Here is a 72,089-nt window from a genome sequence, read left to right on the forward strand (position 1 = left end):
TCTTATTGCATCATGGTCAGGTGCCGCATTTATAACGCGGAGGAACAAGGTGCGGAGTGATAGGTTCAGCTCGGTCCACACAACGGCTTTTGTGGTTCAACGGTTCAAGTCCGTACAAAAAGCCTTGGGATTTTCTTTTATCCGATGTCAGTGACATTTCACGGGACATTTTGACCCTTCTAACTGCTCACTTGTTTTATTTTCTTGCTTGCTTACTAATCCTCAAATTACCCATCTGAATTCATCTGTCTGTACCTTATGTAGACAACCTTTGACGTTATGATCACATTTGCATGGTCCTTTGTCATTTAAGGTTCCGTTAACTTGCCTCCTTATCCTCCCTCCTTACAGGAGTATACTGGAACTGAATTCTGAATAACTAGAGTTTAATCAACTCCCATGTGGACTGTTACCTAATAATATTCTCTCATTTTGTTTCTCGCTAGCTCCTGCTCATAATGGCTTACCCCAATACGTTACCCCAAGATCCACACTTATCCTTACTCATGACTATCTTAAAGTACGTATGTGCTGACGGTACGGACAATATTATCCACTGAAACACCAGTCATCTGGCCATATTTGTTTCTCCGTACATGGTCCAGTCTGATCCCCCCTCTAGTTGCACTATCCAGATACTGTTTCAGGAAACTTTCTTGGATGCTCCAAATAAAATAAATACATTCTACCCCTTCCAGTACCCCTTTGTACTGAGCAGGTCTCTTGAGTATTGGGGAAGTTACATTTGCCCACTACGCCAACACTGTTGCTTTACTACCTTTCCGTAGTTTGTCTTCAAATATATTGTCACGATGGGAAGATTGCAAAGAAGATTCACGAGAATGTTGCCGGATGTTAAGGGTCTGAGTTGTACAGAAAGGTTGGGCAGGATCGGGCATTTTACTTTCGAGAACAACAGGAAGAGGGGTGATCAGATAAAGGGTATAAAATCAGGAGAGGAATACATAGGGCACTGAGTATTTCACCCAGAGTAGGGTATTAGAGAACCAGAGGATATAGTTTCATGGTGAGAGCGGAATTATTCAGTGGGAACCTGAGGGCCAACCTTTTAACACAGAGGGTGGTATGTATTTGGAGCGAGCTGCCAGGGGACATAGTTGCAGCAGGTACTGTAACAACATTCAAAATACATTTAGGCAGATACATGGCTTAGAAAGATTTAGATGAATATCGGCCAAACATGGGTAGGAGGGACAAGGATACATTTCAAACATTCATCCAGAGTCTACGTTCATCTGCTTTACACTCGAAACACCTTTGCGTTAAAATAAACACACCACCCCATCTACCTCACCATTGTCATAGAGTCATCGAGTCCTACAGCACAGAAAGAGGCCCTTCGGCCCATCGTGTCCGTGTCGCCCGTTACCAAACACAGTCTAATTTTAACCATATAACAATAACAATATAACAACTACAGCACGGAAACAGGCCCGTTCGGCCCTACCAGTCCACGCCGACCACTCTCTCTGACCTAGTCTCATCTACCTCCTCTCAGACCATAACCCTCTAATCCCCTCTTATCCATATACCTATCCAATTTACTCTTAAATAATAAAATCGAGCCTGCCTCCACCACTTCCACCGGAAGCCCATTCCATACAGCCACCACCCCCTGAGTAAAGAAGTTACCCCTCATGTTACCCCTAAACTTTTGTCCCTCAATTCTGAAGCTATGTCCCCTTGTTGGAATCTTCCCCACTCTTAAAGGGAAAAGCCTACCCACGTCAACTCTGTCCATCCCTCTTAAAAATTTTAAAACCTCTATCAAGTCCCCCCTCAACCTTCTACGCTCCAAAGAATAAAGACCCAACCTGTTCAACCTCTCTCTGTAGCTTAAGTGCTGAAACCCAGGCAACATTCTAGTAAATCTCCTCTGTACCCTCTCCATTTTGTCGACATCCTTCCTATAATTTGGCGACCAGAACTGCACACCATACTCCAGATTCGGCCTCACCAATGCCCTGTACAATTTTAACATTACATCCCAACTTCTATATTCGATGCTCTGATTTATAAAGGCAAGCATACCAAACGCCTTCTTCACCACCCTATCCACATGAGATTCCACCTTCAGGGAACAATGCACAGTTATTCCCAGATCCCTCTGTTCCACTGCATTCCTCAATTCCCTACCATTTACCCTGTACGTCCTATTTTGATTTGTCCTACCAAAATGCTGCACCTCACACTTATCAGCATTAAACTCCATCTGCCATCTTTCAGCCCACCCTTCCAAAAGGCCCAAGTCTCTCTGCAGACTTTGAAACTCTACTTCATTATTAACTACACCACCTATCTTAGTATCATCTGCATATTTACTAATCCAATTTGCCACACCATCATCCAGATCATTACTGTAAATGACAAACAACAGTGGACCCAACACGGATCCTTGGGGTACTCCACTAGACACTGGCCTCCAACCTGACATACAATTGTCAACCATTACCCTCTGGTATCTCCCATTCAGCCATTGTTGAATCCATCTTGCAACCTCACTATTAATACCCAACGATTTAACCTTCTTAATCAACCTTCCATGTGGACCTTGTCAAATGCCTTACTGAAGTCCATATAGACAACATCCACAGCCTTGCCCTCATTAAGTTCCCTGGTAACCTCTTCAAAAAATTCAAGAAGATTAGTCAAACATGACCTTCCAGGCACAAATCCATGTTGACTGTTTCTAATCAGGCCTTGTTTATCCAAATAATTATATATATTGTCCCTAAGTATCTTTTCCATTCATTTTCCCACCACAGACGTCAAACTAACAGGTCTATAATTGTTAGGTTTACTTTTAGAACCTTTTTTAAACAAAGGCACAACATGCGCAATGCGCCAATCTTCCGGCACCATCCCCGTTTCTAATGACGTTTGAAATATTTCCGTCATAGCCCCTGCTATTTCTGCACTAACTTCCCTCAATGTCCTAGGGAATATCCTATCAGGACCTGGAGACTTATCCACTTTTATATTTTTCAAAAGTGTCCGTACCTCCTCTTCTTTAATCCTCATAATTTCCATCACTACTCTACTTGTTTCGCTTACCTCACATAATTCAATATCCTTCTCCTCGGTGAATACCGAAGAAAAGAAATTGTTTAATATCTCCCCCATTTCTTCCGGCTCAGCACATAGCTGTCCACTCTGACTCTCTAATGGACCAATTTTATCCCTCGCTATCCTTTTGCTATTGACATATCTGTAGAACCCCTTGGGGTTTACTTTTACATTACTTGCCAAAGCAGCCTCATATCTTTTTTTCGCTTTTCTAATTTCCTTCTTAAGATTCCTTTTACATTCTTTATATTCCTCAAGAACCTCATTTACTCGCTGCCGCTTATATTTATTGTATATCTCCCTCTTTTTCCGAACCGTGTCCAATTTCCCTGGAAAACCACGGCTCTTTCAAATTATTACTCTTTCCTTTCCACCGAACAGGGACATAAAGACTCTGTACTCTCAAAATTTCACCTTTGAATATCCTCCATTTCTCTATTATATCCTTTTCATAAAACAAAAAGTTCCATTTCACTCCTTTTAAATCCTTTCTCATCTCCTCAAAATTAGCCTTTCTCCAATCCAAAATCTCAACCATTGGTCCAGATTTGACCTTCTCCATAATTATATTGAAACTAATGGCATTGTGATCACTAGACCCAAAATGCTCCTCAACACATACCTCCGTCACCTGACCCGTCTCATTTCCCAACAGGAGGTCCAACACTGCCCCTTCTCTGGTAGGTACCTCTACGTATTGCTGCAAAAAACTATCCTGCACACATTTTACAAACTCCAAACCATCCAGTCCTTTAACAGAATGTGATTCCCAGTCTCTGTACGGAAAATTGAAATCACCCACAATCACTACTCTGTGCTTACTACTAATATCTGCTATCTCCTTACATATTTGCTCTTCCAATTCTCGTTCCCTATTTGGCGGTCTATAATACACCCCTATAAGTGTTGCTAAACCTTTCTCATTTCTGAGTTCCACCCAAACAACCTCCCTAATCGAGCCTTCTAGTCTGTCCTGCCAAAGCACTGCTGTGATATCCTCCCTGACAAGCAATGCAACACCCCCACCTCTTGCCCCTCCGATTCTATCACATCTGAAACAATGAAATCCTGAAATATTTAATTGCCAATGGCAACCCTCCTGCAACCATGTTTCACTGATCGCCACAACATCATACTTCCAGATGTCAATCCCATTTTCCCGCATTTGGACCGTAGCCCTAAATGTTGTAGCATTTCAAGTGCCCATCCAAATGCCTCTTAAACGTTGTGAGTGTTCCCGCCTCCACCACCACCCCAGGCAGTGAGTTCCAGACTCCAACCACCCTCTGGGTGAAAAAGTTCTTTCTCACATCCCCCCGAAACCTTCCTCCCCTTACCCTGTATCTATGTCCCCTCGTTGTTGAACCTTCCACCAGTGGAAGAAGTTCCCCGCCATCTACCTTATCTATGCCCCTCATGATCTTGTACACCTCGATCATGTCCCCTCTCAGCCTTCACTGCTCCAGGGAAAACAACCCCAGTCTGCTCAGTCTCTCCTCATAGCCGAGGCCCTTCATCCCTGGCAGCATCCTGGTGAATCTCCTCTGCACCCTCTCCAAAGCTATCACATCCTTTCTATAATGTGGTGACCAGAACTGTACACAATACTCCAACTGTGGCCTCACCAGTGTTCTGTACACTTCCATCATTACCCCCCTACTTTTATATTCGATGCCCCGGCTAATGAAGGCCAGTAACCCATATGCCTTTTTGACCACCCTGTCCACCTGTCCTGCTGCCTTCAAGGACGTGTACCTGCACTCCAAGGTCCCTCTGTACCCCTGTCTTCCCTAGGGTCCTTCCATTCATGGTTTACTCCCTCTCCAAGTTATTCCTGCCAAAGTGCATCACCTCGCACTTTTCAGGATTACATTCCATCTGCCACTGCTCCGCCCATCTGACCATCTCATCAATATCTTCCTGCAGCTTGCAGATCCCTTCCTCGCTATTCACCACCCCCCCTAACTTTGTGTCATCTGCAAACTTGCTGATCATGCCCTGTACGTTGACATCCAGATCATTAATGTAGATTACAAACAGTAATGGACCCAACACCGATCCCTGCGGCACCCCACTGGACACCGGCCTCCAGTCACAGAAGCAACCTTCTACCATCACCCTCTGCCTTCTGTCACTAAGCCAGTTTTTAAATCCATTTTGCCAAGGTGCACTGGATCCCATGGGCTCTTACCTTCTTGACTAGTCTCCTGTGTGGGACCTTGTCAAAAGCCTTACTGAAATCCATGTATACCACTTCCACTGCACTACCCCATCTACCTCCTTGGTCACCCCTTCAAAAAATTCAATCAAGTTAGCCAGACACGACCTTCCATTAACAAAGCCATGTTGACTATCCTTAATTAACCCTCGATCCTCCAAGTGAAGACTGATTCTGTCCCTCAGAATCTTTTCTAGCAGCTTCCCCACCACCGACGTCAGACTCACCGGCCCAGGTTTATCCCTACTGCCCTTTTTATATAATGGCACCACATTAGCTATCCTCCAGTCCTCCGGTACATCCCCTATTGCAAGAGAGGCTCTGAAAATTTGTGCCAGAGCCCCCGCAATCTCCTCCCTTGCCTCACTCAGCATCCTGGGATACATCTCGTCAGGGCCCGGAGACTTATCCACTTTTAAGCCTGCCAGAGCCTCCAGCACCGTCTCCCTGTCAATAGCAATATGCTCAAGAACATCACAACCCTCCTGCTCCATTTCTAAGTCCGCATCGTCCTCCTCCCTCGTAAAAACAGATGCAAAAAATTCATTGAAAACATCTCCTACATCCTCTGGCTCCACACACAGCTTTCCACTATGGTCCCTGATGGGCCCCACTCTTTCCCTCGTTATCCTCTTATCCTTGATATACTTATAGAACACTTTGGGATTTTCTTTTATTTTGCCCGCTAGTGCTATCTCATGGCCCCTTTTTGCTCTCCTAATTTCTTTTTTAAGAACCGCCCTACACCTTCTGTATTCCTCTAATGATGTCTGTGCCTTAAGTTCTTTATGCCTTCCAAAAGCCCCCCCTTTTCTCGAATCAATCCTACTATATCGTTCGACATCCAAGGTTCTTTGGACTTGTTTGTCCCACCCTTAAACTTTAGGGGAACATGCTTCCTCTGTACTTTTTCAATTATTCCTTTGAATGACTCCCACTGTTCTGATGCGGTCCTCCCCACGAGAAGCTGATCCCAGTCCACCAGGGCCAACTTCTGCCTTATCAGATTAAAATCGGCCTTGCCCCAATTTAGAAATTTTCCCTCTGGTCCCTCTTTATCCTTTTCCATTACCACCTTAAATATGACTGAATTGTGATCACTGTCACCAAAGTGCTCTGCTACTGACACTTCAGCCACCTGTCCGGCCTCATTTCCCAAGATTAAGTCCAATACCGCCCCTCCCTTGTTGGACTTTCAACATATTGGCTCAAAAAGCCCTCCTGGATGACTCTTAGGAACTCTGCACCCTCTGCACCATACTCCGCACCATATTCCGTAATTTCTCCCAGTTTGAGAATGAGTGATCATTGCCTCCACCTATCAATCACCCCTTACATTTGCTGACCTTCTACTTCGCTTCCCTTCCTCCTGCCTCTCTAGTTTACGCCGCCTCAGTAGTACTAGCAAGAATATTGGTACTCTCTAGTTCAGACGCAAACCTGCCCTATTATAATGGCCAGCTTTGGTCCAGAAGATATCCCAATGATCCAACAATTTGAATCCCTGCTCCCACCTCCAACGCCTGACAAAAACAATAATCTGTCCTGTCTTCCTATTATTACACCCAATGCCGCGTGTCTCGGGAATACTCTGGAGATCACTGCCCTTGAGATTCTGCTTTTCAAACGATTTGCTTAACTCCATATGACGTGCATAGTGACTTATTGCTTCTCCTCTTCACCCGTGAGAATGTTCTGCAGTCGCTCCTCCAGACCATCGTAAACGTTCTGCAGTCGCACCGAGACTCCCTCGCGTCAGAAAAGCAACACACTATTCTTCTGTCTGGGAGTGCAGACACCCAGTCTGCGGCCACATAACCTTCTGCCGTCCCCCTAACAAGTCTCCTATCACTATTGCTTTGTTGGTCTTTGCCCTTCTATGTTGTGTCTCATGGCCTGGCATGGTGCCACTGTCTGCTGATGCTACTCTTCGCTGACAGGTCATCCCCCAACAGTTTCCAAAGAGCATGCATGTTTTAGAGGGAAATGGCCACAGGGGATTCCTGCACTCTCTGCTTACTCCTCATCCGGGTGGCAACCCATCTACGTTGTCCCTGCACCATAAATGTAACCATCTCAATATTGTCCCTATTTATGTCGCGCTCCTTTTCACCGGCAGCGCTGAGGTTGTCCAGACGCAGCTGCAGCTGGAGGAACCTCAAACCGCAAAGTGGCTAAAGACATCAGCCTTGTCAAGGAGACTGGTACTGGTTTAGGAGAGAAGGAAAAGAGTCAAGGCAAACTACTCTTGCACGGGATCTATATCTAACTGAGACCAAAAGGGTATATTTTAATGGATATTTACATGGCAATTAGGAGATTAGTGGGCAAAATTAGGGCACATGGTATTGGGGGTAGGGTACTGACATGGATAGAAAATTGGTTAACAGACAGAAAGCAAAGAGTGGGGATAAATGGGTCCCTTTCGGAATGGCAGGCAGTGACCAGTGGGGTACCGCAAGGTTCGGTGCTGGGACCCCAGCTATTTACGATATACATTAATGACTTAGACGAAGGGATTAAAAGTACCATTAGCAAATTTGCAGATGATACTAAGTTGGGGGGTAGTGTGAATTGTGAGGAAGATGCAATAAGGCTGCAGGGTGACCTGGACAGGTTGTGTGAGTGGGCGGATACATGGCAGATGCAGTTTAATGTAGATAAGTGTGAGGTTATTCACTTTGGAAGTAAGAATAGAAAGGCAGATTATTATCTGAATGGTGTCAAGTTAGGAGGAGGGGGAGTTCAACGAGATCTGGGTGTCCTAGTGCATCAGTCAATGAAAGGAAGCATGCAGGTTCAGCAGGCAGTGAAGAAAGCCAATGGAATGTTGGCCTTCGTAACAAGAGGAGTTGAGTATAGGAGCAAAGAGGTCCTTCTACAGTTGTACCGGGCCCTGGTGAGACCGCACCTGGAGTACTGTGTGCAGTTTTGGTCTCCAAATTTGAGGAAGGATATTCTTGCTATGGAGGGCGTGCAGCGTAGGTTCACTAGATTAATTCCCGGAATGGCGGGACTGTCGTATGTTGAAAGGCTGGAGCGATTGGGCTTGTATACACTGGAATTTAGAAGGATGAGGGGGGATCTTATTGAAACATATAAGATAATTAGGGGATTGGACACATTAGAGGCAGATAACATGTTCCCAATGTTGGGGGAGTCCAGAACAAGGGGCCACAGTTTGAGAATAAGGGGTAGGCCATTTAGAACGGAGATGAGGAAGAACTTTTTCAGTCAGAGGGTGGTGAAGGTGTGGAATTCTCTGCCTCAGAAGGCAGTGGAGGCCAGTTCGTTGGATGCTTTCAAGAGAGAGCTGGATAGAGCTCTTAAGGATAGCGGAGTGAGGGGGTATGGGGAGAAGGCAGGAACGGGGTACTGATTGATAGTGATCAGCCATGATCGCATTGAATGGCGGTGCTGGCTCGAAGGGCTGAATGGCCTACTCCTGCACCTATTGTCTATTGTCTATTGTCTATAAAGCATTTTAACCGCCATAATCTATTTGCTTCGAGCAGCAACAGTGACAGAGTGATCGAGGCACCATGCTCTCTGGAACGTTCTGCTTGAGCGGAAGATACAGGCTGGTACTCTAAAAGAGGTTGGAGCGCAAAGGAAAAGCAGACAATTCGTGGATAGTGAATTGGTTTCATGGAATGAAGCTAATCGTGAACGGTGGAAAGTTGTATTTCGCACTGGCCGTGAATATAGATGTAGCTCAGTCATCGGTGCTGAGTCCATTGCTCTCTGTCGTTTAAAAAACAATTTGGTGATATCTTAGTTAGCGTAGAAGGTTACCAGAAAATTACTGCATTTATGTTGATCAGTTCGGCAAGTGGGCTACGGAATTATTATTTGAGTTTAATGCGGGAAAGTGCGAGTTGTTGCATTTTGGTAAGTCAAACTAGCGCAGGCCCTTTACAGTAAATGGCAGCCCCCTGGGGAGTGTTGAAGGATCTAGGAGTCCAAGTACATAGTTCGTTGAAAGTGGGAAATGTAGGAAAGAATTGCAGATGCTAGTTTAAACCGAAGATAGACACAAAATGGTGGAGTAACTTAGCGGGAGAGGCAGCATCTCTGGACAGAATGAATGGGTGACGTTTTGGCTTTGGACCCTGCTTCAGACTAGTCAGGGGAATGGGAAACGAGAGATACTGACAGCGATGTGGAGAGATATAGAACAAATTAATGAAACGTAATGACGATAAAGGAAACGTAATGACGATAAAGGAAACAGGCCATTGTCAGCTGTTTGCTGGGCGAGAACGTGAACCTGGTGCGACTTGAGTGGGGGAGGGGTGGAGAGAGAGGAAGTGCAAGGGTTACATGAAGTTAGGGAAATCAACATTCATACCACTGGATTGTAAGTTGCCCAAGCGAGATATGAGATGCTGTTCTTCCAATTGGCCATTAGCCTCGCTGACAAGGGAGGAGGTCGAGGGTATAAAGGTCAGTGTGAGAATGGGAAGGGGAATTAAAGTGTTTGGCATCCGGGAGATCAGGTAGGTAAAGGCGGACCGAGCGAAGGTGTTCAGCTCAATGATCGCCCAGTCTACGTTTCGTTTGGCCGATGTATGATAATCCACATGTTGAACAATGGATAAAGTAGATGAGTTTGGAGGAGGTGCAAGTGAACCTTTGCCTAACCTGAAAGGACCGTCGGGGTGTCTGGACAGAATGGAGGGAGGAGGTATAGTGAATGTAGACCTGCAGCAGAGTGAGAAATGATCTGTCGCGAAGGAGCGCGGGACTGTTCCACCCCACCCGAGAACTGAGGCCCTGCTGATCTGATTATTAGTCTGAACACTTCACCGTGCCCTGTTAGATGATGCTCAGCGGCAGAGCTGGTCGCTTGCCTCTCTGTTGAAAGAACACATTCCGATGATATTTAGACGAAAGTAATAATTCCAGACCGGCGTCCTTTTGCAATGATTGTTAATGTTGTATCGTTTTCCAATTACTTCCGTTACCTCACGAGGATCTTTATTTGCAACAGGTCCCTCGTTTATACTCATATTGGTGACATCATACACCAGCCGTCAGTTTCTGATAGAAAGCGGTTTGATGTGTTTACGGTGACACCATGGGAATAATACCTATCAGGATTCATGGATTTAAACGTACACATGTCACAGGATGGACGTTTGCTTTTACCCATTGTGTGAAGTGACGTGATATCACTCAAATGAGCCATGTCCTATTTGTGCATCGGGTGAATTAACCGTCTGAGGGAACAGCTTCAAAACTGAGCATTCACCAGTGCTCACCTGAACGACAGGTGTGTCGTTCGTCGTTCCGCGTGACGTGACCTGTCGTTTCTCCACTGGCTGGGCATTTGGACTTCTCAGGAGTAATGGAAAACGAATCATTTACAATCACGCGTATGGAGTAATTTAGGGAACAATGAATGAACATGCCGAGTCGACTGAATAGCCATCAGGCGGATGAAATACCGTGGAATCGGTAAATCCATCTGCGGGCCACTTTGATACAAAAGGAAGAGAGATATAAAAGTGTGTAAGATTGAACTGCAGATGCTGGTTTAAACCGAAGATAGACACAAATAACTGGAGTAACTCAGCGGGACAGGTAGCATCTCTGAAGAGAAGGAATGGGTGACGTTTCGGGTCGACACCCTTCTTCAGATATGAAAGTGTTACAATAGCAGAAAATAAGGAAAATTGAACAATTCGGCTGCGCGCCATTGTACATATTAATGACGGAGAATAACTGGGAATGGACAAAATTTGGGTCGTACGAAACCTCTTTTTAATTTGTACAGAAGGCAGGAACGAATCAGTGTCCACACGTTTTCTTTGCTAACCGTGCTAAAACAATGCAATATCAACCATTTATTCAAGTGTAATTGGAACGCTGCTTAGCATCGTCTGCCGTTTTCTCCGTGAACAAACAACAAAGGAAACAACATTTCAAACCCAGACCAGCATATACCCCGATTACGATTTCTCACAGCGCTATTATTTTCTAAATCGCGGTGCAGCAAATGATATCAAGAGAGCTGCGATGGCCGAGTGGTTAAGGCGTTGGTCTTGAAATCCAATGGGGATTCCCCACGCAGGTACGAACCCTGCTCGCAGCGACATCATCTTCAGCGCCTGGTGCTGAACGACCGACTACTCCTCACAGTTTTACTTCACTTTCAGGTCTCATGAGGCCTCACCCATTCCTCTCCAGATTCATCGGGACCCCTGTTTGGTTTTGGCGACCTCTGAATTGGGCAGTCGGTTACCTTCGCTGTTCAGGTGATGGGAGCTGAGATAACTGTGCTGTCGGATATATATGGCGCAAATTCCCTTCGAGAGCGGAATGAGGCTCAAAATATTCCTAGTGGGGGAACGGACTTTTGCTCATGGTTTGGTGCCCCTCATCTTATTCAAAATTCGATGATGAAATAAGACGGAAAAATGAAAATAAAACGCTGTACCGGCCGCTGAACCTCGTGAACAAAAGGTAGATTCATCTTGCACCTGTCACTGAATTGTTTTTAGCCCTGGTCGTCTGCAATTCTGACTGAACCCACCCCAATCCAGGAGCTCCCCTCTGATTCTGTCCCGAGGAGGAAGGAGTCGGCGACTTCATGGGGGACGGCCATTAGATTCTGTACCCAATGCCTGATCGAAAGCCCATCGCTACTCGGTTGAATGGATGCAAATTACACGGTTGCTAATCTCAGTGAACTAAAACGCGGAGTGAGATGCTAAACAGCAGCAAATGCGAGCGGGATGCGGGCCGCTGTCAGATACCACGGGTCATCGGAGCGGTCACACACTGCAGGGGTTGCCGGGGATTTCAGCGACGGATAAAGCCTCAAGTTTAAGATGCGGTCACTGAGATGGTGTCGGATACAGGAAGGGCCACCGCCAAATTCTGTTAAGAAGAAGTGGTGTTAATACATCATCAGCGTATTTGCTTCAGGAGGTAGTTCCCGAAGCGCTCGGTTTCTCCAATCCATCCATTCCTCCTTCCCATATCGGCACTCTTTGCACCTCCAACGCATTACTTAGTCCAACAAAGCCCAAATGATTCCATCAGTACAAATACGGAACGGAGTGACGCTCACTTTCACTGTTGCTCCGAGAGAAACAAACCCCCTGACAAAAGTACTGTGCAAAGTGACTGGAATAGGTGAAGCCGTTTACCAAGCCGAAATTCCGTCTTTACCCGACTAGTTGTGCTGAATTGGTGTCTGATGCGTTCCTCGGTTCGCGGAATGGATGTTGGCCGGAAATGTATCTATCCAGAGTATAAAATATTTTCTCGCCTACATAAATATAATTCATGAATTCATGGAATTGCGATTGAAAACCTCGCTGAAGGAGTCGTTGGGCAGCAGAATAGTTGGGTCAGTGCCTCAGAATGTTCGCACGCTCGTACTGAAAATAAAAATACAGAATTTGCGCCAAATTCTACGAATACGTTGGAATGCCGTGAATGGAGAGGTTCCCAACACACAACAATATTAATGTGTGCACAAGGTAGACACAAAATGCTGGAGTAACTCAGCGGGTCAGGCAGCATCTCTGGAAAGAAGGAACGGATGACTTTCCGGGTCGAGACCCTTCTTCAGACTAATGTGTGCACAATGGCGCTCGGTTTGGCAACGTTGAGTTGAATTTTGAAATAAGCGACCACATAAAGGGGATAAACCAGTATCACGTATTCCACGCACCAGGTCGTTCATACGGGCGCGAAACCAAGCAATTAGTTCAGTCCGATGAAAATTCAAGATTTATTCCTGTTTTATTTGGGTATATTTTTGGTTTACCGAATTATTCTGCTTAATACAGTGGTTTGAATATAAATTTGTGGTGGATATGTCCTCATTCTTTAGGAATCGGGGGTTCCCCTCTTCCATTATAGATGAGGCTCTCAGTAGGGTCACCTCGATATCCCGCAGCTCCGCTCTTGCTCCCCCCCCCACCCATTCGCAACAAGGACAGAGTCCCCTTTGTTCTCACCTTCCACAACATCAGACGTCGCATAAAACAAATTATCCTCCAACACCTCCAACGTGATCCCACTACTGGCAACATCTTCCCATCTCCACCCCTTTCTGCTTTCCGCAGAGACCGTTCCCTCTGCAATTTCCTGGTCAACACGTCCCTTCCCACCCAAACCATTCCCTCCACAGGCACTTTCCCCAGCAACTGCAGGAGATGCAACACCTGTCCCTTTACCTCACCCATCGACTCTATCCAAGGACCCCGAGAGTATTTTCAGGTGAGGCACAGGTTCACTTGCACCTCCTCCAAACTCATCTACGGAATCCGCTGTTCCCGATGTCAACTTCTGTACATCGGCGAGACCAAGCGCAAACTCAGCGATCGTTTCACTGAACACCTCCGCTCAGTCCGCCTGAACCTACCAGATCTCCCGGTTGCTCAGCACTTTAACTCCCCATCCCATTCCCAATCTGACCTTTCTGTCCTGGGCTCCTCCATTGCCAACGCAAATTGGAGGAACAGTACCTCATATTTCACTTGGGTAGCTTACACCCCAGCGGTATGAACATTGACCTCTGTAAATTCAAATACCCCTTGCTTTCCCTCTCTCCCCTTCACCTCCCCATTCCCAGTTCTCCCACCAGTCTTACTGTCTCCGACTACATTCTATCTCTGTCCTACCCACTCTCCTGACATCAGTCTGAAGAAGGGTCTCGACCCGAAACGTCACCCATTCCTTTTCTCCAGAGATGCTGCCTGAGTTACTCCAGCACTGCGTGTCTGCCTTCGATTTAAACCAGCATCATCAGTTCTTTCCGACACATTCTTATCACAAGGCATTTTCATGATCTTAAGTAAAACACTCCTAATTTGCACAAAACGCTCTTCGCCACAAAATTGGAAATTTGAACTCCATCCAATCAAGTTCACAATATATTCACCGCGCACCTTTGGCATGAGGTGGTGCAATGTGTATCAGTGTGTATTTCCTCTTATAAAACATGGCAGTTCCTGTCCAGGACCACTGGAATAACATCCCCCAAACCACAGCCACTAACAACATCAAGGACAGTGCACGTGCGAGGCATCGCGCTCAGCACCTGCGCCCAAGCCGCACACCGCCGCGACTTCGAGAAATTCAGCAGGCTCTGCAGCATCTGCGAAGGGAATGAATTGTCATAGTTGCGGATCAATAGAGTAGAAGAGAACTAGGTCAGGAAAAAAAGACAAGGCAAGCAAGGGGGACCATATGATGTCGGGAGAGTAAATGACAAAAAAAAACAAGGGAAGACGTAACGTTCACACAGAACAACATAACGCACTCGTTTACGTGATACTCACTAGCAGAGTGGCGCAGCGGGAGCGTGCTGGGCCCATAACCCAGAGGTCGATAGATCGAAACTATCCTCTGCTATTTAACTCGGCTTTTATTTTCCATTCCGCATTTGCATTCCGCATTTGCACATTTCTTTCACATCCACAAATAAAACCGGTAAAGATGGTTGAAACGATGATAAACCAATGACAGCCGCGCGGATAACAGTGGGGATATTCCCGAGGAGCAGAGGGAATGAATGGGTCTTAGAGTGCAAAGGGGAGGGTGCAGGGGATGCACCAACATGTTGCCCGAGGTAGAGCGGATCGGTCAAAAGGCGAGACTGGAAAGATTGGGTTTATTGTCCAGGGAGCCGAGTCTGCAAGAGACCTGATTGGGGTTCACCTACTGATGAGGGGCTTCGGAAGGTCATTCCATCCCCACGCCGCGTCCACGGAAGTTGAAATCTGGATCCGACCCGATGTGTGGGTGGTGGGGATTCTCACAGTGTTTATGTATCTCTCGCCCTTGAATCACCAAGGCATTGAAGATAGAGTCGGTACTGTTAAACGCGTTCAGTGCGGATGGATACTTGATGGTCGGTATGGATATTTGGGACCGAAAGGCCTGTTTCTGCGCTGTCTATGGTACATCTCTCAGTGCAGAAGTCTGTGTCGGAATGAAGGGAGAGCGAGGGGAGAGATTCCACGGGAGAAACATAGAAAGACAGCTAGCGATGAGGAGATTAGCGTTACTCGGTGTGAATTGATCGCATTGTCGTGTTGGGATGTGTCCGAGTTTGCTCTGGGAATCTGCAACAGAATGATAACAGGAATCTGCGCTGATCCGCTGATGGATTTACCAAATGGCGATGGAATCGCATTCAAAGGGAGCGAAAGATCCGAGAGGATTTAAGAAGTTGCACGTGAATTTGCCGTAACAGTCCTCTCTGCCCATCGAGCTCTGCACAAATCGTGTTCTGTATTAAGTTCGTTTCTATCATTTCCAATGTTAGAGAAGTAAAATTGCTCAAATTGCGATGGCCGGGAATCGAACCCGGGTCAACTGCTTGGAAGGCAGCTATGCTCACCACTATACCACCATCGCTGTGAGGTGCCGCAGTATATTCGGGTGCCGAATGATCTCCAGCACCATGTGGCTTTGTGTCTTGATGATCAGTCCCCGCGCTCTTTCCTGACGGGTCATTTCTCACACTGTTGCAGTTCCAGCTGTACTGATACCTCCTCCCTCGACTCTATCCAGGAACCCCGACAGTCCTTTCAGTTTAGGCGAAGGTTCACTTGCACTTCCTCCAAACTCATCCATTGTATCCGTTTTTCAACATGTGGACTCTTATACATCGGCAGGACCAAAAGTAGACTGGGCGATCGTTCCGCTGGACACCTTCGCTCAGTCCGCCTGGACCTACCTGATCTCCGGGTTGCCAAACACTTTCATTTCCCTTCCTATTCCCACATTGACCTTTCTGTCCTAGGCATCCTCCATTGTCAGAGTGAGGCTAATCGCAAATTGGATGAACAGCATCTCATATTTCCCTTGGGCATCTTACAACTCAGTTGTATGAATATTGATTTATCTAACAAAGTAACCCCTGCACTCCCTCTCTCTCCATCCCTCCCCCACGGAAGTCGCACCGGGTTCCCGTTGTCACCTTCCAAAGAGCTAACAATGGCCTGTTTCCTTTATCATTGCTACTTTTTTGCATTCATTTGTTCTATATCTCCCTACATCACTGCCTATATCTCCCGTTTTGCTTTCCCCTGATTAGAAACATAGAAACATAGAAACATAGAAAATAGGTGCAGGAGTAGGCCATTCGGCCCTTCGAGCCAGCACCGCCATTCAATATGATCATGGCTGATCATTCAGCTCAGTAGCCTGTACCTGCCTTCTCTCCATACCTCCTGATCCTTTTACCAAAAAGGGCCACATCTAACTCCCTCTTAAATATAGCCAATGAACTGGCCTCAACTACCTTCTGTGGCAGAGAATTCCACAGACTCACCACTCTCTGTGTGAAGAAATGTTTTCTCATCTCGGTCCTAAAAGACTTCCCCCTTATCCTTAAGCTGTGACCCCTGGTTCTGGACTCCCCCAACATCGGGAACAATCTTCCCACATCTAGCCTCTCCAACCCCTTAAGAATTTTATATGTTTCTATAAGATCCCCCCTCAGTCTTCTAAATTCCAGCGAGTACAAGCCCAGTCTATCTAGTCTTTCCTCATATGTAAGTCCCGCCATCCCAGGGATCAATCTGGTGAACCTTCTCTGTACTCCCTCTAAGGCAAGAACGTCTTTCCTCAGGTTAGGAGACCAAAACTGCACACAATACTCCAGGTGCGGTCTCACCAAGGCCCTGTACAACTGCAGCAGAACCTCCCTGCTCCTAAACTCAAATCCTCTTGCTATGAATGCCAACATACCATTCGCTTTCTTCACTGCCTGCTGCACCTGCATGCTTGCTTTCAATGACTGGTGCACCATGATACCCAGGTCACGTTGCATCTCCCCTTCTCCCAATCGGTCACCATTCAGGTAATACTCTGCTTTCCTGTTCTTGCCGCCAAAGTGGATAACCTCACATTTATCCACATTATATTGCATCTGCCATGCATTTGCCCACTCGCCTAATCTATCCAAGTCACTCTGCAGCCTCCTAGCATCCTCCTCGCAGCTAACACTGCCACCCAGCTTCGTGCCATCCGCAAACTTAGAGATGTTGCATTCAATTCCCTCGTCCAAATCATTAATATACACTGTAAATAACTGGGGTCCCAGCACTGAGCCTTGCGGTACCCCACTAGCCACTGCCTGCCATTCCGAAAAGGACCCGTTTATTCCTACTCTTTGCTTGCTGTCCGCCAACCAATTTTCTATCCACCTCAACACTGAACCCTCAATACCGTGTGCTTTAAGTTTGTACACCAATCTCCTATGTGGGACCTTGTCGAAGGCCTTCTGAAAGTCCAGATATAACACATCGACTGGTTCTCCCTTATCCACTCTACTAGTTACATCCTCGAAAAATTCTATAAGATTCGTCAGACATGATTTGCCTTTGGTAAATCCATGCTGACTTTGTCCGATGATTTCTCCACTTTCCAAATGTAATGCTATCACATTTTTAATAACTGACTCTAGCATTTTCCCCACTACCGATGTTAGGCTAACTGGTCTATAATTCCCCGTTTTCTCTCTCCCTCCCTTTTTAAAAAGTGGGATTACATTAGCTACCCTCCAGTCCTCAGGAACTACTCCAGAATCTAAAGAGTTTTGAAAAATTATCACTAATGCATCCACTATTTCTGAGGCTACTTCCTTAAGCACTCTGGGATGCAGCCTATCTGGCCCTGAGGATTTATCTTCCTTTAATCCATTTAATTTACCTAACACCACTTCCCGACTAACCTGGATTTCCCTCAGTTCCTCCATCTATTTAGACACCCGGTCCCCCGCTATTTCCGGCAGACGGTTTATGTCTTCCTTAGTGAAGACAGAACCAAAGTATTTGTTCAATTGGTCTGCCATCTCCTTGTTCCCTATGATCAATTCACCTGTTTCCGACTGCAAGGGACCTACATTTGTCTTAACTAATCTTTTTCTCTTGACATATTTATAAAAGCTTTCGCAGTCTGTTTTTATGTTCCTTGCCAGTTTTCCCTCATAATCTATTTTCCCCTTTCCTAATTAAGCCCTTTGTCCTCCTCTGCTGGACTCTGAATTTCTCCCAGTCCTCTGGTATGCTACTTTTTCTGGCTAATCTGTATGCTTCATCTTTTGTTTTAATACTATCCTTGATTTCCCTTGTTAGCCACGGATGCACTACCTTTCCTGGTTTGTTCTTTTGCCAAACTGGGATGAACACTTGTTGTAGTTCATCCATGCGACCTTTAAATGCCTTCCATTGCATGTCCACCGTCAACCCTTTCAGCATCAATCACCAGTCTATCTTGGACAATTCACGCCTCATACCCTCAAAGTTACCTTTCTTTAAGTTCAGAACACTTGTTTCTGTATCGACTTTGTCACTCTCCATCCTAATAAAGAACTCTACCATATTATGATCACTCTTGCCCAAGGGGCCTCGCACAACAAGACTGCTAACTAATCCTTCCTCATTACTCAATACCCAGTCTAGAATGGCCTGTTCTCTCGTTGGTTCCTCGACATGTTGGTTTAGAAAACCATCTCTCAAACATTCCAAGAAATCCTCTTCCTCAGCACCCCTGCCAGTTTGGTTCACCCAATCTATATTTAGATTGAAGTCACCCATTATAACTGCTGCGCCTTTAGTGCATGCATTTCTAATTTCCTGCTTGATGCCATCCCCAACCTCCCTACTGCTGTTAGGTGGCCTGTACACAACTCCCACTAGCGTTTTCTGCCCCTTAGTGTTTCGTAGCTCTACCCATATCGATTCCACTTCCTCCAAGCTAATATCCTTCCTTTCCACTGCTTTAATCTCCTCTCTAACCAGTAACGCTACCCCACCTCCTTTTCCTTTCTGTCTATCCTGCCTGAATATAGAATATCCCTGGATGTTGAGCTCCTAGCCTTGGTCACCCTGGAGCCATGTCTCCGTAATCCCAACTATATCATAATCATTAATAACTATCTCCACATTTAATTCATCCACCTTATTACGTATACTCCTTGCATTGAGACACAAAGCCTTCAGGCTTGTTTTTACAACTCTCTTACCCCTTGTACGATTATGTTGAAAAGTGGCCCTTTTTGATTTTTGCCCTGGATTTGTCTGCCTGCCACTTTTACTTTTCACCTTGCTACCTGTTGCTTCTACCCTCATTTTACACCCCTCTGTCTCTCTGCTCCAGCTCCCATCCCCCTGCCACATTAGTTTAAATCCTCCCCGACAGCACTAGCAAACACTCCCCCTAGGACATTGGTTCCATTCCAGCTCAGGTGCAGACCGTCCTGTTTGTACTGGTCCCACCTCTCCCAGAACTGGTTCCAATGTCCTAAAATTTTGAATCCCTCCCCCTTGCACCATTTTCAAGCCACGTATTCATATGAAATATCCTCCTATTCCTACTCTGACTAGCACATGGCACTGGTAGTAATCCAGAGATTATTACCTTTGAGGTCCTACTTTTTAGTTTATCTCCTAGCTCTCTAAATTCACCTTGTAGGACCTCATCCCGTTTTTTACCTAAATCGTTGGTGCCAACGTGCACCACAACAACTGGCTGCTCACCCTCCCCCCTCAGAGATATCCCTGACCCTTGCACCAGGGAGGCAACATACCATCCTGGAGTCTCGTTTGCGGCCGCAGAAACGCCTATCTATTCCCCTTACAATTGAATCCCCTATCACTATAGCCCTTCCACTCTTTTTCCTCCCCTCTTTTGCCGCAGAGCCACCCATGGTGCCATGAACTTGGCTGCTGCTGCCTTCCCCTGATGAGGCATCTCTCCCAACAGTATCCAAAATGGCATATCTGTTTAGGAGGGAGATGACCGCAGGGGACTCCTGCATTACCTGCCTACTGCTACGCTGGCTAGTGGCCACCCGTTTCCTTTCTGTCCACTTATCTTTTACTTGTGGTGTGGCCAACTCGCTATACGTGCTATCCACGACCTTCTCAGCCTCGTGGATGCTCCAGAATGAGTCCAACCGCAGCTCCAACCGTTCAATGCGGTTTGCCAGGAACTGCAGCTGGACACACTTCCTGCACACGTAGTCATCAGGGACACCGACAATATCCCTGATCTCCCACATGTTGCAGGATGAGCAATCCAAGGGGCCGATCTCATCTGACATGTCTTACCCCCAAATTAAATCAAATCCCTCTTAATCCTTTAAACTGTACCTTTACTAAAAAGCACTGAACCCTTAACTCACGGAACCCTTAACTTCCTGAACCCTGAACTCACCAAACCCTTAACTCACAGAACCCTTAACTTCCTGAACCCTGAACTCACCGAACCCTTAACTAAAAGTACGAATAAAAAGCAGAATTACAACGCCCAATCAGCTGCTTCCTCTAGTCCGCTTCCACCAATCAGCGGCTTCCTCCAGAACACTTCTTTTAAAGTGTGTGGGAACGTTTTTATCCCCCGCTCCAACCGCCTCCAACCGCTTCTGGGCCTCTGGGTGAACAAAGCCCCGCGCTGGGTTTTTAAACCTACCGCCCGGACGCTGCTCCAACCGCCTCCAACCGCTTCTGGGCCTCTGGGTGAACAAAGCCCCGCGCTGGGTTTTTAAACCTACCGCCCGGACACTGCTCCAACCGCCTCCAACCGCTTCTGGGCCTCTGGGTGAACAAAGCCCCGCACTGGGTTTTTAAACCTACCGCCCGGACGCTGCTCCAACCGCCTCCAACCGCTTCTGGGCCTCTGGGTGAACAAGGGCCTCGACCCGAAACATCCCCCATTCCTTCTCTCCAGAAATGCTGCCTGTCCCGCTGAGTTACTCCGGCACTGTGTGTCCACGGTTTAAATCAGCATCTGCAATTCCTTCCTACACATCCCAGTTTCAAGGAACTGTGCACTTGCACTCCTAGATCCTTATGTTCTACAACACTCCCCAGGGGCCTGTCATTTACTGTTCAGGACCTGCGCTAGTTTAACTTACCAAAATGCACCAGCTCACACTTTCCTGCATTAAACTCAAATAATAATTCCCCAGCCCAATTGCCGAACTGATAAGGTACTGCTGTAATTTTCTATTGAAGAATAACTGCAGATGCTGGTTCAAATCGAACGTATCACAAAATGCTGGAGTAACTCAGCGGGTCAGGCAGCGTCTCATGAGAGAAAGAATGGGTGACGTTTCGGGTCCAGACCCTTCTTCAGAATGATGTCAGGAGAGGGGTTGGAACAAAGATAGGATGTAGTGGGAGACGGAAAGGCAGTGGGAGAACTAGGAAGGGGAGGGTAAAGGGAGGGACAGAGAAACTATCTGATGTTGGAGAAATCAATGTTCATACTGCTGGGGTATAAGCTGCCCAAGCGAAATATGAGATGCTGTTCCTCCAATTTGTGGTGGGCCTCACTATGACAATGGAGGACGCCCATGACAAAAAGGTCAGACTGGGAGTGGGAGGGGGAGTTGAACTGCTCAGCCACCGGGAGATCGGGTTGGTTAAGGCAGACTGAGCGAAGGTGTTGAGTGAAACGATCGCCGAGCCTGCGCTTGGTCTCGCCGATGTAGAGAAGTTGACACCTGAAACAGCGGATACAATAGATGAGGTTGGAGGAGGTACAGGCGAACCTCTGCCTCAACTGGAAAGACTGTTTGGGTCCTTGGATGGAGTCGAGGGGGTAAGTAAAGAGACAGGTGTTGCATCTCCGGCGGTTACTGGGGAAAGTACCTGGGGAGGGGGTGGTTTTGGGTTGGCAACGGACGAGGGGGGCAGGTTGTTACGGAGGGAACAGTTTCTACAGAAAGAAGAAAGAGGAGGAGATGGGAAAACGTGGCCAGTAGTGGGATCCCGCTGGAGGTGATGGAAATGTTGGAGAATAAGATGTTGCATACGCTGGCTGATGGGGTGGTAGCTGAGGACAAGGGGGACTCTATCCTTGTTACGAATGGGGATAGGGGGTGCAAGAACGGAGGTGCGGGATATAGAGGAAGCTCTAGTGAGAGCCGTATCTATAATGGAAGAAGGGAACCCCCTCTGATGGCCTTGTATGAAACATCTCAACCTGGGTGCAGATGTGGCGTAGATGGAGGCATTGGGAGAAGGGGATAGGGTTTTTACTGGAAACAGGGTGGGAAGAAGTGTAGTCAAGATAGCTGTGGGAGTCAGTAGGTTTGTAGAAGATGTCAGTCACTAGTCTGTCTCCTGTGATGGAGATGGCGAGATCCAGCAACGGTAGGGAAATGTCGGAGATGGTCCAAGTATATTTAAGAGCAGGATGGAAATTAGTGGTGACATTTACGAAGTCTGTGAGTTCTGCATGGGTACAAGAGGTAGCACCAATGCAGTCGTCAATGTAGCGGAGGTAGAGTTCGGGGTGGGGCCAGTGTACGCCTGGAACCGGGATTGTTCGACGTGCCCCACAAAGAGGCAGGCGTAGCTAGGGCCCATGTGAGTGCCCATAGCTATGCCTCGAATTTGGAGAAAGTGGGAGGAGTCAAAGGAGTAGTTGTGGAGGGTAAGAGCCAGCTCTGCTAGGCGGAGGAGAGTATTGGTAGATGGAGATTGGCTGGTTCTATGGTCGAGGAAGAAACGGAGGGCTTTAAGACCATCCTTGTGCGGGATGGAGGTGTAGAGTGACTGGACATCCATGGTAAAGACGAGGGAGTGGCGGCCTGGAAACCGGAAGTTATTGAGGAGACGGAGAGCATGTGAGGTGTCTTGGACATAGGTGGGTAGGGATTTCACGGTGGGGGGGGGGATAGGATAGAGTCGAGGTAGGTGGAAATTGATTCGTTGGGACATGAACAGGCAGAAACAATGGGTCTGCCAGGACAGTTCTGTTTGTGGATTTTAGGGAGAAGGTAAAATCGGGCAGTGCGGGGCTGGGGAATGATAACGCTGGTGGAATTACAGGGCAGAGCGCCGGAATTGGTGAGATCAGTGATAGTGTAAGTGATTAAGGTCTGGTGCTCGTCAGTGGGGTCATGGTCCAAGGATAAGTAGGAGGAGGTGTCAGAGAGTTGTCGTCTGGCGTCAGTCCGGTAGAGGTCAGCGCGCCAGACTACCACGGCACCTGATCACCCCTCTTCCTGCTGCTCTCTAATGTAAAATGCCCGAGCCTGCCCAACCTTTCTGTACAACTCAGACCCTTAACGTCTGGCAACATTCTCGTTCATCTTCTCTGCACTCTTCCCATCGTGACAATATCATTGAAGACAAACTACGGAAAGATGGTAAAGCAACAGTGTTGGCGTAGTGGGCAAATGTAACTTCCCCAATACTCAAGAGACATGCTCAGTACAAAAGACATGGAAGGGGTAGAATGTATTTATTTTATTTGATACATCCAAGAAAGTTTCCTGAAACAGCATCTGGATGGTGCAACTCGAGGAGGGATCAGACTGGACCATGTACGGAGAAACAAACATGGCCAGATGACTGGTGTTTCAGTGGATAATATTGTCCATACCGTCAGCACATACGTACTTTAAGATAGTCATGAGTGAGGATAAGTCTGACTCTTGGGATAACGTATTGGGGTAAGCCATTAAGAGCAGGAGCTAGCGAGAAACAAAATGGGAGAATATTATTAGATAGGTCCACATGCGAGTCGATTAAAGTGTAGTTGTTCAGAATTCAGTTCCAGTATAGTCCTGTAAGGAGGAAGGATGAGGAGGCAACTTAACGGAACTATAAATGACCAAGGACCGTGCAAATTTGATCAATACGTCAAATAATGTTCATATAATGTAGAGACAGATGAATTCAGACGGGTAACTTGAGGATTAGAAAGTAAGCTAGAAAAAAACAAGTCAGCAGTTCGAAGGGTCAAAAGTTCCCGTGAAATGTCACTGACGTCGGATTAAAGAAAATCCCAAGGCTTTTTGTACGGACTTGAACCGTTGTGTGGACCGTGCTGAAACTGTCACTCCGCACCGTGTTGCTCCGCATTAGAAATGCGGCACCTGACCATGACGCAATAAGACAAAATACATTGCATCTGGAGAAGTTTGCGGGAGTGTTCGGAATCATGTCAGATTGATTTAAACATCGGAGAAAGCAAAGACGCTGGCGCACCTTTATCGTGGTGGTATCTACTTGCTGGGCCCAGAACAGGTGGGGCTCGCGGTGGATGAACGTGAGGGGGGAGGGGAAGACAATGAGGACCCGGCTTGGGGGGACCGCCGTGAGGGATGGTTGGAGAACAAGGGGTACCCGGTGTGGGGGAGGGGGGATCTCTAGTCAAGTCAAGTCAAGTCAAGTCAAATTTATTTGTCACATACACGATGTGCAGTGAAATGAAAGTGGCAATGCCTGCGGGTTGTGCACATAAAAGAATTACAGTTACAGCATATAAATAAAGTTAATAAGTTACTATTGGTGTCGACAAAAATTTAGTCTCTGGGGTTATAAAAGTTGACAGTCCTGATGGCCTGTGGGAAGAAGCTCCGTCTCATCCTCCCCGTTTTCGCAGCGTGACAGCGGAGGCGTTTGCCTGATCGTAGCATCTGGAACAGTCCGTTACTGAGGTGGCAGGGTCCCTCATGATCTTGCTTGCTCTGGATCTGCACCTCCTGATGTATAGGTCCTGCAGGGGGACGAGTGTAGTTCCCATGGTGCGTTCTGCCGAACGCACTACTCTCTGCAGGGCCATCCTGTCCTGGGCAGAGCTGTTCCCAAACCAGGCTGTAATGTTGCCGGACAGGATGCTCTCTACAGCCCCAGAGTAGAAGCAATGAAGGATCCTCAGAGACACTCTGAATTTCCTCAGTTGTCTAAGGTGGTAAAGGCTCTGCTTAGCCTTACCCACCAGTGCGGCAATGTGCGTTGCCCACGTCAGATCCTCTGTGATGCGGACTCCCAAGTATTTAAAACTGCTCACCCTATCCACAGTAGACCCATTTATCTCCAGTGGCATGTACGTCCTTGGATGTTTAGCCCTTCTGAAGTCCACAATCAGCTCCTTTGTTTTAGTGACATTCAAGTGGAGGCTATTGTCCTGACACCAGAGTGCCAGATCAGCCACCTCCTCCCGGTAGGCCTTCTCATCGTTGTTGGAGATCCAGCACACCACCACAGTGTCATCAGCAAACTTGATGATGGAGTTTGAGCTGAACCTGGCCCCACAGTCATGTGTGTACAGGGAGTACAGTAAGAGGCTAAGGACGCAGCCCTGGGGGGGATCCTATGTTCAGGGTGAGGGAGCTAGATGTGTGTTCCCCCATCCTGACCACTTGGGGCCTGGCAGTGAGAAAGTCCAGGACCCAGGCACACAGAGGGGCGCTAAGCCCCAGTTCCAGCAGCTTCTCAACCAGTCTGCTGGGGACTATTGTTTTGAATGCTGAACTAAAGTCAATGAACATCATCCTCACATAGCCCCCCTGGCTGTCCAGATGAGAGAGAGCGGTGTGTAGAACCTGGGAGACCGCATCATCCGTGGACCTGTTCGGACGGTATGCGAACTGTAGTGGGTCCATGTTGCGAGGAAGGAGGGCGCAGATGTGCTTCTTGACTAGCCTCTCAAAACATTTCATGACAACCGAGGTGAGGGCCACCGGTCGGCAGTCATGTAAACACGCTGGAGAATCTCTAGTCTAGATTCCTCTGCCCATGGGATAAGTCTGCGTTCGTTTGTTTCTTTGTTCATTTGTTCCGGTGAAGGCGCTGTGCACAGGACAGGCAGCCAACTGTCGCTTGTTTTCACTTTGAATTTCAAGTTATTGTGTACCTTGTGTGTTGTGAGTGTCGGCAGACCAATTTCCCTCCGGGGATGAATAAAGTTTTATCGTATCGTATCGGATGTATCGCATCCAAGATGTTAACGCCAGGAATTTGATGCCATTACTTCCCTTCATCATCGACCCTCAATCTAAATAGATGCTGCTAAATTAGATCACTGTACAATTGGTGGTTGGTGGCGGACACTGGATGCGGTGGGCCGAAGAGCCTGATTCTGTCTTAAATAACTTTGATTATTTAATCAAACAATGACTTGCAATATAGACCCGCGATGCCTTTAAGAGGGGAATTTTTTGAGCGTTCGCTGAAGACAGAAGCACCTTCACTGGTTGATTGGAACCAGGCCCATCCACGGGCGTCCTCCATTGCCATCACGCGGGAATGCGGGAGGCGGCGGACTCTGGGCCTGCGGCTGATTGGGTCATTCACTGGCGGTAAAAGAGCGCCGTGTGAAAAAGGAGGAGTCGGCTCTAGTGCATCATTCACCCGGAGACTTGGCGCGTTGAGATGGACGGGTTATGGGCACTTTGTTTGGCTTTTGCTGCAACCTATTCAGCGCAGCCGCCCCCTCTGCATCTCCCGGCCGATAAATGTTGGCTGTCTCCTCAATTCCGCAAAGACTGTGGGTTTGTGGGGATTTCTGGCCGCGAGTGCGTGCAGAGAGGCTGCCGCTTAGATGCAGATCATGCGCATATTCCGCCGTGTTTCTATTCACTTGACAACCTGCCGGGTGTGTATCTTTCTGGCCACTGTGTTCTGGGGATTCGCCGATCTCTTTAATCCTGATACTCGCGGGTATCAAGGTCAATCACCAGTTCATCGAGACTCCTCCCGTCTGGAGCGGGTTACATTGTTCACCGCTGAAACGTAGAATTCTGATCGTATTTTAGTCATTCTGTGCCGGTGTTTTCCCGCTGTTTGGTATTAGTCATGTTACCGTGGAGGAGGGAAAGGGAGGGGCTGGGGCTGAGCGCCCCTTTGTTACTACACTCCAGCCCCCAGCCCCAAATCAATAGACACCGGCAGATCAGCCGCATCTGTGCGTGGCAGGGAGCTGGTCGAATTGGTTTGCATTGGAGAGGGTGTAGAAGGGAGCTATAGTTTGTGACCTGTTGTCCCGGGTCTCGACTCTACCGTGCATTATCTAACAGCCTTTCATTGCCCATTCCACAGAGTGCACAAAGGACGGGCAGATTCTGGTCGCTATCGCCAAGGATGTGACGCTGCCCCCTGTAAACCTGAGCACGGTGTACGTGAAGAATGGGTCCGGAGCCGAGTGCCGTCCCACCGCCGCCTCTACATATGTTGTGCTCTTCCAGTTCGCGCTCACCGAGTGTGGCACTATGGCGAGTCCGAAACTTGTTGGTTGTAGAAGAAGTTTATTGCAGCCGCAATATTCGAATACAGAGTTAAACAACAAGGTAAAGGACAACCATTACAAACTTACTGTCTTCCTTGAAGACTTCGCCGAACTAACTAAATCGGGCGCCAAACGCGCACATGACATCGCTGGCCAATCAGCGATGTCGCTCCCTGGACCAATCCCCATGGTCGCGTTCCCACGTGACCTCGCTGGCCAATCCGAGGGTTCGACGACCTGGACCATTCTCTATGGTCGCTACATGACCCCCCCCAGAACCCGAGGTGCGGAACCTAACAGGGAGCCGGATTTCGCGACCATAACGGGTACGGAGAGGGACAGCCTGAACCACAGGAGCCGGAGGTTCCGGACTTGGCGGAACAGCCGGGACGGGAGGTTCTGGAGGAACTACCGGAACGGGGGGTCCAGGAGGAACTGCCGGAACGGGGGGTCCTGGAGGAACTGTCGGAACGGGGGGTCCTGGACTGAGCGGAACTAACGGAGGTCGGCCTCTCCTAGGGGTTTGACCGACCAGGACTGGTTGATCCGGATCCAAATGGGCAGGTTTGAGCCGGGACACTGAGACGAGCTCACTCTTGCCGCACATGTCTAAGGTGAAGGTAGCCGTTCCCTTACGCAAAACCCGGAACGGCCCTTGATAGACCCTCTGCAACGGGGCGCGATGGGCATCTTTACGCAAAAAAACAAACTCACAGTCCTTCAGGGAAGACGGTTCATGTACCATGGGACACCCATGACTTGAAGTCGGAACTGGAGCCAGGGAGCCCACCCGTTCCCGGAGAGATGCTAACACTGATGGGACGGTAGGCAGCTGGTCTGAAGGGTCAGGAAACAGATCTCCGGGTACTCGAAGTGTCGAGCCATATACTAGCTCTGCGGACGACGCACCGAGATCTAGCTTAGGAGCAGTCCGGATGCCCAAAAGAACCCAAGGGAGTTGGTCTACCCAGTCCGGGCCTTCCAGCCTTGCACTGAGGGACGCCTTAAGTTGGCGGTGGAACCTTTCTACGAGTCCATTTGCCTGAGGGTGATAAGCAGTCGTGGGTTGTAACTTGGACCCGTACAGTTCTGCCAGCGCGGCCCAGAAGGACGAAGTGAACTGTGGCCCTCTGTCAGTGGTAATAACTGCCGGGACCCCGAAACGAGCTACCCAATGAAGGGCCAAAGCCCTAGCACAAGACGCGGACGAAATATCAAACAATGGGAAAGCCTCTGGCCACCGGGTGAACCGATCCACCACCGTGAGGAGGTGGGTGTAGCCCCGGGAGGAAGGTAAAGGCCTGACCAAATCCACGTGGATGTGGAAAAAACGAACAGCCGGGACCTCGAAATCCTGTACGGGGGGCTGGACGTGGCGCTGGACTTTAGAGGTCTGACAGGGCATGCAGGAACATGCCCACCCCGCTACCTGTTTCCGCAGGCCATGCCAGACAAACCTCGCTGCTACCAAGGCAGAGGTGGAGCGGATAGATGAGTGCGCCAGCCCATGAATGGCATCGAAAACCCGGCGCTGAAGGGAGGGTGGTACTACCGGCCTGGGACGGGGAAGAGAAACATCGCACCAGACTTTCGTGCCCTCCGACCCACAAGCTACCTGGGCCAACTTCAATCCCGAAGTGGTGGACTGGTATGTCGAAGCGGTATCCGCTAGAAGCTGTGCCTCCGCAAGCTCCTGGGGATCCACCTCGCAGTCCACCGCCGAAATAGGGGGAAAAGCAGGTCTAGACAGGGCGTCAGCAACGGCATTAAGCTTACCCGCGACATGACGGACATCGGTGGTAAATTCGGAGATAGCAGTCAGATGCCGCTGCTGGCGGGCCGACCATGGGTCAGACAATTTCAAAAAAGCAAATGTTAATGGCTTGTGGTCCGTAAATGCCACAAATGGGCGGCCCTCGAGGAAGTACCTGAAATGACGAACAGCTAAATAGAGCCAGAAGCTCTCGGTCAAATGCGCTATACTTCAGCTCGGCCGAATTTAGTTGCCGGCTGAAAAACGCTAAAGGCTGCCAACGGCCACCGACCTGCTGCTCCAGAACCCCGCCCACCGCCACGTCAGAGGCGTCAACCGTCAGGGCCGTGGGGGCGGAGGGGCTCGGATGGACCAACATGGTGGCGTCTGCCAAGGCTGCCTTAGCTGCTGTAAAAGCCGACTCAGCGGTCGGGGACCACAACAACTCTACCGGATTCCCTGCAAGGCATTGGAAGAGTGGGCGCATGACTTGCGCAGCTGCCGGAACGAACCTATGGTAGAAATTAACCATGCCTACGAACTCCTGTAGCCCTTTTACTGTGGTGGGCCTAGGAAATGCCCGGATAGCCTCCATCTTTTCGGGCAAAGGGGAGGCGCCGGCAGGGGTAATTCTGTGCCCTAGAAAATCAAGAGCAGGAAGGCCGAATTGACATTTGGAGGGTTGGATTATGAGCCCGTGGTCTTGGAGCCGCTGGAACACGGTCCGCAAATGGGCCTGGTGTTCCTGCACGGAGGGGCTGGCGACCAGGATGTCGTCTAAATAAATAAACACAAACGGTAAACCCCGGCCCACGCGGTCCATCAGCCGCTGGAAAGCCTGTGCCGCATTCTTTAAACCGAAAGGCATACGCAACCATTCAAACAACCCGAACGGAGTAATTGTTGCAGTTTTCTGTATGTCCTCCGGTCGCACCGGAATCTGATGGTATCCTCGCACCAAATCGATTTTGGAAAACACCACCGCTCCTTCCAGCCCAGATGAAAAATCCTGTAGGTGCGGTATGGGGTAGCGATCAGCCGTGGTGACAGCATTGAGACGCCGATAATCGCCACATGGTCTCCACCCCCCAGATGCCTTGGAGACCATGTGTAACGGCGAGGCCCACGGGCTGTCAGACTGACGGACAATTCCCATTTCCTCCATTTTCCTGAACTCCGCCCTTGCCACCACCAGTTTGTCTGGCGGTAGTCTCCTGGCCCGAGCGAAAACGGGAGGGCCTTCGGTGCGGATGTGATGGACCACACCGTGCTTAGCCGAAGGCGTGTCAAAACGTTGGACGAGCAGCTCCGGAAACTCTGCCAGAATCGCAGCATACGAGTCGGGGGCCGCGACGACGGCCTGGACAGTAGGGCTGGGCGAGGAGGCGATTGTCGGAGCTACGTGCTCATCTTCGGCGGAGGGTCGGAGGTCGTTACCGCGGACATCAGGAACCAGTGAAAAAGCCCAGAGAAAATCTGCGCCCAGGATCGCTTGTTTGACGTCGGCTATGATGAATGGCCATTCGTACGTGCGGAGGCCTAACACAAGGGACATCTTCCGTGTACCGAAAGTGCGAATTGGGCTGCCATTAACCGCGATGAGGGTGGGACCTGTCTTACCCGATCTGGTTTCGAGGTCGGTCGGCGGCACTATGCTGACGATGGCTTCCGTGTCTACCAAAAATTCTGTGTCCGTGAATCGATCATGGACATAGAGGCGCCGGTTCTGGCCAATCGTAACTGCCCCTATGTACGATCGGCCGAGGCATTTCCCGCGAAGGTACAAGGCAAACGGCAGTTGCGGGATTCGTTACCCCATCGTAGGTGATAATAGCACCAGCCGCGCTTGTGCGGATCTTTTTGGCGGGCTTTCGGAGAATTGGCGGGAGACGTGGCGCCATCTTGCCGTCGCTGTGGCGTGGTCACTGATGTCGAGACTTTGTTCATCGAACCACTTGCCTTGTTTTTTGCCGCTATGAGCGCGTCCGCTTCCGCTGCATATGCTTCGGGGTCCTTAAAAGAACAATCCGTGAGCAGCAGTCGGACATCCTCGGGAAATTTCTCGCGGAATGCCTGTTCGAACATAGGGCAATCCGTATGCTCACCGGCTAGCATCATCATTTCGGCCATGAGGACGGAAGGCAGTTGGTCTCCAAGATCTGGTAGGTGCAGAAGTTTTGCCGCACCACCATGCTTATTAAACCCGAAGGTTCGCAGTAATACTTTCTTCATGGCCTCGTACTTGTTTTCCGCAGGTGGATCCACGATGAACCGCATCACGCGCTTGGTTGTGTCCGGCGATAGAGCGCTGACGAGGTAGTAGTACTTCGTGGATTCGTCCGACACCTTCTTTATATGAAATTGAGCCTCGGTGTGGATAAACCAAGCTTGCGGTGCGTGCGTCCAAAACAACGGAAGATGAACGCTTCCGGCGCTTGACTCCGGTGTGCCCGGCTCGGTCATCGTCAACGAGGCGTCGGGTTCCTGCTCAGTCGGTGATCGTCCAGATCACGTCGGGGTCACCAATATGGCGAGTCCGAAACTTGTTGGTTGTAGAAGAAGTTTATTGCAGCCGCAATATTCGAATACAGAGTTAAACAACAAGGTAAAGGACAACCATTACAAACTTACTGTCTTCCTTGAAGACTTCGCCGAACTAACTAAATAGGGCGCCAAACGCGCACATGACATCGCTGGCCAATCAGCGATGTCGCTCCCTGGACCAATCCCCATGGTCGCGTTCCCACGTGACCTCGCTGGCCAATCCGAGGGTTCGACGACCTGGACCATTCTCTATGGTCGCTACAGCACCACGCAGCGGGTAGGTGTTGGGGTGGGGGTCATGACAGGCGCCCGCGCAGGCACTGATGGTCTTTTGTTTCATGTAGATGTACGGAGGGAAGGTGGTTTATGAAACGGACGTGTTGGGACAGTTTGAGATCTTGCATGGAGCTCTGTCCTCGGTGAGCCGGGATAGTCCGTTCAGGTGAGTTTGGGAACGGCTTATGCGGCGAGGAGCCGGGTCGGCAAATGTCCGTTCTCTTTCAGGCTCCACGTGCAGTGCAGTTACGAGGGAAGCCAGGAGTCCGAGCTGCAGGTGACGCCCCGTATCGACTCGCTTACTCCGCCACGTCCTGCCAATGAGACCGCCCCCTTCTTCTGGAGCTGCGAATAGCGAGAGGTAGCGAGTGTTCCGTTGCTCAGTATCCAACTGCAGGCTCTCTGTAAATACATACTGGCCGCCCCCCCCCCCCCCCCCCCATTCGTAACAAGGACAGAGCCCCCTTGTCATCAGCTAACGTATCCAACAAATTATCCTCCAAAATTTCCGTCTACTCCAACGGGATACCACTACTGGCCACATCTTTCCATCTCCTCCCATTTCTTCGTTCCGCAGAGACCATTCCCTCCATAGCTCCCTGGTCCACACGTCCCTTCCTACCCAAACCACCCCCTCCCCGGGTACTTTCCCCTGCAACAGCAGGACAAGCAACACCTGTCCCTTTACCTCCGCCATCGACTCCATCCATGGATCCAAACAGTCTTTCATGGTGAGGCAGAGTTTCACCTGCACCTCTTCCAACCTCATCTACTCCATCCAGGTGTCAACCTCTACATCGGTGAGACCAAGCGCAGGCTCGGCAATCATTTCGCTGAACCCATCCGCTCAATCCGTCCTATCTACCTGATCTCCTGCTGGCTCAGCACTTCAACTCCCCCTCCCATTCCGAATCTGTCCTTTCTGTCCTGGGCCTCCATTGTCAGAGTGAGGTCCAGCGCAAAATGGAGGAACAGCACCTCATAATTCGTTTGGGTAGTTTACACCCCAGCGGTATGAACACTGATTTTTCTAACTTCAGCAAGTCCCTGCTTTCCCTCTCTCTCTCCTCCCCCTCCCAGTTTTCCCACTGTTCTTCCTATCTCTGACTACATTCTATCTTTGTCCCGCCCACTACCCTGACATTAGTCTGAAGACGGGTCTCGACCCGAAACGTCACCAATTTCTTCCCCGAGATGCTGCCTGACCCGTTGATTTACTTCAGCATTTTTTGTCTACCTGTGGTCCCATATCCATGTTCTCCAGCGATGCTGCCTCACCTGCTGAGTTATTCCGGCACTTTCATATTTCAATAATTGCTCCACTAATGAACTTGTACTAACTGACCTTTAATTGCAAGGTGTTTACCTTTATCATGTTTTATCCCACGGGACGTCAGTATCCCGCACTCACCATGTAAAGGATGACAAACGACAGCTTTCGGGGCTTTCTGCTGTATTAAACAGCAGCGGCCACTGCACCAGATAGGTGCCAATTCCCAGTCCGCAGAGTGACCCGGACTCGACACGTGACAGTGGGAGCGGATTCTGATTGGTGCAGCGAGGGATTGTGACGTTCCCCTCAGATATCTAATCAGAACGTTTACGGGGAGGTGAAATTATTCATGTCTCCGACCACCCAATGACGATCCGCTCCTGCTCCATCCCTAATTAGCATAGGGCAACGCTCTGCCTATTTAATCTGGCTCCGAGCGGCTTCCGGTCACTTCTGTGTTTGAAATCCACCGATGAAATGCCTGACCCGTCGAAAGCAGCTGCCAAGAAGGGCGCCAAGAAAGCTTTGCCGAAATCAAACAGGCAAAGCGGGCAAGAAGCGCAGGAGGTCGAGGAAGGAGAGTTACGGCATCTACATCTACAAAGTGATGAAGCAGGTTCACCCTGACACCGGCATCTCCTCCAAGGCCATGAGCATCATGAACTCGTTTGTCAACGATATTTTCGAACGCATCGCAGGCGAGGCTTTCCGCCTGGCCCATTACAACAAACAGTCGACCATCAGCTCCCGAGAGATTCAGACCGCCGTGCGCCTGCTTCTTCCCGGGGAGCTGGCCAAGCACGCCGTGTCGGAAGGGATGAAGGCGGTGACCAAGTACACCAGCTCCAAGTAAAGATCCGCACATTGTTGACAAAATACCGAAAACTGAACGGCTCTTTTAAGAGCCACCCACATTCTCGCAGAAAGAGTTGTCCTAATGTATCCAAATCCAAAATAGCTTTATTTGTTATTCGTACAGAACGAGATTACTTAGCCAGCAGTACAAAAAAAAAACACAAGACACAACCCCAACACAAACATCCTTCACAGTGACTCCAAACACCCCCTCACTGTGATGGAGGCCAAAAACTTCCCATCTCTCTTCCCCAATGCCCCTCCCACGTACAGACAACTCGACCCCTACCGCTAGGAGATGGAAAGTCCACGCGGCCGAGCCGCACCGGGTGCTGGAAAGTTCCGCGGCCGAGCCGCGCGGGGCGCTGTTCAGTCCCGTAGCCGCGCCGCACCGGGCGATGGAAGGCCCCGCGGCCGAGCCGCACCGGGCGCTGTTCAGTCCCGCGGCCGAGCCGCGCCGGGCGATGGAAGGCCCCGCGGCCGCACCGGGCGCTGTTCAGTCCCGCGGCCGAGCCGCGCCGAGCGATGGAAGGCCCCGTGGCCGAGCCGCACCGGGATCTGTTCAGTCCCGTGGCCGAGCCGCACCGGGCGATGGAAGGCCCCGCGGCCAAGCCTCGCCCCGAGGAAGAGACCTAAAAAAGAAAGATTTCCCCCACTTGCCCCACACACACATACACCCCCCACACATACACAACCAAAACAAAACACCCCAACACCAACACACAAACACAAAGGACAAACAGACTGCCAGCGAGCCGCAGCCGTTAGGCGCCGCCACACGTGACGACATTGAATCGCAGCAGAATTGTTTCAGGATATTTTTGTTGGGCAAATTATTTCACATTATGTTTAGTGATGAAATGTTTCAATACGCGGGATATTCCCGGTAAACATTTATGTTCCTGTCCATTAAACAGAAGTAAAACTCCTTCTTGACGTTTGCTTGTCCCAGTCACCATACGTTGTGCCCACGCGCAGCCGATTAGTGCTGTCGTTGCTGTTTTATTTACTATGGATACTGCGGTTTATTAACTCCTGTCTTCATCTCTGTAACTGTTCTAAATTGCATTTCTACTTGGCAATTCGTTCAGTCTTTCAAGGAGGAACTTTTCACACTAGCCCAAACAACGACTTTTGTGAAAAGGCACCAGTCGATAATCCGACACCGTTTACAAGGTGGCCGATCGCTAATTAATGCCGAGAATCTTTTTTTGTGATCGGTTGCGGGCCCAAATAAATCATAGATTAACTGGGTTGTGCCGTATTGCCCAGGGTTCAAGGTGGTCAATAATCAAGAGTATTTAATTATCGAATATGCCGTCAACGGAACAATGGGATTCTTACTCGCAGCAGTATAATTAACATCTTAACGTAATGCACTTAGATAAAAAATGATAAACAGAAAAGCAATGATTATGTGATGTAACAAATTGTATTGACATCCAGATTTATAGTTTGGCGGGCTATTTTAAAGTTCTGGTTTTGGAGGGACTGGCAGTTATTTTCAGCGCTTTTGTTGCGGGTTTTGATTGGTAGATAAAACAGTTAAGTGATTGGGTTATTCTTCTGACCAATGAGATCAAGTGCTTTTTCACCAATCATCAGCGGTTCACTGGATTCCTCAAAAATGTACAAGAAGGGCGAGTGTGTGATCATTTTCTCATTCTGCGTGTACAAGATTCGGGAGATGTCTGGACGAGGAAAAATCGCTTCTCGGCCTTTTGGCTAAGATCAAGTGTAGTATCTGTTCTGGCACAATCTTAATGTTCTTATAAGAACAGGGTAAGTATAAGAGCAGTATTTGCATTGGGTCATCGACGAGGAGCGGAGGTCAGGAGCACGTGTCTGGTTTAGGGGTGGATCGATGCTGGTTGGGTAACCAACCTAACACCCTTATCCAGGTGGGATGGCAGTAGCAAGTGGAGCTGGAGGGCAGGGTATTCGGAATACCCTGCGAGTATCGGTGAAGGACCTCAAGGAGGGGAACCCTTTCTCAAGGGATCTCTTCATCAAGAAGGTGCTGCTGGAGGCCTGTGGATTCAAGGCCGGGGACATCTTCTGCCTCCAGGACTTCCCAGGTAACGGATACTTCGACGTTACCTTCCAGAACCCGGCGGGATGGCAGAAGTTACTGCAGGACTTCCGGGAGAAGGGGGATGAAGCCCCGCTGTCGCTCCTGAAGGTGCAGCCGCTCTTCACCCTCCCCACCCAGAGGGAACGGATGATCACGGTGCACATGTTTAACCCACATGTGCCCGTCGTGGATGTCCTCACCCTCCTTGCTCGCTACGTCGAAGGGGCCGGGAACTGCGTGGACATAAAGGACTTGTTCGGGATCTGGACGAGCAAGAGGCAGGTAAAAGTGAAGCTGAGGGTGGACGGGAAGGGATTCATTGTCCACCCTCCCTCGGTGTTCGCTATCGGAGGGAACCGGGGCTACATGACGTACGTGGGGCAGCCCAGGGTGTGCAGGAAATGCAACAAACCTGGGCACGTGGCGGCAGAATGCAGGACAGTCGTCTGCAGAAACTGCAAGTTAGAAGGCCACGAGACAAGGGATTGTAAAGAGAGTAAGAGCTGCAACCTGTGTGGGGAGGCAGGCCACCTTTACAGGGCCTGCCCTAAAAGAGCAAGCACTTATGCACAGGCGATAAGAGGGGCCGCTGCCAGCACCCGCAGGGTGGACGAGACGCCTCCTACCACTGAAAAAGCCCAAAAAGGAAAGGAGAGCAAGGGCGATGACAGCGCGACCACCAGGAGCCCCAAACCGCAGGACAGAGCCCCCCAGGCCCCTCCCCACGAGGGTGAGTCGATGGAAGAGGGGGAACAGGAAGAGGAGGAATGGAAGGTGGTACAGCCGAGGAAAACATTGAAGGCTGTGCGCACGGAGAAAAAGGCGGAGGGGGCAAGCAAGTCCCAAAAAAGAGTCCTCTCCCAGGACGAGGCCAGCAGCCTCTCCGCATCGGAGGATGAGACGACCGGGAAGGGCCGACAACGGAGGCAGAGGCAGAGGAAGGAAACGGGGGAGGAGGAAGGTAAGAAAAAGAACGTGTCTGTTGCCCCCCAGCCCCAGGAGACTGGGAGCAGTGCCAATGGGCCCCAGCCCCAGGAGACCGTGAGCGGCACAACGGCCAATGGGCCCCTGCTCCGGGAGACCGTGAGCGGCACAATGGCCAATGGGCCCCAGCTCCGGGAGACCGGGAGCGGCACAACGGCCAATGGGCCCCTGCTCCGGGAGACCGGGAGCGGCACAATGGCCAATGGGCCCCAGCTCCGGGAGACCGGGAGCAGTGCAGTGGCCAATGGGCCCCAGCTCCGGGAGACCGGGAGCAGTGCAGTGGCAAATGGGCCCCAGCTCCAGGAAACTGGGAGCAGCGCAGTGGCCTCGCCAGAAAACACACCCTGTGCGGAGGAAGCCACCAACCTGTACCATTACCTGTGCGACAGAAATGTGCAGGAACTGAGCCAGATGATTGGCATGCGGGAGGATCGCCTGGGACAATAAAGGACAATGGAGCTGAAACTGGCATCCTTAAACGTGCGCAGTGTGAAGAGCACTGCGCGATGTGTATCCGCCTTGCAGTACCTGGCCAAGGTAAAGGCGGATGTGACTTTTTTACAGGAGTGCGGGCTGCCACACCTTCGCTGCTATCGGAGGTGGTCGCGATGGTGGCCCCACGGACTGTCGGTATGGTCGGGGGGCAATGATTGTCGAGCGTCCGGTCTGGGGATCTTGCTGCGGGGAGGGGGCTTCACCATCACTGAGGTAAGGGAGGTGGTGGGGGGGCGTCTCTTGGTGGTGGATGTAATGTACCGTGGTTCTCCGCCCCGGCTGATAAATGTGTATGCCTCACCCAGGCGGAGCGAGCGGTTGGCCGTTCTCCAGCAGCTCCCACCGCTGCTGGCCACGTCTAGACCGCTCGTTCTGGCCGGTGACTTCAACTGCATCATCGATGCGGCTGGACGATCCGGCAGTGCCAACCACAGACTGGACGGCACCTCCAAACTCCTGGTGGAGACGGTCAAAGATGCAAAGCTGCGCGACGCCTTCAGTGACCCTGCAGGCGGAGCCCAGCGGCGGTTCACCTGGTCAGGACCGAACGGTTCAGCCCAGTCCCGGATAGACTTCCTCTTCACATCGAAGGCCGTCACGGTCAGACACACCGACCTCGCGCCGGTGTTCTTCTCTGACCACTGCCTCCTTCAGGCCACCTGTCACCTACAGGAGGACCGGAAGGCGGGCAGAGGGACGTGGAAGTTAAACGTGGAGCTGTTGACCCCGGAGAACGTTGAGGAGCTAAAGAGGGACTACGCATGTTGGAGAACTGTGAGGCCCCTCTTTGACTCCGCGACACTCTGGTGGGAGGCAACAAAGGAGAACATCAAGAAGTTCTTCGTCTCCAAAGGTGTTCAGAGAGCAAGACAGGGTAAGAGGGAACTGTGTCAACTCCAGACAGATTTGCAGCAGCTACTCCTTCTGCAGAGGAGAGGGGTGGATGTGAGGGAGGAACTGAGAGAGTTGAAGGGCCGGCAAGCTCGGCACTTTACCTCTGAATCCTCCAAGATCATCTTCCGGTCCAGGGTCCGCCATGTTGAGCAGGATGAGACGTGCTCACGTTACTTCTTCCATAAGGTTCACAGGGGGAGCTCTGTGATCAAAAGCCTTAGGGAGGAGGACGGCTCGGTAACATCCTCGCAGTCAGACATGCTCAAGATCTGCAGATCCTTTTATAAGGATCTGTACGATGTAAAGAACACAGACAGCACCGCCTCCCAGAACTTCCTGTCCTCCATCACGGAAGTCTTGGACGACAGCAAGCGGGAGAGTCTGGACCAACCACTGACCCTGGAGGAGCTGACTGGCTCCATCCGTTCCTTTGACTCGAGTAAAACTCCCGGAGGCGATGGCTTACCGGCAGAGTTGTACTCGGCTCTGTGGGACTGGGTGGGCCCGGACCTGCTGGAAGTGTACAACGATATACTTCTAGCCGGCAGCATGTCAGACTCTATGAGGAAGGGCAACATCACCCTGATCTACAAGCAGAAGGGGGAGATGAATGACTTAAGGAATTGGAGACCCATCACATTGTTGAATGTAGACTACAAGATCCTGTCTAAGGCCATCGCCAACCGGGTCAAGTCTGCTCTGGGACAGGTGATCCACCCGGACCAAACCTGTGCTGTACCTGGCAGGAAAATCTCAGACAGCCTGGTGCTGCTGAGAGATACCATTGCCTACGTGCAGGACAGACGGGTGGATGCCTGCCTGGTCAGCTTGGACCAGGAGAAGGCCTTCGACAGGATATCGCACACGTACATGAGGGACGTGCTCTCCAAAATGGGCTTTGGGGAGGGAATCAGGAAGTGGATACAACTGCTCTACTCCGAGATCTGTAGTGCAGTCCAAATTAATGGGTGGGAATCAGACAGCTTCCCCGTCAGGTCTGGAGTCAGGCAGGGTTGCCCTCTTTCCCCTGTCTTGTTCGTCTGTTGCATTGAACCCTTTGCCGAATCCATCAGGAAGGATGCGAGCATAAGAGGAGTGACATTGCCAGGCAGTGGGGGCACTCAGGTCAAGGCCTCCCTGTACATGGACGATGTCGCCGTCTTCTGCTCGGATCCAGGGTCGGTCCGCAGACTGATCAGCGTCTGCGACCAGTTTGAGTTGGCCACGGGGGCCAGGGTAAACCGCAGGAAGAGCGAGGCCATGCTCTTTGGCAACTGGCCCGACCGATCTTCCATCCCCTTCACCATCAAGCCTGACTTCCTGAAGGTGCTGGGGATCTGGTTCGGGAAGGCTGAGGCGTGTAACAAGAATTGGCTGGAGCGGATAGCCAAGGTGGGGAAGAAGCTGGAGCTGTGGAAGCAGCGCTCCCTCTCCATCACGGGGAAAAACCTGGTCATCAGGTGTGAGGTGCTCTCGGGGCTGCTGTACTTGGCGCAAGTGTGGCCCGTCCCTCCCTCCCACGCCAAGGGGATCACCCGGGCCGTCTTCCGCTTCATCTGGGGGTCGGCGATGGACCGGGTGCGACGAGCCACAATGTACAAGTCGGCAGACAACGGGGGTAAAGACGTGCCCAACGTCGCCCTCATTCTGATGGCCACCTTCGTGTGTGGCTGCATCAGGCGGAGCATAGAACCAAGGCACGTGGGCACCAAATGCCACTACCTGCTGAGGTTCTACCTGTCCCCGGTGTTGCGAAGGATGGGCCTGGCGCAGATGCCACGCAATGTGCCAGTCAGCTGGACATTGCCGAACCATCTGTCGTTTGTGGACAGGTTCTTCCGGACCAACACCTTTGACCACAAGTCCATCGGGCAGTGGTCAGCACGGAACGTCCTGCAGGCACTGCAGGGGAATGACTCCATGGATCCTGTGGCGTGGTTCCCAGAACGGACAGCCCAGCTTGTCTGGCAAAATGCCTCATCGCCAGTACTCACCAACAAGCACCAAGACCTGGCTTGGCTGGCGGTGAGGGGAGCCCTCCCAGTCAGATCCTTCCTGCACCGCCGGAACCTCACTACCAGCGCACGCTGCCCTCGGGACGGCTGCTACGGAGAGGAAACGGTGGCCCACCTCTTCAAAGAGTGTGGATTTGCCAGGCGAGTCTGGAGAGGTCTGCAGGGGTCCCTGTCACGATTCATTCCGAGCAGCTCCGTCACAGAGGACTCTGTGCTCTACGGACTGTTCCCAGGGACGCATTCCGAGACTGACATCGAGTGCTGCTGGAAGGTCATCAACTCGGTGAAAGACGCTCTTTGGTCTGCCCGATCCTTGTTGACCTCCCAGCGGAGCGAGCTGTCCGTCAAGGAATGTTGCCGACTGGCCCACTGCAGACTGCAGGAGTACGTGCTGAGGGACGCTCTGAAGCTCGGTGCAGCCAACGCCAAGGCCCTGTGGGGGAGGACCACAGTCTAGGGTCCTTCCGCTGCTGGACATGGGGGGCAGGGTGTGGGGGAGAGAGACGCCCCTCCAAATAAGGGATATGTATGTAAATGTATGTAAATGTCCAAGTAAATGCCTGTATTGAATATGTAACCTCCGGAAATGTCGGATGGGTTTGTTTAAAAATGATGGTTTGTAAATGATATTTATAACTTGAATAAAGTATTTTTTGATATAAAAAAAAAGGAAAAACCAGCGGCAAAGCTCGGGCCAAGGCCAAGTCTCGCTCGTCCCGGGCCGGATTGCAGTTCCCGGTTGGCCGTGTACACAGGCACCTGAGAAAGGGCAACTATGCTCAGCGTGTTGGTGCCGGAGCCCCGGTCTATCTGGCTGCTGTGCTCGAGTATCTGACGGCAGAAATCCTCGAACTGGCCGGCAATGCGGCCCGGGACAACAAGAAGAGCCGCATCATCCCCAGACATCTGCAGCTGGCTGTCCGCAACGACGAGGAGCTCAACAAGCTGTTGGGAGGGGTGACCATCGCTCAGGGCGGTGTGCTGCCCAATATCCAGGCCGTGCTGTTACCCAAGAAAACTGGCGGAGCGAGCAAGTAAGCGAGAGAAACTGAACATAGTAACCCAAAGGCTCTTTTCAGAGCCACTCACCATGTCTGTGGAAGGGCTAATCTTTCGCGACTATGCTTCGAGCGGGAAAAGTGTTCATTGTCATTGTCGAAAACCGACCCTGCACATTGAGTTGTGTATACAGTGACGTGGCGGTAAACAAGCTACCTTGTAGCGCCATAGACCCGGTTTCAATCCTGACTAGGGGTGCTTGCCTGTACGCAGTTTGTCCGTTCTCCCCGTTTCCTTCCACATTCAAAATACGTTAATTGGCATAATGTAAATGTACCAAAAAAAAAATCCCATGTATGTGTAGGATCGTGTTTATGTGTGGGGATTGCTGTTCGCTGCTGACTCGCTGGCCCTTAGGGCCTGTTTCCGCGCTGTACCTCTAAACTAAACATGAAACAGCGGTTGACTGATGCGGAAAGGTAAGTTTTGGCAGATATTCTTACAACAATAAGGTCCCCTAATCTATGTAGTTCAAAGCACATTTGGAGGTTGTGTGCGGAAGGGTAGTGTGTGGTTTTTGGGATGTAGCAGCTCCTGAACCTGGACGTTACAGTTTTCAGGCTCCTGTCCACCTTCTTAAATGGCAGGTGTGAAATAAGGTCATAGCCATGGTGGCGTGGGTCTTTGCAAGCTGCCTTTTTGAGGTAGCAACTGTTGTAGATTCCTTTGATGGGGGCAGGTCAGTACCCGTGATTGACTGGGAGTGTTTACCAGTTTTTGCAATCTTGTTCATTCCTGGGCGTTCGATTTGCCGAACCAGGCAGTGATGCAACCAGTGATAGAGATATGCTCTCTACTGTACACCTGTAGAAGTTCATGAGAGTATTCGTTGACATACAGAATCTCCTCAATCTTCTATAGAAGTAGAAACGTTGATAGGCTTTATTTACGATTGCATCTAAGTGTTGGACCCAGGTCATATCTACAAAGATGTCCAGTCCCACGAATGTCCAGCTTTGACTCTCCACCACTGTCCTGCGATGAAGGCAAATTCATGGATCCTTATTTTTCCATTCCAAAGTCCACAATCAGTTCCTTGGTCTTATTGACTGAAGTGTGCGCATGTATGGGGCTCGGGCCGGCGAGGCCTGTGGAATCAGCGATAATTTCCAGGCGCTTTGAAGATGTGTATTACAGAAATGAGTTGCTTAAAGCTTAAATAAAGTTTAAGTAAATTAGAATTTTCATTTGCCTCACAACAATTTAAGCAACTCAATCTCAGAAGTTAAGCAGTGTGACATTGAGATGGAGAAACTATTGAAAGCACAACGCTTGGATCTGGATTTCAACTCACCTACTGCAGCAAAGGAATGGAAGCTCTGGCTTCATTCACTAAATAACTACTTTGATGAGTGTGGCGACAATGCACCAGACAAATTCAGGACATTAATAAGCTCTGTCTCTTATGATGTATATGATTACATAGAGAATGTACAACTTATGATTCTATTGATGTACTAAGCAGACTCTTCGTTAAGACACCCAATGTAATATTTGCTCGACACCTCCTTGCTACTCGTAAACAAAAACCTGGTGAATCACTTTATGAGCAGTTACAGCTGATCAATATTGACAGGAACTTATTTGAGACTCTTTTTTTCTATGGTTTGGCATTGCCTTTAATACGACAGGGACTATTAGAAAACAAAACCTTGGATTTACAGTCAGCTTACAATCAAGCTTGTATAATTAGTGTAAGAAAATAACTGCAGATGCTGGTACAAATCAAAGGTATTTATTTCACAAAATGCTTGAGTAACTCAGCAGATCAGGCAGCATCTCAGGAGAGAAGGAATGGGTGACGTTTCGGGTCGAGACCCTTCTTCCAGGGCCGTCTTAATGCATGGGCCTGATGGGCACTTGCCCGGGGCCCCACGAGCATATGGGCCCCATGCTGATCTGTGTATGTTAAGTGACTTGCAATAAATAAATATTACTTTAAAAATGTAGGTTCAATAAGTGCTTTTTTCGCAACATTTTCGGTCCCTAAGTGTTTTTTTCGCAACTTTTTCCATCCCTAAATGCTTCTCACAGCAATCTGTTTCGCAACAATTAGCTCCCTAAGTGCTATGCTTTTCCATCCCTAAGTGCTTCTCACAGCGATCTGTAAGTGCTTTTCGCAACAATGTAGCAGCCTAAGTCCATCGCTAAGTGCTTTTCGGTAAGTGCTTTTCGCCGGCACGACGGGGGGGGGGGGCTGGTAGGGAAAGGGGGGTGGGGGAGAGTAACGGTGGGGGCGACGGGGAGGGTGTGAGGAGGAGAGAGTGGGGGTGGGAGGAGGCAGAGTGGGACTGGGGAGGGGGACAGCAAGGGTGGGGGTTGGTGGTGGGGGGAAGAGAGAGTGGGGGAAATGGGGATGCTGGGGAAAGGGGGGTGGCGGAGAGTAACAGTTGGTCTGGGGAGAGAGAATGGGGGGTCTGAGAATGGGCACTGGGGAGGGGGACAACAGGGGTCGTGAAATTGTGTTTAGGATTTTTCTTCAGAGCCCCACTCATGCACTCCATTCCCCCCTTAATCCCCCTTAAAACTCCCCCAGACCTGTGCTGCATTAATTTAAATTGGTTTCAGGGTTTTTTTTTTTAAGAGCCCCACTCACCCACTCCATCCACACCCCCTCAACTCCACTTATCATCCCACCCCCCACAACCCACCTCATCCCCCCTTATCCTCTTCTCACCCACTCCATCCCCAGCCCCCTTATCCCCCCCTCTCTTCCACCCTCCATTCACCCAATTCATCCTCCCTGAACCCCCTTTGAAACTCCCCCAAACCTCTACTGCATTGGTCTAACACTCAGCCACTCCATCCCCCCGCGTCCCGGGTGGGGGCAGGGGAGGGGCAAGTGGGGGTGGCTCGGGGGGGTGGAGTGGGTCAGTAGGGGGAGGGATAAGGTGGGTTGAGGGTGCTACAATACACGAGAGGCTTTGGGTCCAGGCCTCACTCAATCATACCCTCTCCCCTTCCCTGTTCCCCCTCTACGAGGAATGGGCCCAACGGGTCCACTTGGTCTAGTACTAAACTATAAATATTTGCTGCAATGTTATTGTGTTACAAATGGACATTGTGATTTGTCTCTGATTTAGTATCCCCGGGTTAGTATCGCAGTCACCTCTGCCACCTCACTTGCATGTAGGCGTATGTGTATGGATCTCATGCTGTATAACGTAATTTAGCGTATATGTTACGTCACTTCAACTCAGTTGACATTACTCACATTAGACCTAATTTTCAAGCCTCGTGTATTGTTCAAATGTTTATCATGTTGATTAGTTGTTGCTGTACAGCATGTTTTTAATGTTTCAACACCGATTTTGTTGGAAGTGCCAATAAAACAAATATATGTTTAATTTTAACGACCATTTACATTTTTATTCCTGTGAGTAGTTGTCGTAGGGGCCCCAGTACACTGCTTTGCCCGGGGCCCATAATGCTGTAAAGACGGCCCTGCCTTCTTCAGACTGCTGTCAGGGGGGCGGGACAAAGGAAGGATATAGGTGGAGACAGGAAGATAGAGGGAGAACTGGGAAAGGGGAAGGGAAGAGAGGGACAGAGGAACTATCTAAAGTTGGGGAAGTCAATGTTCTGGGCGGCAAGCTGCCGAAGCGAAATATGAGGTGCTGTTCCTCCAATTTCTAGTGGGCCTCACTATGGCACTGGAGGAGGCCCATGACAGAAAGGTCAGACTGGGAGTGGGAGGGGGAGTTGAAGTGCTCAACCACCAGGTGATCAGGTTGGTTAAGGCGGACTGAGTAAAGGTGTTGAGCGAAACGATCACCGAGCCTGCGTTTGGTTTCGCCGATGTAAAGAAGTTGACATCTAGAGCAGCAGATACAATAGATGAGGTTGGAGGAGGTGCAGGTGAACCTCTGTCTCACCTGGAAAGACTGTTTGGGTCCTTGGATGGAGTTGAGGGAGGAGGTAAAGGGACAGGTGTTGCATCTCCTGCGGGTTGCAGGGGAAAATGCCTGGGGATGGGGTGGTTACTCAATCAAGCTTACTCATTAGACTTGGCTCAGAGAAATTCAGATGCTTATGGCTCATTTAATGTGTATTCTGCTGCAACTACTACTGTATACAAGCCTAGTCACTCCAGTCTTTCAACATACGACAGTCCCGCAATTCCAGGAATTAACCGAGTAAACCTATGCTGCACGCCCTCAATAGCAAGAATATCCTTCCTCAAATTTGGAGACCAAAACTGCACACAGTAGTCCAGGTGTGGTCTCACTAGTGCCCTGTACAACTGCAGAAGGACCTCTTTGCTCCTATACTCAACTCCTCTTGTTATGAAGGCCAACATTCCATTGGCTTTCTTCATTGCCTGCTGTACCTGCATGCTTCCTTTCAGTGAATGAAGCACTAGGACACCCAGAGCTTGTTGAATGTCCCCTTTTCTTAACTTGACACCATTCAGATAATAATCTGCCTTCCTATTCTTATCACCAAAGTGGATAACCTCACACTTATCCACATTTAACTGCATCTGCCATGCATCCGCCCACTCACACAACCTGTCCAAGTCACCCTGCAACCTCACAGCATCTTCCTCACAGTTCACACTACCACCCAGCTTTGTATCATCTGCAATTTTTTTAATGGTACTTTTAATCCCTTTATCCAAGTCATTAATGTATATTGTAAATAGCTTTCTGAAAGTCAAGGTACACCACATCCACTGGCTCTCTCCTGTCAATTTTCCTAGTTACATCCTCAAAAAATTCCAGAAGATTAGTCAAGCATTATTTCCCCTTCGTAAATCTATGCTGACTCGGAATGATCCTGTTACTGCTGTCCAAATGCTCCGCAATTTTGTCTTTTATAATTGACTCCAGCATCTTCCCCACCACTGATGGCAGACTAACTGGTATATAATTTCCCGTTTTCTCTCTCCCTCCTTTCTTAAAAAATGGGATAACATTATCTACCCTCCAATCCACAGGAACTGATCCTGAATATATAGAACATTGGAAAATGATCACCAATGCGTCCACAATTTCTAGAGCCACCTTAAGTACCCTGGGATGCAGACCATCAGGCCCTGGGGATTTATCAGCCTTCAGTCCCATCAGTCTACCCAACACAATTTCCTGCCAAATGTGGATTTCCTTCAGTTCCTCTGTCAACCTAGGATCTCTGGCCACTAGAACATCTGGGAGATTGTTTGTATCTTCCTTAGTGAAGACAGATCCAAAGTACCGTTTCAACCTGTCTGACATTTCCTTGTTCCCCATAATAAATTCCCCTGCTTCTTTCTTCAAGGGACCCATATTTGCCTTGACTATTTGTTTCCTCTTCACATACCTAAAAAAGCTTTTACTATCCTCCTTTATATTATTGGCTAGCTCATCCTCGTACCTCATCTTTTTTCCCGTATTGCCTTTTTAGTTATGTTCTGTTGCTCTTTAAAAGAGTCCCAATCCTCTGGCTTCCCACTCTTCTCTGCTACGTTGTACTTCTTCTCTTTTATTTTTATGCTGTCCTTGACTTCCCTTTTCAGCCACGGGTGCCTCTTACTCCCCTTAGAATCTTTCCTCCTCTTTGGAATAAATTGATCCTGCAACTTCTGCATTATTCCCAGGAATACCTGCCATTGCTGTTTCACCGTCTTCCCTGCTAGGGCCTCCTTCCAGTCAATTCTGGCCAGCTCCTGCCTCATGCCTCTGTAATTCCCTTTGCTATACTGTAATACTGACACTTCCGGTTTTCCCTTCTCCCTCTCAATTTGTAGAGTAAAACTTATCATATTGTGATCACTTCCTCCTAATGGCTCTTTTACCTCGAGTCCCCTTATCAGATCAGGTTCATTGCACAACACTAAGTCCAGAATTGCCTTCCCCCTGGTCGGCTCCTGTACAAGCTGTTCTAATAATCCATCTCGGAGGCACTCCACAAACTCTATTTCCTGGGGTCCATTACCAATCTGATTTTCCCAGTCTACCTGCATGTTGAAATCTCCCATAACCACCGTAGCATTACATTTGTGACATGCCAATTTTAGCCCTTGATTCAACTTGCACCCTATATCGAGGCTAATGTTTGGGGGCCTGTAGATAACTCCCATTAGGGTCTTTTTACCCTTAGAATTCCTCATTTCTATCCATACTGATTCTTTATCTCCTGATTCTATGTCGCTCCTTGCAAGGGAGTGAATATCATTCCTTACCAACAGAGCGACCCCACCCCCTCTGCCCACCTGTCTGCCTTTTCTATACGTTGTGTACCCATGAATATTCAGTTCCCAGCCCTGGTCCTCTTGTAGCCATGTCTCTGTGATTCCCACAACATCATACTTGCCAATGTCTAACTGAGCCTCAAGCTCATCCACTTTATTTTTTATACTTTGCGCATTTAAATACAACACTTTAACTTCGGTATTCACCTCCCCTCTCACACGGGTCACAATTGGCCCTGACCTTACTCTCTTATCCCATCTAGAACTTCCCTTCCCATTTATTCGAGAGTCCTTTGCAATTTCTCCTGTATTTGTTTCCCCTTTAACTCCATCTTCATATTGCCAATTTGTCAACCACTCCCCCCCACTACTTAGTTTAAAGCCACACATGTAGCACTAGCAAACCTGCCTGCCAGAATGTTGGTTCCCCTGCTGTTAAGGTGCAACCGTCCCTTTTGTGCAGGTCACCCCTACCCCAGAAGAGATCCCAGTCTAGAAATCTAAATCCCTGCTCCCTGCGCCAGCCCCTCAGCCAGACATTCATATCCCCGATCTCTCTGTTCCTGCCCCCACCAGCACGAGGTACAGGTAACAGTCCAGAGATAAACACCCTCGACGTCCTACTTCTCAGTCTTCTTCCTAACTCTCTAAACTCACGTTGCAGTACCTCCTTCCTCTTCCTCCCGATGTCGTCTGTGCCCACGTGCACAACTACTTCCGGTTGATCGCCTTCCCTCACTAGGATGTTCTGAAGCGGGTCCATGATGTCTTGAACCCTGGCACCAGGGAGGCAACAGACCATCCTCAAGTCCCGCCTGCTGTCACAGAATCTACTGTCCGTACCTCGGACAATGGAGTCACCCACTACTATGGCTCTTCCTGACTTCGGTCTCCCCGGTCGAGTCTCCATGCCTGGATTAGAGCCACCAACCTGTCCGCCGCTTGGACTGGAAGCGTCTCTGCCCCGACAGCTCCCAAGAGGGTGTACCTGTTTGCAATAGGCACAGCCAACCGGGGTCCCCTGTAGTCCACGGTAACTGGCCTATTAAACGGTCTCCCACCTTTGGTTGACTTGGACCCTTGGCGTGACAGCCTGACAGTAGGTCCTGTCCAGGAAACTCTCGCATTCCCGGATGGCCCTGAGGTCATCCAGCTGCTTTTCAACACCACCACAAGTTCATTCAAGAACTCAGCTGGGCACAGTTCTTGCAGGTGTATTGAAAGATATAAGATTATTAAGGGATTGGACACTTTAGAGGCAGGAACCATGTTCCCAATGTTGGGGGAGTCCAGATCCGGGGCCACAGTTTAAGAATAAGGGGTAGGCCATTTAGAACGGAGATGGGGAAAAACTTTTTCAGTCAGAGAGTTGTAAATCTGTGGAATTCTCTGCCTCAGAAGGCAGTGGAGGCTAATTCTCTCAATGCTTTCAATAGAGAACTAGATAGAGCTCTTAAAGATAGTGGAGTCAGGGGGTATGGGGAGAAGGCGGGAAAGGGGTTCTGATTGTGAGATCAGCCATGATCACATTGAATGGCGGTGCTGGCTCGAAGGGCCAAATGGCCTACTCCTGCATCTATTGTCTATTTAATGTCCTGGTAGTGCAGCTCATACAGTGGTCTGATGGTGACACCTGTGTCTGCATCATGCTGGGAGTTGCAAAGCCCATGCAATGCACGTATTTAAATGCCCGTACCTGTAAAATCCACTGGTGTTTTGTTTGTTGGCCTGTATCTTCACATTGCAAAATCCTACAGTGCAACGACCCTTGTTGTAAGGTCTGTGTGCTCACAGTGCAACAGCCCACGTTGCAAGGGCCTGTGTGCTCACAGTGCAACGGCCCGCGTTGCAAGGCCCTGTGTCCTCACAGTGCAACGGCCCGCGTTGCAAGAGCCTGTGCCCTCATAGTGCAACGGCCCGTGTTGTAAGAGTCTGTCCTCAAGAGTCAAGTCATGACTGTGTTGTTGTCAGATACTGTATCCTGAAACCAAACAGTGAAATTCTTTCTTGCAGCAGCAAAACAGATATGTTGTAAGGGGTTTCTGCGCCGAACTTTCGCCCGACCTAAGGTCCCCGTGCCTTGCTCTGATCCCTTGACCAGGCCGTGCACACTGGTTCCCCGTGAGTGGTTCGACCCACTCACCCCTTACGGTTCTAGACACTGGACTTAGATGCAGGAGCTCTTATAGTGCAGAAAAATTCCACCAGGCCAGATTTGAAAACCAGGGTTTAAATGAAAAAGGCTTTTATTTAGCGCTTGGGACTATTGTCCATGAATACTTATACAGTTCTATAATACATGTCTATAAAACACATACCGAATCACACGAATACTTATAACTATGAATCATAAAACACACAGTTCTACAAGACATACACCCGAATACCTTATTCTCTGAATTCTTAAACCCACAGTTCTACAAGACATATACACGACTGTAAGATGGGGAACGTACGACGCATCGCAACATTGACCAACACATATTTTAATACACACCCAACGTTTATTAACAACCACCCTCCCCTCTACACTAAACTATGTCCAGGATATGCAGGATTTGGAGTACATGCTCACCATGGGGCTATTACTGGGGTCACTGGCTGTTCGTTTTGCAGTATTTCTCCTCGAGTTGTGTGCCTGTTCCTCTCTCTTGCATCCGTTCTTCTTGCCTGTCTTTTCTTCCTCCTGCATTCGTTTTCTTGCCTGCTTGCGTTCCTTGCAGGTTTTCTTCTAGCTTCAGCTTCTTCTTCCAGTATTTCTTCTTGAGTTTAAAACCCAAAAGTCGTGGCCAGTTATACTATTCTGACCCGTCCTATCTCCCGCCAGATCTTGGAATCTCTATGTTTAAAAAGATATGTATGAGTTTTCTCTCTGATCTGCGCTTATGTCCGGGGATACCGGGGATGGCCAGATGGTGTTAATTGGTATTTCGTTGCAAGGTGATGGGTTTAACTGGTTTCCCATCACCTACCAGGTAGTTTTCTATGGGCTATTGTGCCCCCTTAACGAGATTAACTGTAGGTCGGCTTGGGGCATTGTGAGTATGCTGATGTCAGTGCCCCAGTGTCTGGACTTCGACCTGGTTTCGCAAGCTTCTGCATGGCCAATACCCATCCATTGTTCTGGCCGTGGCTTTGCAGAAACCTAGAGACTGGGCTGTAAGGTTTTTGCTTTTGTGGCTGGTCCCTTGGAAAAAACCGACTGCAGCCTTTCTCCGCTATCAGCCCCAGTCTCCCGTTTAAAATGTCCAAACTGCAGCTCTTTGGTTTTGTGTTGCTTTCAGAATGAGGGAAAACTTCTCAAATCTTACAATGTAAACAATGTACTCTGCAATCGGCATAATAACCAACAAGTGTGAAGTTCAGGAGATAAAAAGAACAAACAATAATAGTGCAAATACAAATTTAATTGTCCCAAGTCTAAGTAGCTATGGAGCTTAGTTGGAGTTTTAGTGTTTAATAGCCAGATGATGTTGTGAAGAAGCTGCTACAAAACCTGGACGTTAGAGTTTTCAGGCTCCAAAACCTCCTTCGCAATGACATTGGTGAAATGAGTGCATGGCAAGATTAATGTTGGTTGCCTTTTTGAACCGCGACTCTGCCAGAGCACTTTAACGGTGGGGAGGTCAGAACACATGATGGACTGGGCAGTGTGCAAGAAGGAACTACAAATGCTGATTTAAACCGAAGATAGGCACAAAAAGCTGGAGTGACTCAGTGGGACCGGCAGCATCTCTGGAGAGAAGGAATGGGTGATGTTTCGAGTCAAGACCCTTCTTCAGATTGGTTAGGGACATGGGAAACAAGAGTTATAGACGGTGATATGGAGAGACAAAGAACAATGAATGAAAGATATACAAAAAGGTAACGATGATAAAGGAAACAGACCATTGTTGGCTGTTTGTAGCGTGAAAATGAGAAGCTAGTGCGAATTGGGTGGGGGTGGGATAGAGAGAGAGAGAGAATGCCGGGGCTACCTGAAATGAGAGAAATCAATAATTCATACCACTGGGCCGTAAGTTGCCCAAGAGAAATATGAGATGATGTTCCTCCAATTTGCATTTAGCCTCACTCTGACAATGGAGGAGACTTAGGACAGAAAGGTCTGTGTAGGAATGGGAAGGAGAATTAAAGTGTCCAGCAGCCGGGATATCAGGTAGGTTCAGGCGGGCTGATTGGAATTATGGAGACATGCCTCCAGAATGACCAAGGGGGATCTTCTTTACTCAGAGGGTTGTGGCTGTATGGAATGGGCTTCCGGTGGAAGTGGTGGAGGCTGGCTCGATTTTATTATTTAAGAGTAAATTGGATAGGTATATGGATAGGAGGGGATTGGAGGGTTATGGTCTGAGTGCAGGTAGATGAGACTAGGTCAGGGAGAATGGTCGGCGTGGACTGGTAGGGCCGGACAGGCCTGTTTCCATGCTGTAGTTGTTATATATGTTATATATATGTTATATATAAGGCTGGGAGCTAAACATGCAGGGGTATTCAATATTCGGAAAGGCTAGACAGAAAGGAAGAGGACGTGGGGTGGCATTGCCGGTTAAAGAGGAGATTAATGCAATCACAAGGAGAGGCATTAGCTTGGATGCTGTAGAATCGATATAGGTAGAATTGCGAAATAGCAAAGGGCAAAAAATGCTTGTTGGAGTTGTATACAGACCACCAAACAGCAGCAGGGAGGTTGGGGATAGCATCAAGCAGGAAATTAGGGATGCGTGTAATAAAGGTACAGCAGATATCACGGGTGACTTTAATCTACATATGGATTGGGCCAACCAAATTGGTAACATCGCTGAGGAGGAGGATTTCCTGGAATGTACACAAGATGGTTGTTTAAGCCAACATGTTGAGGAACCGACTAGAGGGCAGGTCATCGTAGTCTGGGTATTGTGTAATGAGGAAGGATCAGTTTGCGATCTTGTTGTGCAAAGCCCCTTGGGCAACAGTGATCATAATATGATGGAATTCTGCATTAGGATGGAGAGTGAGACGGTTAATTCAGAGACAAGGGTCCTGAACTTGAAGAAAGGAGACTTTGATGGTATGAGACGGGAATTGGCTTGGATAATCAGGCAAATTATACTTAAAGGGTTGATGGTGGAGATGCAATGGCAAAGATGAACTCCAAAAAATGCCTGTTTGGCAAAAAAATAAAACGGGGAGGGCGGCTCAACAGTGGCTCACAAGGGAAATCAAGGGAAGTGTTAAATCTAAGGAAGAGGCATATGAATTGGCCAGAGGAAGCAACAAACTGGAGGACTGGGAGAAATTTAGAACACAATAGAGGAGGACAACGGGGTTAATTAAAAGGGGGGAAAAGAGCATGAAAGAAAAAAAACACTAGTCTTACTGTCTCCGACTACATTCTATCTTTGTCCCACCCCCTCACCTAACATCAGTCTGAAGACGGGTTTCGACCCGAATCAATAGATTCAGGATCAGGTCCTGTGGATTGGAGGATAGCTAATGTTATCCCACTTTTCAAGAAAGGAGCGAGAGAGAAAACGGGGAATTACAGACCAGTTAGCCTGACTTCGGTGGTGGGAAAGATGCTGGTGTCAATTAATAAAGAGGTAATAACAGTGCATTTGAATAGCAGTAAAAGGATAAGTCAGCATGGATTTATGAAAGGTAAATAATGCTTGACTAACCTTCTGGAATTTTTTGAGGATGTGACAAGTAAAATGGATGAAGGGGAGCCAGTGGATGTAGTGTATCTAGACTTTCAGAAAGCCTTTGATAAGGTCCCGCACGGGAGATTGGTGACTAAATTTAGAGCGCATGGTATTGGGGGTAGAGTGTTGACATGGATAGAAAATTGGTTGGCGGACAGGAAGCAAAGAGTAGGAGTAAACAGGTCCTTTTCAGAATGGCAGGTAATGGCGAGTGGAGTGCCGCAAGGCTAGGTGTTGGGGCCGCAACTGTTTACCATATATATTAATGATTTGGAAGAGGGAATTAGAAACAACACTAGCAAGTTTGCGGATGACACAAAGTTGGGTGGCAGTGTAAACTGTGAAGAGGATGTTAGGAGGTTGCAGGGTGACCTGGACAGGTTGAGTGAGGGGGCAGATGCATGGCAGATGCAGTATAATATAGATAAATGTGAGGTTATCCACTTTGGTGGAAAAAACATGGAGGCAGATTATTTTCTCAATAGAGTTAGGTTAGGTAAGGGGGAGGTGCAGCGAGACCTGGATGCCCTTGTGCACCAGTCACTGAAAGTTGGCATGCAGGTACAGCAGGCATTCAAGAAAACTAATGGAATGTTGGCCTTCATAACAAGAGGATTTCTGTATCGGAGTAAAGAGATTCTTCTGCAGTTTTATAGCGCCCTGGTAAGCCCACATCTGGAGTATTGTGCACAGTTTTAGTCTCCTAATTTGAGGAAGGACATCCTTGTAATTGAGGCAGTGCAGCGTAGGATCACGAGATTGATCCCTGGGATGGCAGGTCTGTCATATGAAGAAAGATTGAAAAGACTAGGCTTGTATTCACTGGAGTTTAGAATGATGAGAGGGGATCTTATAGAAACATATAAATTTATAAAAGGACTGGAAAAGCTAGGTGCAGGAAAAATGTTCCCAATGTTGGGCGAGTCCAGAACCAGGGGACACAGTCTTAGAATAAAGGGGAGGCCATTTAAAACTGAGGTGAAAGAGTTGTGAATTTGTGGAATTCTCTGCCACAGAGGGCAGTGGAAACCAAATCACTGGATGGATTTCAGAGAGAGTTGGATAGAGCTCTTGGGGCTAGTGGAGTCGAGGGATATGGAGAGAAGGCAGGCACGATTATTGATTGGGGACGATCAGCCATGATCATAATGAAGGGCCGAATGGCCTCCTCCCGCACCTATTTTCTATGTTGCTATGTTAAAACCACATCCTTCCTACAATCTGGTGCCGTTTACTGTTCAGCCAAAATGCAACACTGTGCAGGTGTGTGAGTTAAGTTCCTTCTGCCATTCCTTGGGCCTCTGGCCCAACTGATTTAGATCCAGCATCAATCTTAGATAACCTTATTCACTGTCCACTCTACCACTAATTGAATATCAGTAAACTTACTAACCAAGACAATCGCATAATCATCCAAATGATGGACATAGATGATAAACAACAGTGGACCCAGTGCTGATCTCTGCAGTACACCACTGGTCATAGGTCTCCAAACTGTGAAACAGACCTACAGAATCATCTCTACCAAACCAGTTTTGTATCAATTGGCTACTTCACTCTGCATCGCTTGTGATCTAACTTCTGGACCTGCCTACCATAAAACACCATGTCAGGCCTTGCTAAAGTCCATGTAGCAACATCTGCTGCCTGTCCCTCACCAATTTTCATGGTTCCTGTTTGAAAAACTCAGTTAAATTCGTGAGTCACAATTTCCCTTTCACAGAACCACCGTGACTGTTCCTACTCAGTCCTTGCCTTTACAATTGCAAGCAGAACTTGTCTCTCAGAATTCCCCCCCAGTAACTTTCGCACAATTCACTTTAGGCTCACTGGCCTGTAGTTCCCTGCCTTTCACTTGCAGTCCTTAAGTAAAGGCACCACTATAGCCACCCCGCAGTCTTCCAGTACCTCATCCATGGCTAACAGTGATGCAAATAACTCTGCAGAGCTCCTGCATTTTCTTCCTTGGTTTCCCACACTGTCCTCGGATACCCTTGATCAGGCTCCAAGGATTTCCACATTATGCACTTTAAGACCACTCTTTCGTAATGGTGCAAAGAACAGTATGGGTCCCTCACCCCACAATGTTTGTGCCAAACATGATGCCTGATTAGGTCATATGGTCAGAAGTGAGAGCAGTAGAATTAGGCCATTTGGCCCATCAAGTCTACTCCGCTATTCTATTATGGCTGATCTATCTCTCCCTCCTAACCCCGTTCTCCTGCCTTCTCCCCATAACGTTTGAGACCTGTACAAATCACGAATCTATCTATCTCTGCCTTAAAAATATCCACTGACTTGGCTTCCAAGGCCTTCTGTGGCAAAGAGTTCCACATATTCACCACCCTCGGACTAAAGAAATTTCTCCTTGTCTCGTTCCTAAAGGAACGTCCTTTAATTCTGAGGCGCCTCTAGTGCAAGACTCTCCCATGAACGGAACCATCTTCTACACATCCACTCCACCCAAGCCTTTCACTATTTGTATGTTTCAATGAGGTCCCTCCTCGTTCATCTATACTCCTGCGAGTACAGGCCCAGTGCCTACAAACACTCATCGTAGGATAACCTACTCATTCCTGGGACCATTCTTGTAAATCTCCTCTGGACCCTCTCCAGAGTCAGCACATCCTTCCTCAGCTTGGCTGTCTGAAACTGGTGCCATATTGCAGTAAGATAGACACAAAACGTTGGAGTCACTCAGCAGGACAGGCAGCATCTTTGGAGAGAAGGAATGGGTAATGTTTTGGTTCGAAACCCTTCTTCCAAATGATCTTTAGACAAAGATCCTGCCTGTCTGCCTGAGTTACTCCAGCATTTTGTGTCTATCTTCGATTTAAAACAGCATCTGCAGTTCCTCCCGAGCCATATTATACTGATGTGTTCTAAGCTAGACTACCCGCCTTTCCACCTATTTCCGTATCATCCACAAACTTGGCCACAAAGCCCTTAATCTCCACTGCCTGTACATGATCCATACCTCTCTATTCCCTGCACATTGTTGTGCCTATCTAAAAGCCTCTTGTACACCACTATTGTATCTGCCTCCACCACCTCCCCAGACAATGCGATCAAGGCCCCCACCACTCTGTGTAAAAACACTTGCCCCGCATATCTCCTTTATACTTCCCCCCTCTCAACTTACAGCTATTCCCACGAGTACTGTTCATTTGCAACCTGGGAAAAAAGTTTTGACTGTCGACTTTATCTATGCCTCTAAACTTGGAACATGTTTGCAGACATCACAGTTCTCGTCCCTGAATTCCCCAGTTTATGTGACGTTCTCAATGGCTGCCAATATAGCATTCCACATTGATCCTTCAGGGACCCTAATCTCTCCTTCGTTGCCTTTCAATATGCTTAAATAATCCCCAGGTTATCTCCATAACCTTCTTTGCTAAAGATATCTCGTGTCTTCTTTTTGCTCTTCTGCTTTTCGACGTAAGTGTACTTCTTCATCACTTGCACTCCCCAAGAGATTTGCTTCATCCCAGCTATCTACACATGATATATACTTCTTTTATTCCTTCCTCTACTTTCTAAAAATATTGAGCAATTCAGTTTGTTGACAAATACTTTATTGAACTTTTACAGGTGTACAGAAGCGTACTGTTGCATCACGGTCTGATTTGACAACGCAAAGGCCCATGTACGAAGGAGACTACAGAGAGAGGTAGACACTACCAGGTCACTCACATGTGCTGACCTCTCCACCATCAGAGGGATCCAGAGAAAGCACTGCTTTAAAGGCAGCTAATATAATAAAACCACTCCACCCTGGCTGTGCTCACAATTCACTCCTACCATCAGAAAGAAGGTACAGAAGTCTGAAAATCATGGTCATCAGGTTCAAGAACAGCTCCTTCCCAGTAATTATCGTGCTTTTGAACATGACACAATACTAACCTCAGCTATGATCTGCTGTGCACCATGTTTTTAGCTGCATTATGGATTTCAGTTGTTGCACAATTTTGGTTACCAAGTAATGTGGTTACAAATTTAATGTATGTTTAATTGTTAATTATGATCTGTGGCTCCTGTGTTAAATGACATTTGAAGCTGCAGCAAGTGTGCATGTCATTGTTCTATTGCGGGTACATATCTATATACTAAAGTTCTCGTTTGTTTGTTTGTCCCTGAACTACAGCCAAAACGGTACACGATAGTGCAGCAATTTTAGGACTACCTTACTCACCATCTGGTGCTAGTGGAAGAAGTTTAATTGAAATAGGTGTTACATTTTTAAAGTTTAAACCTATCTCCGAGGGAGGGGGCAAGGAGAGGTTGAGTGGGTGGGAGGAGAAGGGGGAGGGGGGTGAGGGGCAGCGAGGGGAGGAAAGAGGAGGAAGGGGGAAGGGGGGTTGGGGAGGGAGGGGGAGGAGGGAGTGAGGGTAGGAGGGGGAGAGGGGGGAGAGTGGGGGGGGGTGGGGGAGCAGAGGTGAGGAGGATGGGGGGGAGTGGAGAGGGGAGGGGGAAGGAGAGGGTGCTACACCAATGCAGGAGAGGTTTGGGCCCAACGGGTCCACTTGATTTAGTGACAATTATGCGTCCTTGAATCTTGAGAGCCCAAATATCTCTTGTGGACCCAGCTTCCCTCATCCTGATGGTCACTTTCAGTGAACTCTGATATATTGGTCAAAATGGTCAAAACTGGATTCCCTTTCAGCATCTAGTTAACTTTGCCCAAATGATTTGGGTTTTACTCGAGTGTCATGTTATCTCTTTAGTAATAGCAGCTGACATTTTCCTGTGACACCAAATGCTGGAGTAAATCAGCGGGATAGGCAGCATCACTGGAGAGAAGGAATGGGTGACGTTTCGGATCGAGAAACATCTATCTTCAATTTAAACCTGCAGTTCTTTCCGACACATTTTCCTGTGGCAGGTGGTTGAGATCATTTGCCTGGTGTTTCCTGCTTCCCACCCCCACCCCCCCCCCCCACCCACTCCACCTTTGTTGGTATGGAATTGTACTCTTTGTTGTTGTCGGAAGGATACTGCCCCTAATCTGGGAATATTTGGAAAAAAAATAAAAATGCCAGCTCAACACCAACTTTTTTTATAACTCTGGAATGATGAGAAGATAACCTAGAAACTTGTCTGCCCTCAGCACCAACAGCTGTCTAGATAACAATTTTGATTGCAATTTTTCAGGGATTCCCCTAACTTCCAGTTCCTGATTTACAGCCATTTCTGCGAGGTTCATTGTATCCTCTGTAGTGACTCTGACAGACTCATGGGATTGTGCAGTACAGAGACAGCCCATGTGGCCCTCCATACTGACGATTAAGAGCCCCACTGTACCAGTCCAGTTTATCATACTTGCTCCATAACCTTCAACACTGCAACGCTTTAAGTGCTCTCCCAGATACTTGTTCACTTGTGTGATTGTTCTTGCATCCACCACATTCTCAGGCACTATATCCCACATTGCAACCACGTTCTGAGTGTAATACAACCCTCAGGCCCCGTCTAATTCGAGCCTTCCTTATCTGGCAGTGATTCCCACTCACGCTGCTGTCAACAATTTACCACCATTGCCCCTCAGACTCACTTTGCACAGAATCATCGCTCACTTTCTCAATAAATTTCTATTTTATTTTATCTCACCAGAAACGCTTACTCTTTACACGATTCTGACTGGCTGCATCTCTCGCCTCTTACTTTGCCCTTTATCTCTTTCATTAATTTTTCGCTGATCTTTTTCACTGCTTCTGCCTTGGAAACAACTTATTTTGTTCAAGTTTCTGTCTTGTGAAAAGAGATTCTATTTCGCTTCCCCAGTTGCACATTTGACACCAAAATGTCTCCGGAAGCCGGGAAGCACTATGAGAGTCATCTTTTTTAACTTCTCCAATGCTTAACACCATCCGGCCTGCACTTCTAGGCAGCAAACTGACGAAGATGCGGGTGGATGCACCATTGGTGTCCTGGATCACCAACTACCTGACTGGACGACCACAATGTCAGGCAACAGAACTGTGTCTCGGACATGGTACTGAGCAACACGGGGGCCCCACAGGGGACGGTACTCTCTCCCTTCCTGTTCAACATATACACCTCGGACTTCAGATATAACTGGGACTCCTGCCACCTGCAGAAGGTTTTGGATGATTCTGCAATTGTGGGCTGCATCAGTGAGGGGAGGGAAGCTGAATGCAGAGGGGTAGTCAAAGACTTTGTTGAGTGGTGTCGGTTTAATCACCTGATATTGGACCAAACGGTGGTAGCCAGAGCCACCTTCTTCGCTGTTGTGTGCTGGGGCAGCAGGGCAAAGGCCGCGAACACCATCAGAATTCACAAACTCATCTGGCTCCATCCTGGGCGCGGAAGTGGATTCATCGGAGGTGGTCTTGGAGGGGAGGATACAGAACGCCACAGGATATCCCTCTTCCCTGAGGCAAACTGTGCAACTCCTCCCCTTTCTGTCGTGGGGTAGACTGACTCACCTCCCCCACCCTCAAATCTTTGCACATCCCCAACCCTTTCACTCGTCACTTTAATTTCATGTTTCATGTATCTAGTGTTTTATGACTGTTGGCAGTAGGGTTGCCAACTGTCCCGTATTAGCCGGGACAGCCCGTATTTTGGGCTAAATTGGTTTGTCCCGTATTAGGCGGGGGGGGGAGGGGGGGGTGGTGGTGATGTAAGCCTGGACGTTGCAGGCCCCGACGTTGTAGGTCCGGACAGTTTCGGTCCAGACAATCGAGTTTTTCGGCATTTTAGCTCCAAACACTCTGGACGTCATCTGTTCCACATTTTGGAGTGAGGTTGGCACCCCTACCGACGACAGTATTATTTTTACAATTATTAATATATTCAGTTTCTGTCAACTCAATATCAAATATCATGTACCTTGTGTTTTATGACTGTTGGCAGATCAGTTTCCCTCCTGGAAAAAGTGACTGATTGCCAGCTCACTTTGCCCCTCCCACCGGGTTGCGGCCGCCCCTGTCACGTGATGCGAAACAACTCTTCGGCAAGTCATTTGCGCGATTACGTCACAGATACCGTGTAGCGTTCCCTCGGCAACCGGCCGGTCGGGGCGCGGGGCGGCGGCGAGTCCCACGGGGGGGGGAGGGGCCTGGGCCCGGGGGTGGAGCCTGAGGTAAAGGACTGGACTGAAGTGGGGTCGGTCTGTACTTGCTGGAGTTGAGAAGAATGAGAGGTGATCTCACGGATGCTCTTGTGGTTTGCAGACTGGTTTGGAGAGATGGAGAAAGCGGCGATTGTATCAGACGAGCTGGTCCTTGCTCTCTGCCATTCCCGTGTGGATCTGGGGCCTGACTGGTGGAGTCTTGTGGGCCTGACTGCTCCTCCACTGTGGACATCGGGGTCTTCTCTTCCTGCCTGCCGGGCAGTGAACAGTGAGTAACGATGATAAAGGAAACAGGCCATTCATTGTTAGCTGTTTGTTGGGTGAAAACGAGAAGCTGGTACGACTTGGGTGAGGGAGGGATGGAGAGAGGGAATGCCAGGGTTAGTTGAAATTAGAGAAATTAATATACCTCTGGGCTGTGAGCTGTTCAAGCGAAATATGAGATGCTGTTCCAACAATTTGTGTTTGGCCTCACTCTGACAATGGAGGGGACCTAGGACAGAAAGGGCAGTGTCGGAATGGGAAGGAGAATTAAAGTGTTTAGCAACCGGGAGATCAGGTAGGTTCAGGTGGTACCTGGGGAGGGGGTGGTTTGGGTGGGAAGAGATGAGTTAACCAGGGAGTTGTGGAGGGAACGGTTTCTGCGGAAGGCGGAAAGGGGAGGAGATGGGAGGATGTGACTAGTGTTAGGATCCCGTTGGAAATGGAGCATTATGTCGGAACATTATGTATTGTATACGATAATAGACAATAGACAATAGCTGCAGGAGTAGGCCATTCGGCCCTTCAAGCCAACACTGCCATTCAATGTGATCATAGCTGATCATCCACAATCAGTACCCCATCCCTGCCCTCTCCCCATACCCCCTGACTCCGATATGATTAAGAGCTCTATCGAACTCTCTCTTGAAAGCATCCAGAGAATTGGCCACAGATTTACAATTCTCTGAGTGAAAATGTTTTTCCTCATCTCCATTCTAAATGGCCAACCCCTTATTCTTAAACAGTGGCCCCTGGTTCTGGACTTCCCCAACATTGGGAACATGTTTCCTGCCTCTAGCGTGTCCAATCCCTCAATAATTTTATATGTTTCCATAAGATCCCCTCTCATCCTTCGAAATTCTAGTGTATCCAAGCCCAGTCGCTCCAGTCTTTCAACATACGACAGTCCCACCATTCCGGGAATTAATCTAGTGAACCTATGCTGCACTCCCTGAATAGCCGTAATGTCCTTCCTCATATTTGGAGACCAAAACTGCACACAGTACTCCAGGTGCGGTATCACTAGGGCCCTGTACAACTGCAGAAGGACCTCTTTGCTTCTATATTCAACTCCTCTTGTCATGAAAGCTGACATGCCACTAGCTTTCTTCACTGCCTGCTGTACCTGCATGCTTACTTTCAGTGACTGATGAACAAGGACACACAGATCTTGTTGTACTTCCTCTTTTCCTACCTTTGGGACAGGTATTGGCTGATGGGGTGAAATTTAAGGACTAGGGGAAGTCTATCTCTGTTGCGACTACAGTGGTTTGCAGGGATTGGTGATGAATAAGGTTATCTTACAAGTTTACAACTGAATATATATCAACTGGAAAAGTAGCCAACGGAATAGCAGATGAAGTTTAATTCAGATAAGATAACGGAGATAAATCCACATAAGACAAGAACTTGTTTTTTGGATGACAAATAAAGATATCTTGAATCTTGAAGTTGAACCAGTGCAGAACATTCATAATAGAGTTCAATTTGAGTTTATTGTCACATGCACGAGTACAATCAGCTGTTGGAACAATAAAAAATCTTGCTTACAGCAGCATCAAAGGCATGTAGGCTTAGATAAATGCACAAAACAAAATACATATAAATTGTACATTAAAATAAATAAAATTCTTAAAGAAAGATGACTGCAAAACCAAAACAAAGTACAACAACAAAAGTCTATAACAGTGCAAGAGTTGTGCCATAGTGTTCCATTCTCGAGGTACGATTAGGATTGTGTAGGTCAATCCTGTCCAAGAACCTGAGAGTTGTATGAAAGGAACTGTTCCTGAACCTGGTGGTGTGAAACCTCAGGCTTTAGTGCCTCCTGCCCAGGCAGGAGAATAGATTTGAGAGAGAAAGATGGATCAGCAATGATTGAATCGCTGAATAGACTTGGTGGGCCGAATGGCCTAATTCTGCTCCTGTGACATGAAATTAACCATTAATCTATGACTTTGCCCAAACCTTTTGCCCCTCCGCATTGGTTGCCACTTTGGTACCTCACAGCTTCACTCTTTGTCTACCCTCTTGTTTTCAAAATATCTCGGGCTCTGTGAGGTTTTCCCTAAGCTGAGCTGCCACTAATATTTCAATTTATTCACAAAATGCTGGAGTAACTCTGCAGGTCAGGCAGCATCTCGGGAGAGAAGGAATGGGTGACGTTTCGGGTCGAGACCCTTCTTCAGACTGATGTCAGGGGGGCGGGACAAAGGAAGGATATAGGTGGAGACAGGAAGATAGAGGGAGATCTGGGAAGGAGGAGGGGAAGGGAGGTACAGAGGAGCTATCTAAAGTTGGAGAAGTCGACGTTCATACCACCGGGCTGCAAACTGCCCAGGCGAAATATGAGGTGCTGCTCCTCCAATTTCCGGCGGGCCTCACTATGGCACTGGAGGAGGCCCATGACAGAAAGGTCAGACTGGGAATGGGAGGGGGAGTTAAAGTGCTCGGCCACCGGGAGATCAGCTTTGTTAATGCGGACCGAGCGCAGGTTTTCAGCGAAGCGATCGCCGAACCTGCGCTTGGTTTCGCCGATGTAAATAAGTTGACATCTAGAGCAGCGGATGCAATAGATGAGGTTGGAGGAGGTGCAGGTGAACCTTTGTCTCACCTGGAAAGACTGTTTGGGTCCTTGGATGGAGTTGAGGGGGGAGGTAAAGGGACAGGTGTTGCATCTCGTGCGGTTGCAGGGGAAAGTGCCCGGGGTTGGGGTGGTTTGGGTAGGAAGGGACGAGTGGACTAGGGAGTTACGGAGGGAACGGTCTCTGCGGAACGCAGAGAGGGGAGGGGATGGGAAGATATGGCCAGTGGTGGGGTCCCGTTGTAGGTGACGGAAATGCTGGTGGATGATATGTTGGATCCGCAGGCTGGTGGGGTGGAAGGTGAGAACGAAGGGGATTCTGTCCTTGTTGCGAGTGGGGGGAGGGGGAGCAAGAGCGGAGCTGCGGGATGTAGAAGAGACCCTAGTGAGAGCCTCATCTATAATGGAGGAGGGGAAGCCCCGTTTTCTGAAGAACGAGGACATCTCGGAAGCCCTAGTGTGAAACACCTCATCCCGGGCGCAGATGCGGCGTAGACGGAGGAATTGGGGGTAGGGGATAGACTTTTTGCAGGGGACCAGGTGCGAAGACGTGTAGTCCAGATAGCTGTGTGAGTCGGTGGGTTTATAGTAAATGTCCGTCACTAGTCTGTCTCCTGTGATGGAGATGGTGAGGTCCAGAAACGGGAGGGAGATGTCAGAGATAGTCCAGGTATATTTAAGGGCAGGATGGAAATTGGAGGTGAAGTGTATGAAGTCAGTGAGTTCTGCATGGGTGCAAGAGGTAGCACCAATGCAGTCGTCGATGTAGTGGAGGTAGAGTTCGGGGATGGGGCCAGTGTACGTCTGGAACAGGGATTGTTCGACGTACCCGACAAAGAGGCAGGCGTAGCTAGGGCCCATGCGAGTGCCCATAGCTACGCCTCTGGTTTGGAGGAAGTGGGAGGAGTCATTTGACAGTTTGCTCTCCTAAATTCATGCTACAGAACTCCACCCTCTTTTTTTTTGATAAATATTTTTATTAAACATAAATACATATTAATAAAATTTACTTATTACATACATTCGTGATATTATTAATATTAACAATTATGTCCTACATATTTCTATACTTTTTTTTTAAGAGAGGAAAAGATAGAGAAAAATAAAATAAAAATAAGAGATCCAAATTGGAGAAATGAATGGAGTATTAAAAAAGTTATCTATCATTGGAGATATATCCATAATTTATTATTCATAATTCTTCCTCCATTCCATTATTCAGGCCACGGTCAAGTCCTCGAACCAAGCCATTTTGACCCTTTAAATATACAATAAATGGAGACCATATTCCTCTGAAAAGATTCAACCTGTCCACTAGTACAAGTCTCAATCTTTCCAGATGAAGTGTCTCCGACATTCCTGTAATCCACATTTTAATTGTGGGGGATGTAGGACCTTTCCAGAATTTCAGTATTAATTTTTTCCCAATTATTAAACTATAATCAATAAAAATTCTTTGATTCGTTGTTAATAATTGATCTGTTTCTAATATTCCCAGTATTATTAAGTTTGAGTCAGGGATCAGCTTCCTATTAACAACATTCGAAATTATTTTAAATATTTCTGTCCAGAATTTAGTGATTTTTTCACAGTTTGTGAATGTGTGCGTTAAATTAGCTTCCAATTGCTGACATTTGTCACAAATGGCAGATATATTTGGAAAAATACTATGTAATTTAGCTTTTGAATAATGTAGTCTATGTAATATTTTAAATTGTATAAGAGAGTGTCTAGCATTTAGCGAACAGTGATGTATGTGTTGTAAACTTTCATCCCATATATCAGGTCTAATAATTTGACCTAATTCATTTTCCCATGATTGTCTATATATTTCTGTACTTGGAGCGTCGTTTTCCAGTAGAATATTATAAATATATGATATCAATTTTTCTGTATTTGGGTGTTTATTCAAACATTCATCTAAAATCTCTGTCTTTCTATTTCTAATTTCATGTGTATTTGCTTTTACATAATCTCTAATTTGTAAATATCTAAAGTAATCTTTTGAATGTAATCCATAAATTTGTTGTAATTCTTGAAATGAAAGGAAAAAATTTTCCCTATAGAGATCTCCCATCTTATTAATTCCACAGTTTTTCCATTGTAAAAAACCTTTATCTATCATTGAAGGTTTAAATGTGATGTTATTTACAATAGTAAGAGCTAGTGGTATACATTCCAATTTTAATGTTTTCTTTATTTGTTTCCAAATATGTATTCCACTATCTATTATAAGGTTTTCACTATAGGTTTTCTTACCCTCTATGTAACCTTAAAGGACCTACCCAGTCGCTAATCCTCTTAAATCTACCGTGCACTTCCATTTATTATTATTTTTTTCTTTCTTTTCTCTCTCGTTTGTCATATTGTTTATGGTGTACTATGTTTACATATTGTGTTGTGCTGCAGCAATTAAGAATTTCATTGTTCCATCTGGGACATATGACAATAAAACACTTTTGACACTTGACTCTTGTTTTAATCAACCCCTCAATATCCCTCAAAATCCACGGTTCCCAGGACTGCATCTGCTTGCCCAACTTCATTCCTTAGGATTAGGTCCAGCACTCCCCCATTAAACTCAGACTATCTATGGACTATCTCCTGCACTTCAAAAGTCTCACTCCTTATCCTTTCACACTTAGGTGATCTTAATCGCATCAGCCTTTGTCCTCAGCTTATAGTTGTCTGATGATGCCATTTATATCTACACTTTGCTGAGATCTGCAAAGCCTTGTGTCCTCACAGTGCAATACCCCGGGTTGTAAAGGCCTATGTCCTCACAGTGTGACGCTCTGTGTTGTAAAACCTGTGTCATCACAGTGCAATGCCCCACGTTGCAATATGCAACACTTAACACGCAACAAAAGGTTTTCAATGTACCTCTTTTCATGTGACAATAAACAAAACTAAACTAAAGTAAAGGTCTGTGTCATCACAATGCGGCGCACTGTGTTGTAAAGGCCTGTGTCCGTTCATTACAACAAAGCAAGGAGCAGGAGCTGGCCATCTGGCTGCCAACCATTCACTGTGATCATGGCTGATGTGTCCCAGGCCTCAACTCCTGTTCTGTGCTCGTTCTTTCACCCAGAGCAGAGGAATCAAGAACCAGAGGACATAGCTTTCAAGTGAGAAGGGAAAGAATAGGAATCTGAGAAGCAACTTTTTCACTGGAGGATGGTGGATCTTTGGAAAGAGCTGCAGGAGGAGGCAGAAACTATAACATTTAAAAGACTTTCGGACAGGTACATGGGTAAGAAACATTTTGAGGGATCTGGGTTAAATATTGGCAAGTGGGAATAATGTGCACGAGCAAGCTGGGGTGACAGGCTTGTTTCCGTGCTGTTTGGCCCTATGACTCAATGAGTTCCACATTACGTTAGTACTGAACTTCCACAACAACGTATCCCCCCTCTCTTCAAATATCTCCAGTGATCCAGTCTCCACAACCCATTTGTGTCAAAAATGTTCCAGAGATTCACCTCCCCTTCCCGTGCTGAGGTTGCACCAGTCGGTGTCCCTGCAGGACTGTGGTTGTTTTTTCATTGTCCATCGCCCTGCTTTCAGTGCTGGAACTGTACTGGGCAGTCTCTTTGCAGTCTAGAGCTGGTTTGTACGAGTCTGTTTCCTTCCAGTGTTGCCGTGGTTGGTGCAAAGCTCTCTGTTCCCACTGGGCTTGGTATGGTCTGCACTGGGCTGTGACTTCACAGTGTTGTGCAGGGGGTGTTACTGTCATTATCTGTCCAGCAGAGCAGTTGGTGCTGGGAATCTGTGGCCCCACAGGCTGTGCTGGGTTGTTGGGGTTTGTGTCACTAATTACAATAGACAATAGACAATAGGTGCAGGAGTAGGCCATTCAGCCCTTCGAGCCAGCACCGCCATTCAATGCGATCATGGCTGATCACTCTCAATCAGTACCCCGTTCCTGCCTTCTCCCCATACCCCCTCACTCCGCTATCCTTAAGAGCTCTATCCAGCTCTCTCTTGAAAGCATCCAACGAACTGGCCTCCACTGCCTTCTGAGGCAGAGAATTCCACACCTTCACCACCCTCTGACTGAAAAAGTTCTTCCTCATCTCCGTTCTAAATGGCCTACCCCTTATTCTCAAACTGTGGCCCCTTGTTCTGGACTCCCCCAACATTGGGAACATGTTATCTGCCTCTAATGTGTCCAATCCCCTAATTATCTTATATGTTTCAATAAGATCCCCCCTCATCCTTCTAAATTCCAGTGTATACAAGCCCAATCGCTCCAGCCTTTCAACATACGACAGTCCCGCCATTCCGGGAATTAACCTAGTGAACCTACGCTGCACGCCCTCCATAGCAAGAATATCCTTCCTCAAATTTGGAGACCAAAACTGCACACAGTACTCCAGGTGCGGTCTCTGGCGGATGGGGAGCCAGTGGAGTTTATAAAGGACGGGGGTGATATGGTCACGGATCGAGGTGTGTGTGAGTAGACGGGCAGCGGAGTTTTGAATGTATTGAAGTTTATTGATGATTTTTGAGGGTGCGCCATAGAGGAGGCTGTTGCAGTAGTCCAGACGGGAGGTGATGAAGGCGTGGATGAGGGTTTCTGCAGCTGTGGAGGAGAGGGATGGACGGAGACGGGCAATGTTTTTGAGGTGGAAGAAGGCTGTCTTTGTGATGTGTTTGATGTGTTTGTCGAAGGAGAGGGTTTGATCAAGGATGATTCCAAGATTCCGGATGTGAGGTGAGGTGGATACTGGGAGACCATCAATGTTGAGGATGAAGTTTTGGGTGGATTTGGTGAGCATTTTTGGACCAATTATCTATTCTAGAAAACAACATAGTGCCAGCTCTATGACCCCTCTTCCTACCCATCCCTGGATCATGATCCCAAACACCAGGTCATAATTTCACAGACCATTTCTAATTTTATCACTTCTGGCTGTCTGCCTTCCACAGTCTCCAACCTCATTGTTGGAGCCATTTATGCTTAATTCAGTTATTGTCATTGTGTTATGGCTATGTTTTAATATTTCTAGTTTATGTCTTTTTTGCCTGCTTGTGGGTGTGACTTAATGCGTAATGGGGAGTGTCTAGATTGGAGGAGGCTAGTTTGGCGACAGGTTGTGGGCCAGTTTAGACTCGGAGGATGGTGAGCATAGTTCACACGCGCTCGTACCATAGGCTTGTATCATCTATATTTGTAAGAACCATACGGTAATAACTGCAAGAATTCTAGATATTGTTTGAAGAATAAACAGTTGATAAAGTACGGAAACTGATGAATTACTCTATGATTTGTGCTACTTTAATAAAACCAATTAATGAAGAAAAGAAGTTTGGAAGATTCGTTTTGTCATATAAGGGTGCGACGTGTGCGTAAGCTATAACTACATTTCATCCCCGAGAAGTAATGGCTATCGAAGTGGGATTTCGAGATGGTATAGAAACTGCCATTACACTCATTGTTTCCCATCGCCGCTCAGCCTGGTTTTACCTTCTCCCCAAAATCCATCATCACAACTGCCCTGGCACACATTGTTTCTGCCTGCTCCTCTCCCACTGAAATATTTTCCACATATCTCGACTCCATCCTATCTTCCCAGGTCCAATCTCTCCTGACCAATGTCCAATATATCTCACACGCCCTTCTTCTCTTTAATGACTTCCAATTTCCTACCCCCACTCTCTCATCTTCACTATGGATGTTCAGTCACTCTACACCTCCATCCCCCACAAGAAAGGCCTTAAAGCCCTCCGTTTCTTCCTGAACTGCAGAAACATCCAATTTCCCTCTGCCTAACGGAGCTGGTCCTCACCCTTAACAACTTCTCCTTTGACTCCTCCCACTTCCTCCAAGGCAAAGGGATAGCTATGGGCACCCGCATGGGCCCCAGCCATGCCTGCCTCTTTGTAGGTGACGTCGATCAATCCATGTTCCAGGTGTACTCTGGCCTATCCCCGAAGTCTATCTCCATTACGTTGATGACTGCATCGGTGCTACCTCCTGCACCCATGCAGAACTCATGGACTTCATCAACTTCACCACCAATGACCAAACGTGGACTGGGTGATTGTTTCGCTGAACACCTTTGCTGTCCACCTGGACCTACCTGATCTCCTGGTTGCTATACACACCCAGACTCTCTCCTGTTGCCACGATGACCTTTCTGTCCTAGGTCTCCTGCAATGTCAGAGTGAGGCTAAATGCAAATTGGAGGAATAGCATCTCATATTTTCCTTGGGCAACTTACAGCCCAGTGGTATGAATATTGATTTTACTAACTTCACGTAACTACGGCATTCCCACTCTCTTCATCCCTCTCCCACCCAACTCACACCAGCTTCTCATTTTCATCCAACAAACAGCCAACAATGGCCTGTTTCCTTTATCATTGTTACTTATTTGCATATCTTTCATTCGTTGTTTTTTATCTCTCTACATCATCGTCTATATCTCTCGTTACCCTTTCCCCGGGTCTCTGGTGTGTGAAGCAGCTGCTCCAGCTGTGCCACTGTGCTATCTCATTGTTGGAGTCGCCATGAAACCGCAGGATTGTCATAAAAATGCAGCTGGTTTGATACTGGAAAGACACCTGGTGCTTTACCTGGTTAGCTTGAGCCCCAGCCCCAAAGTCTGAAGAAGGGTCTCCACCCGAAATGTCATCCATTCCTTCTCTCCAGAGATGCTTCCTGTCCCGCTGAGTTACTCCAGCTTTTTGTGCCTATTTTCAGTTTAAACCAGCATCTGCAGTTGCTTCCCACATATTAAGTGTTCACATTGATGCATTGGCTCTGAGAAACATTAGACTGTAGTGAGTCCACAACGAGCGTCTTTGTTCAAAGTCTTTATTTGAAGGTATTTGCAAACAGACTGCAGCTTTTGGACACACACTACTTAACTAGGTATAATAATCTAATCTCATCTTTCCAGCTGGTCGCCAGACACAACTATATCCCGTGCTCCCGCATCTCGTGCCTCGTTAGCCCAACCGAGGGTTCGAGACCCCCCCGCTAATCCGTATGTCCCTACATGACCCCCCCCAGAACCCTCGAAACCGTACCTCACGGGTGCCCGGACCTCCCTCCCGGAACGCGTACGGAGGGGGGAACCCGTAACGCCAATGTGACGAGAGGCGGGGAGGCCGCCGCCGCCGGAGGCGATGGAGGGGCCATGGAAGTGGAGGGCGTAGGCGACGGAGAGCGCTTGATCGGGAACGGGGGCCCGGGCCCAACCATAGGAGGCGGGGGGCTGAGGGGTGGCAAACAAGGCGCCGCTGGCGGCCCCTGCGCGGCGGCTGGGCCACCGACACAGGGAGGTCCTGGTCCAAATGGGCCGGCTTGAGCCGGGATACGGAAACGAGTTCCTGGCGATTACCCACCTGTAAGGTAAAAGTGACAGCCCCTTTCTTGTACCTGAAACAGGCCCTGATAAACCGGTTGAAGAGGGGGGCGGTGGGAATCTTTCCGCAGGAACACGAAATCACAGTCCCGCAAGTCCGACGGGACGTGGACCGCCGTGCTTCCGTGCCAGGAGGTCGGGACTGGAGCCAGAGAACCTACCCGTGCCCGGAGGGAACCCAACACCGACGTAACGGGTGGTGGCAAAGCGGGGGCGGAAGGGAGGATGTCACCTGGTACCCGCAGGGGCGAACCGTAGACGAGCTTGGCCGAGGATGTGCCTAGCTCGGCCTTCGGGGCCGTACGAATGCCGAGGAGGACCCAAGGCAGCTGGTCAGCCCAATCGTGGCCGGTCAGTCGGGCACAGAGGGACGCCTTAAGCTGCCGATGGAAGCGCTCAACCATCCCGTTGGATTGGGGATGGTAGGCAGTGGTCTGCTGTAAGCGAGACCCATACAACTGTGCCAGCGCGGCCCAGAGGGAGGAGGTGAACTGGGCGCCCCGATCTGTGGTGATGATAGCCGGTACGCCGAAACGGGCCACCCAATGCAACGCCAGGGCCCGTGCACAGGAGGCCGCCGAGGTGTCCGACAATAGGAGCGCCTCCGGCCAACGTGTAAACCGATCCACCACCGTCAGGAGATGAGTATAACCCCGGGAATAAGGCAATGGACCCACCAAATCCACGTGGATGTGGAAAAAACGGACTGGGGGAACCTCGAAACTCTGGTATGGGGGCTGGACATGGCGATGAACTTTGGAGGTTTGGCACGGAATACAGGCCCGTGCCCAGGCTGCCACCTGCTTCCGCAGGCCGTGCCAGACAAACCGGGCGGCCACCATGGCCGAAGTCGCCCTGATGGACGGATGTGCCAGGCCGTGAATGGCCTCAAAAACATTACGCCGCAGGGCGGCAGGCACCACCGGGCGAGGGCGTGAAAGGGAAACGTCACACCACAACTTGGTACCTGTGGGGCCATACGCCACCTGCTCCAAACGCAGTCCCGAGGCTGTGGAGCCGTACACCTTGGCCGTTTTTTCCAGGCGCTGAGCCTCCGCTAGATCCTGGAAATCCACCTGTCCGCCTACCACGGCAACAGAGGGAATGGCCGGCCGGGACAGGGCATCAGCAACAGTATTAAGCCTACCCGCAATATTACGGACATCGGTGGTAAACTCCGAAATTAGGGTGAGGTGCCGCTGCTGGCGAGCTGACCACGGATCAGAAACCTTAGCAAAAGCGAATGTCAGAGGTTTGTGATCCGTGTAGGCCACAAAAGAACGGCCTTCCAAAAAATAGCGGAAGTGGCGGACTGCTAAATAGAGGGCCAGGAGCTCCCTATCAAACGCACTATATTTGAGCTCGGCTCGCGAGACCTGCCGGCTGTAAAA

General features: G+C 48.7%; 1 protein-coding gene, 2 non-coding genes and 2 pseudogenes across 3 annotated transcripts; 4 read left to right on the forward strand and 1 right to left on the reverse strand.

Annotated features, from left to right (window-relative positions):
* Nucleotides 1–11,320: 11,320 nt before the first annotated feature.
* On the forward strand, nt 11,321–11,402 carry trnas-uga (transfer RNA serine (anticodon UGA)). The gene has a single exon. It is a non-coding gene; the product is annotated as a tRNA-Ser (tRNA).
* Nucleotides 11,403–15,616: 4,214 nt separating this feature from the next.
* Nucleotides 15,617–15,688, reverse strand: trnag-ucc (transfer RNA glycine (anticodon UCC)). The gene has a single exon. It is a non-coding gene; the product is annotated as a tRNA-Gly (tRNA).
* Nucleotides 15,689–33,630: 17,942 nt separating this feature from the next.
* LOC144609667 (histone H2B 1/2-like) lies at nt 33,631–34,006 on the forward strand (annotated as a pseudogene).
* An 857-nt stretch (nt 34,007–34,863) lies between these two features.
* LOC144609587 (histone H2A-like) lies at nt 34,864–41,508 on the forward strand. Its single transcript, XM_078428092.1, has 2 exons — nt 34,864–34,894; nt 41,141–41,508. The coding sequence occupies exons 1-2, from the start codon at nt 34,864–34,866 to the stop codon at nt 41,506–41,508; spliced, it is 399 nt and encodes a 132-aa protein (XP_078284218.1).
* Nucleotides 35,714–35,811, forward strand: LOC144609750 (U2 spliceosomal RNA; annotated as a pseudogene).
* Nucleotides 41,509–72,089: the final 30,581 nt, after the last annotated feature.

Source organism: Rhinoraja longicauda, chromosome 34, assembly GCF_053455715.1.
Source record: "Rhinoraja longicauda isolate Sanriku21f chromosome 34, sRhiLon1.1, whole genome shotgun sequence".
In the NCBI taxonomy this organism is placed as follows: Eukaryota; Metazoa; Chordata; class Chondrichthyes; order Rajiformes; family Arhynchobatidae; genus Rhinoraja; species Rhinoraja longicauda.

Coding starts and splice junctions, on each gene's coding strand:
- LOC144609587 (XM_078428092.1), top strand. CDS start 34,864: ATGAAATGTTTCAATACGCGGGATATTCCCG. Junction 34,895..41,140: donor CAATACGCGGGATATTCCCG/GTAAACATTTAT, acceptor ATAAAAAAAAAG/GAAAAACCAGCGGCAAAGCT.